Consider the following 72,089-nt stretch of genomic DNA (forward strand, 5'->3'; position numbering starts at 1 on the left):
TGACATTCTCCTGGTTGTATTGCAGGGCTCCATTAATAGCACAAAGGTTTGAGTTATATATTTTTCAGGCTTGGAGGCTGCGATTTATCTTATGTGCAGGATAATAGAACAGGGGTCCCTCCAGATGATTCTTTTCGAGTTCTCCAATGTAATCCACACAATTGAGTGGTTTGTGTGGCTGTTGTGATTTTTTCTATATTTAATTTCTTATAGTATAATTCACATCGCTAGTAGACTACACAATAGAGGATAGCTTAGCATCACTGTTGGACAATTACAACATCAGGTTCTAGTAGTTTTACTAGGATAAAAAATATTTAATGGTACATATGTCGATCAATAGTTAAAGCTTAGCTGGTCTATTTATGTAAAGTTAATTACTGGCACATAATATTTTTAATGAATACTTTTATTTTACTAATTTCGAAGAGGTTATTTTCTTTCATTAACCATCTAAGAGTTGTTCATTCACTTTTTTGGAAATGGATAGAAACTGTTTTAGAAGGCTAATAAATGAGATAAAACTAGACATTAAACTAATGATTTTCCAAGGACTCTAGAGAGATTGTAAGTCACTTCATTGGAATAATTCTCTCTCTTTAGTTTCAGTCATAATGATCGATATTGAATTTCTTCAAATGGGATAGTCTTTACCCCTTGTTTAGTTGTTTAGCTACCAGTTTTCCAAGTAAACTATAATGTCAATGATTGTGATGTTATTGATTATAAAGATCAAGAGAATCAGATGATTGCTAGTAACAGTGATCTGACTGAAAATCTTTTTTTCTGACGGCTAAGCCAAGTGTTCATCCATTAGTAGCTAATTGGCTGATAACAAGCTGGTACTTCTGCTTCACTAAAACAACTTCGTTTAATACCTATCATCTCTTTGTAGTACTCAGTTAATGTTCTTACTGTTTTGTTCTTCTTTTTACTTTTTCTCATCTGGAAAGATACAGACTAATTACGAAGATCATTATGGGGATGAATATGTGGGTGAACGTAAACTTTTATTCAGTAGACTTGACTTGATTTTCTCATTTATGCAACTATCATACAATCAACTACAAACTTAGAGGTTTCTTGTCTTTACCATGTTTAAAAATTATTCATATCTTTTTGTTAAAGCTGAGAAAAATTTAAGCAGTTTGCAAATATTATTCACAAGTTCCTCTATTATGTGTTGCACCTAATTAATAATCACGCAAAATGTACAATATCAGCAATTTCCATGTAAATCTTTTCCCTTCTCATTTTGTATTGAGAATAATTTGATGATGAATATCTTCCCTTTTTATGGTTGAAAATGTCGGATGAACTTCCACCTGTGAAAGATAGCTAGCATAAAGTATTTACATCCTAACCAATATGGAAAATCTTGATTTTCTTATTTCCTTCCGATTTCTTTCGAAGTCATTTAATCATTGCAACTTGTAGAATTGCAGCTATTGCGTTATCACCTGCTTCAGTTAGCTTCACTCCTTTAGTAGTATTCAATATTCCAAATCATTAATGTGAATTGTATTTCTATTTTTTCATACTCATAATTGGTCTAATTAAAGTCTTTGACAAGTTATTTTATTTATATACACGTCTACTTGAAAATACATGCCTTCTTACTATTATTTTGTTGTGTAGAACTTTGGAGGTTGTCTTTTTTAAAGTTTTTTTTTTTTTATGTTCATTCAATCGCTGGGATTCAATTGAACTGAGTGAAGTTAATTAATAATTTTTTAGAGATGTATGATGTTAGGATAATCTTTCTATCTAGATTGTTTTTAAACATGTTGAAAATTTTATATATTACTAAGGAGAAGTTGAATTTATTTTTAAAATAAAGAGTTCATAACACTTTTAGACTAATAACTTTCACACTGTCATATATAGATGTTTCATAGGTTCTACTGTTTGACATTCAATTATTTTATCATTTCAGGTCATACAATCTGATGTTCAAATAACTTGTGGAAGATTTCAATACTATGAAGAGTTCCGGAAGTTGTTTGGAGGCTATGTTTTGAATTTTTCTTTTACTGTGGGTATTCGACAGGAATAGTTACAATGACATTAGGTATTAATTTAAACATGTATTATCTTTTAGTTCGTTGATACATTAGGATTCCGATGAGTTAGTACTTGCTTTTGTTTGTTTTGTTTTGATGAAATATATCATATTTTACTAAATCAATAAAAGTATTCTTAACTATCATTTGTCATCATTCTTATTATTGCTAAATATATACACATATAAAATTAGTGTTTGCATTTGTACCTTCTGCGTTTTATCGAGAAACATATTTTTTTAGAGTAAACAGGCTATTTTTAGAATGACTTTAGGGATAATTTTAATTGTTGGAGTACTAAACAATAGCTCTTAATAGAGTAACTATTAACTGCAATTTAATAGTTTCAATAAAAATAGGCGCGAAAGTGTAGACTACACCATTTTGGGGATGAATTTAGTGGCCATTTTAATAGTTGTTTCCGTTGCTTAATAGTCATTAGAATAGGTTATTTTTAGCGTCAATTGAAATCGAATTAGCAATAAATTAATTAGACGCCAAAAGAAGGATTGGATAATTCTGAAAATGGTTTTTCACGGCAATTATAATTTCCCTAAACAATTGTTGTTAAAGCTTATGACTTTTAGCAGCAACAAAAAATATATTTACCAGCATTTGTTAAAATGTCCACAAAAGCCTTTAGCGACGCCAACAACATCAGCAAAAGGCTATTGGCCGGTATATGTTATAGCGGTAGTTTTTATTGCCGCTAGATACATTTTTAGTTGCCGCAAAGGTTTTTTTGTAGTAGTGATCCTAAAGTTGTAGTCATCTTATTGTGAAATGAGGTGTTCGTCCTCTTAAGCAAGCTCAACGTCGATTTAGACCTTAACTAGTTCCTTTGATCAAACGGAAGCCCACAAGCTCATTGAAGCAGATTTCATCCGTGAAGTCAAATATGCTACATGGATTTCAAGCATTGGGCCGGTAAGAAAGAAGAATGTCCAAATCCGAGTTTGTGTTGACTTTAGGGATCTTAATAATGCCTCTAAGGATGACTTCCCTCTTCCGATCCCTGAGCTTATGATTGATGCCACAACAGGATATGAGACAATGTCTTTTATGGATAGTTCATCTAGATACAATTAAATTTGCATGGCACCAAAAGATGAAAGAACTTCTTGCATTTCATACTCCTAAAGTCATATACTGCTACAAAGTAATGTTGTTCGGTTTAAAAAATGTTGGAGCTACTTATCAACGAGCCATGGAGAATATTTTTGAGGACATGCTTCATAAAATGTTGAGTGTTATATTGATGACTTAGTGGTGAAAAAGGGTGACCATTTTCAAGATTTGAGAATGGTGTTTGAACGAATTAGAAGGTACCAACTCAAAATGAACCCTTTAAAATGTTCATTTGGGGATACTTCAGGAATGTTTCTTGGTTTTATTGTTCGACATCGAGGGATCGAAATTGACCAAAACAAAAATAATGCCTGCACCAAAAGATATTCATGAGTTTAAAAGCTTGTAGGGAAAATTGGCATACCTTAGAAGGTTTATCTCGAATCTAGGTGGCACATGCCAACCATTCAGTCATCTTATGAAAAAGGATGTTCCTTTTGAATGGGACTAGGCTTCTACCAAGTCTTTCGAGAGCATAAAATCTTATCTTGATGAAGCCTCCAATACTTTTGGATCCTATACCTTGAAAACCATTAATATTATATATTGCTGCACAGAAAGGTTAGTAGGAGCACTTCTAACACAAGAAAACAATGAAGGCAAAGAAAATATCCTTTATTACTTGAGTAGGACGATGACACAAAATTAGATCAAGTATTCACCTATTGAGAAATTATGTTTCACCTTAGTATTCTCAATATCAGAAGATGAAACAGTACTTTCAAACTCATGTTGTACGACTTGTGTCTAAAGCAAATCCTATCAAATTTGTCGTGTTCAAACCTGTCTTGAGTGGTCATCTAGCAAGGCAGTACCTCCAATTTCAACAATTTGAAATCACATGTATCTCTCAAAAGTCAATAAAAGGAGAAGTGCGAGTAGATTTCTTAGGAAATCATACAATTCCAAACGATTGGGAGGTATCTGATGAGTTACCTGATGAAGATGCAATGTTAATTGAAATTCAACCACCGTCGAAGATGTATTTTGATGGAGCTGCGCAAAGTGAAGAAGCCATTGCTAGAGTAGTATTTCTCACTTCATATGGAGAAGTCCTACCATATTCCTTCGCTCTTACACAAACTGCTCCAATAATATTTTTGAATATCAAGTACTTTTACTCGGACTTGAAATGGCCGTTGACATGAAACAATTGCAGTTGTAAATTTCTGGTGATTAAAATTTAGTGATTAATTAAGAATAGGGGATTACGAAGTAAAAAAGCCTGAGGTACTCCCATTTTGTAGTTATGCTCAAAAGAGGATAGGTTAGTTTGGGGAGGTGACTATTCAGCATATCCCTAAAAGCAAAATAAGAAGGTTGATGCATTGGTAGCTTTAGTTTCTGCATTAGCATCACATGATCAAATCCAAGTCGTTGTTTTCCAGAAATGGATAATTCCACAACCAGATGAACATATAGAAGAATTTGGACAATCTATTGCTACTTCCAAGGGTGAAATCAAAGACTGGCGAAAACCAATAATTGATTACTTGTGTTATGGAATATTTCCAGAAAATCTTCGAAGGAGGACCGAAATCTAATGAAGAGCCCCTCATTTTCTTTATTATAAAGATACACTTTATAGGCGGTCATTCAATGGGGGTACTCTTACGTTGTTTGGAAAAAAGATGGATATATTCAATGCTTACAAGAAGCACACTCTAGAGCATGCAAAGCGCATCAATCGGGCCTAAAATTTCATTTTCATATAAAAATGATGGGATATAATTGGCAAACTAGGGTACAATTGCTTGGATTATGCCCTAAGGCGTCAAGCTTGGCAATTCTTACCATTTATATACATCAACCCCCTAAAGTTCTACACCCAACTATTGCTTCTTGGCCATTCGAAGCTAGGGTTTTGGATGTTGTTGGGTCATTGTCTAAATCCTCGGGTGGTCATTTGTACATCCTTGCAGCAACCGATTATTTTTCTAAATGGGTAGAAGTTGTTTCTCTTAAACAAGTTAAGAAATAGAATGTCGCCAACTTTATTCGGGTCTATATTTTCCATCATTTTGGCATTCCTCGATATATATTGACAGACAATGGAAAGTCATTTGATAATAAGTGGATGACAAAGATATGTGAGCTTTTTGACTTAAAGCAACACAATTCCCCAAGGTACTATGTTGCCACTAATGGGCTCGCTGAAGAATTTAACAAGACACTCTGCAACTTGTTGAAGAAAGTTGTCTCCAAATCTAAGAGAAATTGGCATGAAATAATGGAAGAAGTTCTTTGGGCATATAGGACCACGTATCAAACACCAACACGTGTGACTTCTTATTCTCTTGTTTATGGAGTTGAAGTAGTTCTTCTACTCGAGCGTCAAATTCTCTCATTACATCTTGCTATTCAAGAAGGACTCACTGACGAAGAAAATGTTCGGCTACGTCTTGAATAATTGGAAGGTCTTGATGAAAAAAGACTAGAGGCTTAACAAAGTTTTGAATGTGATAAGCTCGCCTATCTGGTTCTTTTAATAAAAAGGTTCATTTTAGTTTTTGAAAGTTAGTTACCATGTTCTCGTCAATCTGGATGCAAGTTCTCCGCTAAATGGGATGGGACATATGTGGTACAAGAAGTATATTCAAGTGGCCCCTACAAATTTGTTGGCTCTGAAGGATTGGGTGTTGGCCCTATTAATGGGAAGCTCATGAAAAGATACTATCCCTAAAGGAAAGGAGATGTTCCTTAAGTTACGAGCCTAAATCGCATGTCACTCCTGCACCACGAGAGTATAAACTGTCTACGGCACAAAAAAACAAAATCACTTATTCTCCCATAAATATGTTGTGACTTGATCCTCTTCACTAAAGAATGTAGGCGTTTAGAATCATATTCTACGTTCAGTCGCATGAGTCACAAAAAAACCTCACATGTTTCCAGTTGATCCTCTTCATCAAGACACATAGGCATTTAGAGTTACACCTCAATTTCAATCTCATACGTTCAAAAAAAAGGGAGAAGCAAACCATTATATGCACATAGCAATATTCTTTTCACATGGATTTTCATTTCAGTCGACATCAATGAAATATCTGCATAAATTCATAAAGCTTTTAGCCATGATTTTTAGACATATTATATTACTGAAGTCGTGTTTCCGACGGAATAAAAAAGGGACACATCATTTCTACCTTTGTGCGCTGAGATGTGATTATTTAAAGAAAATCAGAGTCATGCGAATCAGAAATGGTTAGCATTGCATTCATCCAGAACAATTCTGAGAAATTTAAGCTATGAAGTTTTGACATGTCTAAATTGTGAAGTTTAATTTTGATAAATCAAGTCTCTCATGACTCTGATGTTCTCACATCATGATATATCCTTTGTACTATTAAGACACAAAGCTGATAGACAATTGTTTTTTAAAGCTGAAGTACAGAAGAAATAATAAATGGACAATATTAAGGCAATCAAAATATTTTTTTGCTATTAATATTAAGAACATCAGTTAATCAATCAAAATGCTAAAAAGAAAAGGGAGAACAATAAGCTAAAAGGAAATATTAAAATAATCTAATCTAAACATAGCTTATAATTAGTTAAATCTTGAAGAGCGGCCTCTAAGACCCTCTTCTTCTCTTGTACATCTTCTGAGGCTTTTTTAGTCACTAAAGAAACATCAGCGCATTTGTTGAACTCTTGTTCAGCTTCCAACACTTTAGATTCACACTACACCATTTTCGGCCTACAACAACACCACGTAAGTGTAGCCTAAACTAGCAAAAAGTGTGGCCTTTGATAAAAGGCTACACTATTGGACATTCAGCAATACTTTTTTAGGGGCTGCCCAAAAGAAGCGTAACCTTTGACATTAGGCAACACTTTTTAAATGTTGCCATCTTTGGCTACACTTATAAAGCGTAGCCAAATAGGTATAAGGGCACGCTTTGAAGACGTGCATTAGCAACACCTATTTTTTGTTAGACTACACTTAAAAGCGTTGCCTTTTCAGATTTATTGGTCACACTTAAAAAGTGTTGCCTTTTATTTGTCATCTATTGCAACACTTTCAAAGTGTAACTTTTTATCTACCTAGAGCAACACTTACAAAGTGTAAATTCAACATTTATAAACCTACATGTAGCACAAATATATATAATATATTTACATACATACAACTGACCTAAAACACAAAATGAACTAATTAATCATTAAATTGAAGCTATATATTTCAAATAAACTTCGAGAAATATTTCATGTACAACCAAAAGATAGTATGTGTTGTGTACATACCCATACTTATACATCAATATTCTAAATGTGTACACAATAAATCAAATATGTATTTAAACTTTTACAATATTTCAAAAACTCTTCATCATCCACTTCAAATTTGATCACCTCCATTTCCCTACACAAATAAGATATTGGCCGTTATATAGAAGAGGTAAGAAGTTCATATTGCAAAAATATAGAGAGGCAAGAAATCAAGCAGTTACAGAAATTTAGATTGCATCTTTTGATGTTCAAACAAGCAAGATGAATAGTGATCAAGAGAAACAAAACCTTAGCTCAATTCAAACCAAAGCCACTAACAATAAATTACCAATGATGAAATAGCAAAAACAATATATAAGTCAATAAGCAAGATCAAAGATCTGTTATACATACCCTGTGCAAGTACGTTTCTGAGTTCTTAGGAAAATCAGAATTGATAACAACGTTAACTGCTTGAATATCAATTCCTCTAGTAAACAAATCTGTTCAATCAAGAAAGAACACAAAATTAAGAAATTTAACAATTCATCAATTTGAAATTTCAGCTGTAACGGAAAACGTGACGGACCGTCGTAGCCATGACGGTCCGTCCTGCATGTTCGTCATGAAGATTAGAGAAGTAGCACGACAGAGTCCACAACGGACCGTCATGACCACGACGGATGACCACGACGGCCAGTCATGACCACAACGGCCCGTCATGACCACTGCCCGTCATGACCACGACAGCCTCTAATGACTAAGACGGCCCGTCGCGAGGTCCATGGCGGCCCGTCGCGAGGTCCGTCGACCCAGCCGCGTTTTGACGGATTTCCAAAAATCGTATAAAAACACAAGAATATCAAAACAATAAAGCTAAAATTTAGACTTTCAAAATGAAATTTCTTACCTGATAAAACCTACTCAAACAAAATCTGTTTGAAATTGTGTTCTTTAGTGAGAAACTTGAGAGAAAAGGGTAATAAAGAGACTAATTAGCTTCAATTCATCATCTTGCCAACAACCCAAAAATATTCATTCCTTTTAAACAAAAAACAAAAAACCAAACACTTCAGCTAACAAGAAGAGTGCTTTAGAACTAACACTTGATGAAATACGTATAGGAAAAGAGAATTGTACTTGCTCTTCAAAAAATTGTTATTTTGAGAAGACGACTTGAGATATGAGTTCTTTGATGACTACAACTCTTCAACTCAACTCTTCAGCGTGTATCAGAAAGGGGAATCGGTTCTTCAGCTATCTTCACCTCTCTTCAGCTTGGTTATTCATCTCTTTGGTTCATCGAAAATCTGGATGGAAATGTGAAGGAGGAAAGCTGAACGAAGAAAGTGCATTGAAAGAGTAAAGTGAAGTGAAAAAGTTAATGTTGGGTCATTTATTAATGTTTATTTTTTTGGCCAATAAAAATGGGAGGGAGTATTAAAAATATTGGAGGGAATATAATATTTGAGTGAAAAATTTTAAGGCAACAATTATAAAGTGTTGTTTTTTCAATTATAAAAATAGGACATTTTAGAAGTGTGATCATATATGTAAATAGGTGTTGCCAATTATATCATATTTTAACAACACTTATAAAGTGTATCTTATATTATTCAAGAGTACACTTTTGAAGTGTTGAAAAAATTATTGTAGCTAAAATTTAAATATTTTGGCTACGCTTTAAAAGCATTCCGAAAACTACTTTAGGCAACACTTTACAAGTGTTGTCCAGAATAAGTGTGGTCGTAGGCCTAAAATGGTGTAGTGTCAACATCATCAACTTCTTTCTTGGCGGCATCTCGAAGAATTTTTAGCTCCTTCACCTTGTTCTTTGCCACCTTAAGGGATTGACAAGCAACTGATAATTCCTCGGATTTCTCATTATTTACATGCAAGAAAAGAGGTGGTATCTCTCTCTTCTAACAACGATTGCTATGGGTTCCACTACTCTCATCTTGAAATGGTCGCTTTTGAGAAGTCTGATGAGTTTGAGTTGAACATTTTTTCCTTTTGGACGTTTTCATTAGGATGTACCTTGATCTTGTCTGGAACACAAACCCTACACTTCAAAACAGGAGATTGTTTCAAAATCATGACCTCTTCATCATTGTTTTGAAGGGCATCAGAAGTCAAACCAACAACATTCACCAAAAACTGCACATGAATGCACCTTTTCCAACTAGGACTTATACTTATGGGAAGCAAACTTCTTCACATCAGATCCTTTAGGAGGAAATGTTGCTTTGGCCCTAGATTTTGTCAATATACAAATAGGTGCAAGCCTTAATCCATCTTCCAACGAGGCCTAACAAAATACTGATCTAGTCAACAGAGAATCTTGAAAAAAGCCGAATTAACAACTGAATCTATGAGGACTATATTTTTCAATGATAAAGACATTTCGCTCCCTTAAAGTGAGATAGTTTGTGTGAATGCTCATAAATAAATTTTATTGATGTTCTTTTTCAGTCCCATCATTACGATATTGGTGTGCATGAGGTCTCCAAGCATGTTGCATCCAAAGCAATGGTTCCTCCTCCATGTATACACTTTCTTGCATCCTCTTTTCCAAAATACCTAGCAGCTCATTCACCAGAAAATGTAGTCATAAGGGGATCAACTGGCCCACCAGATAATGGGTAAAGAGTTTTAAAGTAAAAGTCCAACCAACCGTACGCATAATGGATTGGGAAATAAGTTTGGATGAGATCAAGTTGCGAAAATCTTGAAATTTTGTTTAGACCCTTGTAAATGCTGGCTAAAACTGGAATAGCAAGGTTAACTCTTCTACCACAGGCTAAATGACAGGCATTCTAAAGATACTGGAAAGAATAAAACCACCCCCTTAGTAGGAAAAACGAATGTACACAACCAATTGTTGCCAAATATGTTTCATCCATCTTATGACTCTTGTAGTACCTTGTGGAGCAATGCTTCTTCATCAGAAGACCACTTAAGAGACTCATCAATTTCCCTAGTTGGATTATGATATGATCTAAGACGAGCATATTTCTTTTTCTTTCTTGGCGTGGGTTATTCATACTTTATATGTTTCTTACACAAAAATTCTACCCATTTTTTTCACAAAACATCCTGATTTCTGCTTGTAGATGATGAAAGGCGTCAAATAAATGCTCACAAGATTGAGGGATGAACCTTTTTTCCATTTTCAAACGTGTCTGTGAGTTCTTCAATATTTGGCAGGACATCGTAATAAAGGCTACCTGATACAGGCAGACCAAAAATCACGTGTAATTCCCAAAGTGATATGGATAGTTCCTAGGCTGAAGTGAGCAATATTTTTGTAGTAGGACACCAAGCTTCGCAAAAGGCTTCCATGGTGTTAATGTTACGTTCATAAGTAAAAAGTATGTCATATACAGCATTGTATATATTTGCATCCTTCAAAGTTTGACGACCCCTACTAAGTATATCTTCAGGCCACTTCCAATACCCTAGAATATAGTGAAACTCTCCATCAAAGTGAAAGTATCATTCTATCGAGTCTCTCTATTTATGATTCCCCACCCCAAATATGGTAAAGAAATTGCAATATTTTTGGTATGATGATTAGAAGAGCAATGTACCCATGTCTTGGGAGGACGACTATCATATTATAAAGTCCAATAATCTAAACCAGTAAAATTCCCCTAGAGAAGGCATGGAGAGGCATACTAACCACCTTATGGCTTCTCTACAAGTAATTTGGTCTCCATTTCACTATTCTTAAGGTATTGTGAATTAAAAGAAGATTTCAAATCTTTGAAGTGAACCATATCCGAACTACAAAAAAAATGAAAAAAAAAAAGGACAAGTGTTTTATTAGCACTTAAATTAAAAATTCAATAATGAAGGTTATAAATCTAGACAATGTGTAACTATACCTTTAAGCGCAAATTAGGCAATGTAAGGTCCTAGCTACTCATGCAAAGTCTTAGCACCAACGGGTGTGAAGTCTTTGGGTCAAGACGATGTTATGCCTTTGGATTTAAGAAAATAATCTTCGCCTTAGACGATGTAAAATCTTTGGCTCAGACGTTATAATGCCTTTAACTCAAGCCATGTAAAGTCCTTGTCTTAGACGTTGTGAAGTCTTTGGCTCAGACAATATAATGTCATCACCTTAAACCATATAAAGTTTTTTCCTTAGATGGTGTAAAATCCTTGGCTCAGAGTACATTATGCCCTTGGCTCAAGCCATGTAATGTCTTTGTCATAGACTGTGTAAATTCTTTGACTCGAACTATACAATTTCTATGACTCAAACAGTGTAAAGTCTTCCTCATAAGTAATGCAAAATTGTCGCCTCAAACATGAATGTAACATTTTTTGGCTCAAATAGTGAAAAACAAATCATAGTTAAGAATATGGATTGACTTCTGATTAATAAGCAACTTGCATATAAGTCATGATTATAGTAAGTGATTAACAAATCAATTGTGAGAGCAATCATGTTTCAGTAACTAAGGCGAAAGGAGAAGAAAAGAAAAAAAGTGAACAAAATTGTCCTTTCTATCTCACGTATCAATGTTTTCTTTATGTCGTATGACATGGAGCATATATTTCAAGTAAAAAGGATCTACGGCATATGACTAACACAATCAATTCAGTAATCGAAGAAGGTATCTTGATGATTTAAAAATCAATTTAGTCACTTTCACATAACGTACCAACTATTTTCTTGATTAAAAAAATTACCTTTGAAAAGTAAAAAAAATGGCCAATTAATTTATTTATGGTCTACTCTGAACTACAAATTGTTTAAGAGTAGACAGAAGACATAACATGACGAAAGAAAAGAAAAAAAAAGGAGAAGTCGTTAAACAGTAACTTCAAAGAGCTTACCGGAATAAGTAATAGTTGGTCTTCAAGATTTCTTTGTGAAATTATGAATGGGTTTGAAAAAAAAAATTGACTACTATTTATAAGCAGCTGAAAAGGATGCTAGAGTCCTAACCCAGAACAAATTCAATATTTGATAGGTCAAACAATTTTTGGGATAGGGAGAGAATATTTGTTTTCATAGTTTAATTCTACAAGGACTCAAATTCTCTCTTTATATTTAAGGTATATAAAGTTTTTAAATTTAATAGAATCTTAAATATAAAGGACCTCTCTTTTTGCATAGTAAGCGTCGTCACATTCTTTAGTAATTTAATGTTTGTCCATACATGAGGGAACAACCAAATGTCATGGGGGGTCAAATTGTTTTTATTTTATTTATTATTATTATTATTATTTTAAAAAGTATTAAGAATTATATATATATATATATATATATATATATATATATATATATTAGCCTAGTCTAAAAAGAGAAATATATTGACAAGACTTGAGGTAGAGGGCATTTGAAAGCATTGAGATTTTATTGAATTTGAATCTATAAAATAATTTGGATTATATTGAATTCAAGAAAATAGTTGAGGTTATGTGGCAATCCAAGTAAAAATAAATAACCTACTTAAACCATGCCACATGTCAAAGTTATGCGGCAATCCAAGTCAAATTAAATGAGTCACTAAAATCATGTCATGTGTCAAAGCTATGTGGCAATTCAAATCAAATTAAATAAGCCACTAAAATCATGCCTTGTCTCAAAGTTATGCGGCAATCCAAGTCAAATTAAATGAGCACTAGAATAACGTCATGTGTATAGGTGACATGTTCTGACCAATTTGATCTGTCACGACCTGGGTCTACACCCTGGGTGTGGCCAGCACTCAAGAACCATTGTTTCTCCCCAAGCAAACCCTCATCCTGGTTGACAACAAGCGGAAGACTAACTTAAGCATGCAAAAGCTTAAAACTGGATAAAAGTTCATGAATTTGAAATATGAACTTTAACTCAAAAGAAAACGCTGAATAATCAAATTAATACATTCAACTCACCATAAATAGGAAACTTTAGTATTTAAAACATTTAATAAAATAAATGAATAATACAGACTTCTTAACTAATTGACTACCTATGAAGCCTCTAATTGATAATGATGGAAGTCAGGACAAGACCCACGACCTCCTAACTAAACTGAAAAGTAAATAAAATCCTCCGAAAGCAATGAGGATCACCATAGCTAACTCGAACTCTCAGTTATATCAATGAAGCTCTTGTTGATCATCCTAAATACATGTTTCTGCATAATGAGAAGATGCAGGCTAATTGGATCAGTACGTGGAATATACGAGCATATAAGGGGAAATCAAAAGCATAAAACATAGGCTTGAACTTGATAAAAAGGAAAACGTACTTACCTCTTTACAAATTTACTCAACTCAAGGAATTCTTAAGATACTCAACAATACTCAACTTACTCAACTTAAAAGTATTCAAGGATAAGATACTAAACTACATATTAGATTCTCTACTAAAGAATATGATATTCGACTCTAGATACTCAATATAAATCAAAGCATAGGCATGTGATATATGTAAAGCTTTGTAAAATAGTAAGTTCGTTAAAGAAAATGCAATAACAAACTCAACTTTACTTATATAAGAAAGTAATATAGTTTCTGTGGGAGATTCACTAACACACAACCATCACTACGAACCTAAGCGATGGTACAATGTCTTACCTCACGTTGCAAAAGGACCATCCTATACCTTGTTGTTAGTATAGAACCTGAACTACTAAGTGGATCCACTAGTCTATGCTAAAAAGCACTAATGAATCATCTAAAAAGTATGAACCTTCTTCTGTCCATGTTGGTTACATGGTTTATGGGGGCTTGAGTTAATATATACTCACATCCCCATATCGGTGCTCAATACTACTCCTAAAATACATAAATCGTATGTTTTAAAAAGAACTTCTTCTCTGGTTTGAGGTAATTTGCTCAAACTTAATTTTTTAAAAGCTCTCTTGGAAATCATATTTTAATCTTTACTAAAAACTAGCCAAATTCTCTATTAGAAGTATAGCTTCCTTTCTTACTTAAAATGTGAAAACATTCGTAACTCTCAGGGAATACTTAGTTCCCTTATAACTTTTAAGAAATGAACTCAACTCTTTACTCGTTGCTTAACTTGAAACTTTTGATCTTAAATCAACTCTAAGGGAATTAATAGTTCCCTTATATTTCTTGAAAGAAAGACTTCAACTTTAACTCTTTACTTTAACTAAAAACTTGAGCCTCGTAACGATGTTAAAATGTTTAAATAAGACTCCTGAAAACTTTAAGAAACTTTACTTTGACATGTTTCTTACTTGTAGACTTAACTCTTAACTTCTTTGACTTTGATCATAAATTTCCTTGAATTTAATTATGGATTCAAGGTTCTTCATAGCATATTTATGGATGATTTAATAATGTTCAACTTGGAGGGTTCACGCGGAATTATGAGCATAAACTACGTAACTCAAGTACTTCATGGGTAACATTTAATAGTCCTATGATTAGGAATATAGTCTTAAAAGGAATAAGGACTCAATACTTAAGACTTGTAAATTGAAGAAACTACTCCTCTCAACGGTACTCAAATTTTTGGAGTCCATGCAGAATTTGTGGTCATGAATTACTTGACTCGAAGGACTACATAAATACATGGAACTCATGTATAAAATTCTTCTCATTCTCTTACTTACTTCCTCAAATCTTATCTCAAATCAATAGTTGATCTCAAAGGATTCACAACTTTACTCTTATCTCTCTCTTAAATGTGAATTATGAGTTCAAGAGTTATGGTTCATGATATGAAGGATCTAGGTTATATTGTAGACTCATGAATACATTATACTCACTATTATCCTCAATTACTTGAGTCTTGAAACAAGTTACTAGAAGTTGTAGCAGGCTCCTCAAAAAGACTCAAAGAGACTCTCTCTCAAAAGGTTTCGGAAGAACTCTCAAAACATAATCTTAATTTTACCTTGAATTTTAATTATTAATTCAAGGTTATAATTTGAATGATTTCTAAGTGTTTAGAAGTAGTTTGAAGTGTTTAGAATCAAAAAGTGTGAAGATACACTTTAAATGACCTCAAACGGGACAACCGACAGAAAAGGAGTGGGGGCAGACGACTCTGGCGCGTTCCGGATGAGGGGTGTCAGCCCCTAACATCATAGAGTGAATTTGAGCACACTGCAGGCGCACCGTGCCAGCATCTCTCGAGGCATGGTTTCAGCGAATTTCGCCTCTTATTTTCTGACTCTAAATCGCTTTTTTCTTTTCTCAAGTTTTCCTTAATTTAATTACCTAATGTTAGTGAAAAAACTAACAAGATAATAAAATTGCAATATTACAATTGAAATTAAAATGAAGAAATCAATATCTTCAAGTGAGGCGTGGATATCTCGCTCTCTTTAAGGAGATTCAAGTCCACTGCAGCAAATGTTTTCACTGGTCCAGCAGTAGTCCTCTATGACTTGTCCCCTCCAGGATACAACTGCCTTCACAAAGTATTACTCAACAACTCGGGACAAGAGTTGAGTCCAAAGCTCCACAAAAAAGAACACCTCCCTTCAACTAATAAGAACTCTCTTTTAGACTAACTCTTTCACTCTTTGTTTTCTCTTGTGAATTGTGTGTTCCAAACCAAATGAAGACCACCACTATTTATACTACAAGAAGTCTTCCTAGTAATGAATAGGAAGATAATGGAGGTAGTAAATAGTAAAGATAATGGTCTTAGGAGTTTCATAGGTTACATAGGTTACAATAGGAGTTTCATAGGTTACATAGGTTACAATAGGAGTTACATAGGTTACAAAGAGTAATGGAGAAATTAAGAATGGAATAAAGTGACGGACAACCAATACTAATGGATGATGTAGAAGTTATACATTCCAATTTTTATTGAAATGTTTTTATCTCACAATGAATTAAACCAATAAAGCCAAAAGTAATGGCATTACATGACTACCAAGTCAAAGATGAATAACATGATTAAATTGGTAGTTTAAAACACAAATGCCTACCAATGGTCATTCTTATAACTCCAAAATAAAACAATTTAATATGTTCAGTATTAATATTAAAAAAGTAATAACCTAACATTACACCACTCATTTTAATATTTAGATAAGAGAGTATATCAGTTGAAGGAAGACTACTATGCATAATGAAGGTGTGCTCTGCATTGAACCTCCACTTAGTGAAACAGTAACTTTTACTCTAGAGTCGTAGTGGTCTCACACTTGAACTATGACTGCTTAAGGGAAATAAAATATCACTGCTCACACATAATAATCAAGGTGTTGACATGAGCTTTAACAGCCAGCACGTTATGGCCATGTGTCATCCCAGTTTAATGAGTGCATTTGAGAATGAGCCCCAATCTCATAGGATGCGACCTACTTGCACACATCACATAGGTGAAATCTGTCGAGAGTCCTCCTGTAAGATTAACACTCCACCTATACGAGCTACATATATTCATTAAGACTTTTATCAACTCAACCTTCACAAACTACAGGAAATAATGCACTCACATCATAAGGAGGGAAAAAATAGTGCATTTTTCACAACAAGTCATCATATGATTAGTTTTTCCCTTTGAACCTGGTTATAAGATCTCTAGTCCCCAGGTAGGGTTTCCTCATATATGACTCAATGATTTGTAGGCTTCAATCTCATCCCCCTCGATGTGCTCCAGACCTTTTCTCTTGTTAAGACCTTCGTTAGAGGATCTGCAAGATTATCACTAGATTTGACATAATCAACATTAATGGTACCATTTGTCAAATACGATCTTACACTTACTGTGTTTTCTCCTTATAGGTCTGGATTTACCGTTGTAATAACGATTTTGAACTCTACCAATTGCATTGGTGCCATCATAATGAATTAAAATAGGAGGAATTGGTTTTTCAAAATAAAGAATTTGAAACAATAAATCTCCTAACCAATTTGCTTCCTCACTAGCTGAAGCTAAAGAAATTAGTCCATCCTACATGGTAGAGTTAGCAATTATAGTTTGCTTTTTTGATCTCCAACAAACAGCACCACCACCTAAAGTAAAGACATAATTAGTGGTAGAACAGGAATCACCTGACAAAGTGTTCCAATCTGCATCACAAAAGCCTTCAAGTACAACAGGATATTTTTTGTAGAACAAACCACAATTTTTTGTTCCAATTAAATATCTCATGACACTTGTTATAGCATGCCAATGTTCAGTATCTGGCTTTCTTGTAAACCTGCCAAGTACTCCTACTGCATATGCAATATCAGGCCTAGTGCAATCAGCCACGTATCTCAAACTTTCGATTATACTAGCATATTCCTTTTGATTTATTACATCATTTTCACTTTCAACAGGAAATAAATGAACACTTGAATCAAAAGGAGTAGCAACATTCTTTCAATCATGAAAGTTATATTTTTTCAAAATTTTCTCAACATAATGTGACTGGTCAAGGAAAATCCCCTCACATGTTCTTGTTATTTTTATTCCAAGAATAAAATTTGTCTCACCAAGATCTTTCATATCAAAATGGCTTCTAAGAACAGTTTTAGATTTATCAATAACATTCATGTTAGAGCCAGAGATCAACATATAGGCAAATGATCACATGTGAATTATTCCAAGACTTATGATATATGCACTTATCACACTCATTTGTTTTAAAACCATTTTCAATCATGCAGGAATCAAACTTTTCATGCCATTGTTTTGGTGTTTGTTTCAAGCCATATAGGGATTTAGTAAGTTTACATACTTTGCTTTCTTGGCCTGCTTCAACAAAACACTCGAGTTGGTCCATATAAATTTCTTCATTTAGGTATCCATTTAGAAAAGCAGTTTTTACATCCATTTAATGAATTTGCAAATCAAAAATTGCAGTCATAGCAACTAAAAGTCTAACGAATGTAATTTTTGTTACCTGAGAAAAAGTATCAAAAAAATTCTAGGCCTTCTAGTTGTTTAAAACCTTTTGCAACTAGCCTAGCCTTGTATTTATCAATAGAACCATCCATTTTCAACTTTTTCCTTAAGATCCATTTGCAACCAATTATTTTACAACCCGGTTGTAAATCAACTAACTTCCAAGTTTTATTAGAAATTAGAGATTCCATTTCATCATTTACAGCCTCTTTCCAAAAAATAGAATCATGTGAAGATAATGCTTCTTTCAAAGTTAGAGGGTCGTTTTCAACATTAAACACATAAAAATCAGGACCAAAATCTTTTTTACTCTAGCTCTTTTACTTCTTCTTAACTCAAAAACACCAACTTCTTTATTTTTCAAAGTTGAAGTAGAAGAACTAGGTAGTGACAAAATATATTGTTCAATCCTTTGACCCCTACTATTTTTAGAATCAAAAGGAAATTTATTTTCATAAAAAATAGCATCACCAGATTCTATTACAATATTATCTTCAAGATTAAAAAATCTATAGGTTGTACTATATGAAGCATAACCAAGAAAAGCACTAGTAGTAACTTTCTCACCCAACTTTGTAATCTTGGGATCCATTAGCCTTACAAAGGCTAGACAACCCCAAACTCTTAGATATCCCAAACTTGGCTTGTAACCTTTCCACAATTCAAAAGGTGTCACTTAAGAATTTTTATGAGGCACACGATTCAACACATAACAAGCAGTTAAGATAGCTTCACCCTAAAAATTTAAAGGTGCATGTGACTCAATAAGCATGGCATTAGTCAATTCAACCTAAGTTCAATTTTTCCTTTCTGCTACTCCATTAGACGAAGGAGAGTAAGGAGGAGTAGTTTCATGAATTATTTCCAATGATCTAACAAAAGAATTAAACTCATTTTATTCATATTCACGGCCTCTATCACTTCTAATTCTTTTTATTATTTTTTTCAAACTGATTTTCAACCTCGTTGAGATATGTTTTGAAATTTTCAAAAGCATCACTTTTATTTTTCATCAAGTAAACATATGTAAACATAGAAAAATCATCAATGGAAGTGATAAAATATCTATTATCTCCACGAGTTAGCATTCCACCAAGTTCAAAAATATCAGTATGAACTAATTCTAACAAATCAGTTTTTCTTTCAACTTGAAAATGAGGCCTTTTAGTAATCTTGGCTTTACTACAAGCCTCACACTTTTCAAAATTCTTTTTAACCATTGGGATTAATCCTAAAATACTCATGATTCCAACATAACGATCATTAATATGACACAAACGAGCATGCCAAAAAATAGTAGAAGAAAGCATATAAACTGAAGTAGAAGTTTTATTCATTTCAACATTCAAATTAAACATCTCATCACATGCATAACCATTCCCCACAAAAATACTTTTCTTCACTATTACATATTGACAGATTCAATAATCTGTTTAAAGCCTGCTTTATTAAGAAGAAAACTAAACATCAATTTTTTTCTCCTAAAAGAGTATAAAGTACATCTTTCAATGTTAATATCCTTCCAGAAGTAAAACACAATTCAACATCTCCCTTTCCAAGCATTTGAGTAGTGTGAGCATCACCAAGCATGATGGTTTTGGGCTCCTCAAAATGAGTATATGTTTTAAACCAGTCTTTGTCATAACAGACATGACGGTTTGCACCAGAAACAGCCCATCATCCATCTACATTCTCAACCATGTTTATGTCAGTAATCACCGCCACAAAAGGTTCTTCGGTAATGTTTGCCTGAGGGTTAGGATCACGTTTCTGGAATCTGCAAAATCGAACAATATGACCACTTTTGCCACAAACAAAGCATGGTCCCTTTTCTTGAACTTGTTGATTTTGTGTTTGGTGATTTTCACCATTATTTTTCTTGGGAGGTCTACCATTATTTTTCTTGAATTTTTTCTTCTTAGGCTTTAAAAAAAATTGTGAGTTTCAGGAGTAGCATTATTCGAAGTAATTAAATTTACCTTCGATGTGATGTTGTTCTCTTCTTTTTGTAAAAGTGCATCTTGGCCCCTTGCTTCTTCTTCCATGCGGATTTTCATTATCAAGGTTTCAAGAGAGGTTTCCTTTTGTTTGTGGCGCATAGTTTTTTGAAATTCCTTTCAAGAAGGTGGAAGTTTATCCACTATGCCACAAAAAATAAGGTTATCTCAAATTTTAACCTCTTCGGACCTAAGATCTCCAACAATCATGATAAAGTCTTGAGCTTGATCTACAACTGATTTGTTTTCCACCATTTGGAAACGAAAAAATCTACTAGCTGCATATTTTTTCGCTCCAGCCTCTACGGTATCATACTTACTCTGAAATGCCTTCCAAATTTTTTTGCACTAGAGTAAGTTCTATCATAATAATCATAAAAATTATCAGATAGACAATTAATAAGATAATACCGACACTTATAGGAATCACCATCGTACTTCCACTTTCTCTTGATGAGAAATAGTTTCGTCATCATTCATAGTGGTAATGTCTTCTTTATTTGGATTCTTCTCAGTTAATACATAAGAAACATTAAGAAGACTTAAGTAGAAAAGTATTTTACCCTTCCATCTTTTGAAATGGTTATCATTGAACCGAAATGGGTTGTTAAGATCTCCCATCTTGACATCCGCGGTTTTTTCATTTGTAGCCATATTGAATCTCCTTAAAAATTGCTAGTGAAAAAACTTACAAGATAATAAAATTGCAATATTACAATTGAAAATAAAATGAATAAATGAATCTCTTCAGGCTGAGGCGCAGATATCTCGCTCTTTTTAAGGAGATTCAATCCCACTGCAGCAAATGTTTTCACCGGTCCAGCAGTAGTCCTCTTTGACTTGTCCCCTCCAGGATACAACATCGTTCACAAAGTATTACTCAACAACTCTGGACAAGAGTTGAGTCCAAAGCTCCACAAAAAACAACACCTCCCTTCAACTAATAAGAACTCTCTTTTAGACTAACTCTTTCACTCTTTGTTTTCTCTTGTGAATTGTGTGTTCCAAACCAAATGAAGACCACCACTATTTATAGTACAAGAAGTCTTCCTAGCAATGAATAGGAAGATAATGGAGGTAGTAAATAGTAAAGATAATGGTCTTAGGAGTTTCATAGGTTACAGTAGAAGTTTCATAGATTACATAGGTTACAATAGGAGTTACATAGGTTACAAAGAGTAATGGAGGGATTAAGAATGAAAGAAAGTGATGGACAACCAATACTAATGGATGATGTAGAAGTTATCCATTCCAATGTTTATTGGAATGTTTTTATCTCACAATGAATTCAACCAATAAATACAAAAGTAATGGCATTACATGACTACCAAGTCAAAGATGAATAGCATGATTACATTGGTAGTTTAAAACACAAATGCCTACCAATGGTCATTCTTATAACTTCAAAATAAAGCAATTTAATATGTTAAATTTTAATATTAAAATGATAATAACCTAAAACCTAACCTAAGTAAACACTAATACACTCAAAACAATGCTCCAAACAGTCACTTTCATCTCAAGAAATCATCAAAAACCCAACAAGATAAGATCTACAAGGAAACTCAAGAACACCTATCAAGAACTTAAATCCTTCAACTTTTTGAGAATGAAATTACGCTTAAATAACATGTTTGGAGTGTGAGTTAACAAATCTAACACTATGGAAGCTTACATACCTCTTAGGTATCAAACCCATGGGGAAAATCCACAACAAGATGCAAGAATCTCCATGAACGCTTGATCCTTTGCTCTTTTCTCCTCTTTTCTCTTCTTTTCTCTTTTTGAACTCTCACACTAAAACCCTAGGCGTAGGATTATGAAACTCAACCTAAAAGGATTAGACCAATAAAGTATTTCGAAAAATGAATTAAATCTGATGGGGTAAGGAAAGGACAAAAATACCCCTCACTATTTTTGGCTAACTTTCATTAACTACACAACCTAACTTCAAAAGGTCATATCTCACTCATCCGAACTCGAAACTTAGCAAACTTTGCGGCGTTGGAAAGATAATTCAAAGATATTTTATATGGTATCCTGTAAAATATCCAACTAATCATGTGATAGGAGTTCTGTTTATTTTAAGTTGACCCAAAACTCATACTTAACTTAACTCTCAAAATTTCAGATTTTGCTATTTTCAATTTAATTATTTTTGGAACTCAAAGTGATAAATCTAGTGAACTAACCTTAATAATTGAGAAATTTTTAATTCTTTAGTAAAATCTCACTTACTGCGAAGAACGATTTGAGTCTTAGCTAAAAAATATTTTGGGGTGTTACAAGATCAAAGCTTTTCACTGGAGAAATGTTATTGGTCGGTTCAAATGGACCAATTAAATTGCACCAGTAGACCACTTCCTACTACTATAAATAGGGGTCGTCATTATTTATAGAGAGGATGTCTTTTTAAGAACAAGAATCAAGAAGAGGGCTTGTGGATTAAAGGCTACAAATTCTCTACAAGCTGCAATTTCAAGCAATCAGAATCAAAGTTCAACATTCAAGATCAAGTTACTTGTTCATGCTAATTATTCTTCATAACCATACAAGTTTTCCTGATGAATAATTAACACTCAAGTTTGGATACTAAAGATTCAAGATCAAGCTATTCAAGCCCTTGACTCTAAATCAAATTCAAGTCCTACATATTTCATATTATTTTTAAGAATTAGAGGATTATCATAGAGATTATAATACGCACTATATTTTGAAATCAAATACTACATTTTGTTACTTTTATTTTTTTGTCTTGATTATTTTTCAGCTTGAAATTTTATTGTTTACATGCTTATTTAAAAGATTTAAAGATCTTATGTCAAATTGTAAAATTTTGATTATTAAAGTTTAAATTGTACCACGTAAGTTCATATGGAGATAATAATATTAATTATTTCAAAAAAAATTAAACAATCCATGATAGAATATTTGATTCCTGTAACTTCAGGTTTTCTAAAGTTGAAAATGAAATTTGAACGGGTGAGGAGTAAATATATAAAGTATGGTTGTAAGGATATATATCTTGATAAAAAAGTATAACTAGGGGCAAATATAACTTATTTCGATAATATAGGGTCAAATATGACCTTTTCTCATTTTATCGATTCGTATTTATTTATTTACTAGGCAATTTATCCGCGCTTTTCGCGATAATAAATAATAATTGCATTAAACTTGCAAATAATATTTTACTAATATCCATACATAAAAAATAATGGGAAAATAGGCTCTTAAAAAAATATAGCAACATTCCACCATTAATTTGATTATTTGTCATTATCATAGAATCAAAAACCTCTAATAAATAAATTATTCAAGAAATAATAATCATTTGTTCTTTAAGCAATATTTAAAGAAAAATAAAGAAGAAAATAAAAATATATATACAAAGGCACATGTATGTTTATCTATATAAGTGAGAAAGATCTTAAAAAATCAATGGTATAATTAATAATTCTATATTTTTCCCAACAAAGAAATAAATTTAAAATTGTAATTTTTTCAATGATTAACATACTATGCAAAATTAATATTTACTCCGTACATATGAACTTTCATACTGTTCGAATCTTAGGTGTCAAAATTGTAAATGTTGACATATAATCTTTAAATAATAAATATTTATTCACTCTATCCCAACTTATGTGGCGCACTTTAAATTAAAGAATCAAAATTTTATATGAAATCATCAAGTTTGTTGATATAAAATTTACATATTCGAAAACTATATTAAAAATATTATAAACCACAACTGAACAATTCAAATTATTTAAAAGAAGAATTTAAATTACAATGAAAGAAACTTGTTATACTCTCATAAATTCGAAATGTATCATATAAATTGAAAATGAATAAAACAGTTAACCTTTTTATTTGGCTAATGCCTTGTTGTAAGCTAGATAGAAACAAGAATTGAAATTCATTTCTATTTTTGTCCCAAGAGATTTGAACTCTTCAATTTGTAGTTTCATTAGTTTGCGCAATCCGACCTTGAGTGGTTTATGCGCACACTCACAGTAAAAATTGTTGCAGAAACAGTCATCGATAAAGGCATAAAGAGATCTACAAATATTAGGATCTTTGTTGCAACAACAAACGAGAGTATATGCTTCAGCCTTTTGCGAAATACCTATTAAATAAATTTCATAAATATAAATATATATATAAAAAATTAATTAATAGATAAGTATATTTCATATATCTGAGAACAAGGTTACAAAATGAACTTAGAAAAATATTGTGAAAAAGTGTGTGTTATTCGATCAAATACTAAAAAATTAAAGCAAGTAAAGGACTTATAGTGCCCAATAATCATAAAGATGAGGAGAAACATGAATTCTTTGAAAGTCATATCTTAGTATTTGATGTAATGCATTCAAAAGTAATTTATGCAGTTGTTTGATGAAAATAGTTTTTCCTTTCGTGTCTTATTTATAACATATTTAGTTAACAATTTAGTAAAAACAATATTTTGTGAATCTTGTAGCTGATTTTTCTCTTCTTTTTGGTCAATTGTGCATTTATGTCAAAATGACAATATTCAATTGAAATTGTAATGTACATGTCTTGTACACGTAACACGTTTGAGTTTTGATTTGACAGCATGTCGTGTCATTTGATACGTAACACTAGTAAATAACAACCTAGTGCACATATTAGTAAACTGACAAAAACAATGTCAAGAATGACTTCAATTTCAACATATTACAACATTAACAATTGAAGACCGATAGCGAAATGCAACTATTAAGACACTACTTAAGCTTATTATTCAAGACAAAACCAATTGAAATTTATGTGTTTTAGAAAAACATCAATTTAGTACAAACTACTCAATTTAATCAAAATCCAATAAAAATAACAAAAACATAACAATGTAATGTCTTGCCTTACGAATAGAGGAATACTCACAATAATGGAAAATACATCCCACCGTACCATTTTATACAAAGTAGTTTGACTCGGGAATGGGGTTTAAGAAAAACAAAGACTTTTAAAACTTTGAATTATTTTATTAAAGGTAAACTAGACATTTTAAAGTTAAATTGTTACTTAATATAGAAATAATGGATAATGCACAAGTACCCCCTCAATCAACGCCCGAAATCTCAAATACACACTTATATTATACTAACGTCCTATTACCTCCCGAAACTTATTTTATTAATAATTTTCTACTCCTTTTCGGCCTACGTGACACTATCTTGTGGGCCCAACACTGATTGCCTTTTTTTTTTCAAGTTAGTGCTAGGTAGGCTGAAAAGGAATAGAAAATTACTTATAAAATAATTGCAGGGGGGTAATAGGACCTTAGTGTATAAGTGTGTCTATGAGATTTCGGGCATAGGTTGAGGGAGTACTTGTATATTTTCCCTAGAAGTGCATTCACCCATCCTTTGAGTGTGAGGAAGGGTGGTGTGTCGGTTGAAATTTGTGAGGCTATACTTAAGTTTCTGATTTTGCATAAATCTTATATTTATATAAAAGAGAACCTTATGCCCTCTTACGTGGCTCCACCACAAGAAAGAATTTCCTTTTAAATTTATTTATTACCATGTGAACTTAGGTCTTGGGCCTAACTCACACCCCAAAAGTTAGCTCAAAAGGAGGAGGACTGTCCAAGACTCATAAGGAGTCCACACATCTCATTAACCACAGATGTGAGACTTTTGTCATTCTTTACACCCAACTTTTAAATTTATTTATATACCCTCTTTCGTGAAAACATGTGACTTTTATGAAAAGTTGTGACTTTAATTTAAGGTTGAGACTTTTATCAAAAGTTGTGACTTTTATGAAAAATAGTGACTTTAATGAAGAGTTGCGATTTTTATGAAAAGTTTTGCCTTTTATGAAAAGTTGCAACTTTAATGAAGAGTTGCGACTTTATGAAAAATTGTGACTTTTGTTGAAGGTTTTGAACTTTTCTAATGGTTGGAACTTCTCCTAATAGTTTTTACCTTTCTGATAAGGTACAATAAACATTTGTTCACAGTGCTCTTTGTTGTATGTAAATAGAGAGATTTCATCTCATTTTTAAACAACAAAAAATATGATCTTCTTCTTCTACTTCCGCAATATAAATTTGCGTGTACTTTGCTCCTGTTGAGTGCTTACAGAAACCTCTATTTTTGGAATAATAAGTTGGTGAATAAAATTGTTCCATCATGAGAGGATTTTATTCATTAAACCTCCGGTATTTGAGGGGAATAGTTTTCTTAAGGGGATATTGTGCATTCAGTGGACTTGATTATTCCTTTCTATTTCATTCTATTTTTACATATCTTATATATATTTTTTACACTAATTAATTTATACCTATGATATTAATTATTGTTTTTGAGTACATGTTTTATACTCTGTTGTTTATGTTTGTGCAAAGTTATTGTCTCTTGTTATATTAAACATATACACATATAATACGTACATTTGTTGTGCATAAAATAATTATTGTATTCAGTTCCAAGAATTCATGTTTTGCTAATCTATATTAAATTTTATAACTTAAAAAGTACTATCGATAAACATACATATTATCTATTTTTACTTGGATATGAAATCTATAAAAGCTACTTTAAATTAGAACCTAATAACTTAAAAATAAAGTTGAAGTTATTAGTTTTAATTTTGGGTTTACTTCTATTTTCAAGATACTTTATTCATTACATGAGTAATTATTATATTGAAAATATTAATTGTATAAAATGTGTTTAGATTTCTCATATAATTCCAACATTATGAGAAGCAAGATTGTTGCGTTTTAGCAATATGTGAATGGGAAATAGAAGAGAAAAATGAAAAAGTGGAGGAACTAATTTTGGAGGGAAAATGAAAAGTTTTTTCTTCCTTATTGGTAGATGAAAGGAAATTGTTGTCCTTATATTAGGAAATACTTCATTTACTTCTTGAAGGGTTAAGAAGACGGTCCCCTCTCGCGCCGTCGTCGCTCGCTCGGCTTCGGCTTTGGTTAGGCTTTGTATTTGAATGTGATTGATAATATTTTTGAACAAAATTTATTCGAATTCAGATTCAAATTTGGATTTGGATTCTGATTTGGAAAATGATGTGATAGCTTGATAATATTTTTGAACAAAATTTATTTCGTCAATCTCATTGATTAAATTCTAATTTCCTTTCTCTTATAAATTAATTTAGAATGTTAGTTAATTAGTTAATTAATTTAATATAATGGAATTTATATAAATTCATGTGTAACAATAACGTTGTTCCTGAAGGGACATGTTCCTTTCAGAAAATTGTTATTTTTCCCAAGACACAACTTTTTGGAAAAAATATGTTTGCTTAGATTTGTCTAAAAAGACACGCTTCTTGCTGAAAATGTCTATAAAAAGGAGATCTTTTTCATTTTTTCTAACAATGAATTTTTTCCTCTCTGCATACATTTTCTCTCATAAACAAAATTGTCGATCGACTGAGTCTGTGTAGTCTTGTTACTCTCTTACGTTTGCTGAAATTATTTAAGTTTTGAGGTACCACTACTTCTTTAACATGTTAATCCGTTTTATCTTAGGAGAAATTAATCTGCAACCTCAGGTACAATGAGGAGATTAAATATCTTAAAGAAACAACGTGTCTTCTCTGGACTCATATTAAAAAAAATGTTGTCTATTTTATCTTATCTGTTTCTGTATTTTTTTACTAACCTTAATACAGGTGATAACAATCTTAAGAAATTTAATAGTTTTTCTATTTGAGGTTTCTGAAGATTAAAACTTTAATGATTTTCTACTCTATTTGAATTTTTAAAATTCATTCAATTAACGATTAAAAGAGCATAAAAACTTTATCTTTAAATTAGAAACATGCTATGTAAGGATTTATTCTTTGTTGTTAGTATTTCAAATACTAAAATCTTCTATCATTTGTGACATTAAAATGAATAATTCAAGTCAGGTAAATCTTGAAATAGTGAGTGATGCAACAACATCGGTTGCACACAATCATTCAACTGCTTCCCTAGCACCGGCTGAGAAACCCACAAAGTTTTTTGAAGTCGACTTCAAGAGATGACAGCAGAAGATGTTATTCTATAATACTACATTGTGTTTGTAGAGGTTCATTAATGAGAATATTTCTGTTATGTTGGATGAAACTCCGGCTAATAAATGGTCCTCGGTATCAGAAGCATGGACACACTCAGATATTTTTTGTAAAAATTATATTCTGAGTGGCCTACAAGATGATCTGTATAATATGTACACTAATGTCAAAACCTTAAATGAACTCTGGGTAGCTCTAGAAAAGAAGTACAAAACAGAGGATTTCAGAATGATGAAGTTCATTATAGTAAAATTTCTGGACTATAACATGATAGATAGTAAGACCGCCGTCTCTCAAGTTTAAGAACTGTAGGTCATAATCCATGATCGCCTTGCTGAAGGTATAAATTTATTTAATACCTATATTGGAAATACTAAATTTTTTTCTTAATACTCACATAATCTTGAATGTAAGATTGTGAATGATGTTTTTCAAGTGGTTGACATAATTGGGAAGTTACCTCCAGTGTGGAAGGACTTCAAAAGCTACTTGAAACATCAACAAAAGGAGATGATTGTTGAAGATCTCATAGTAAGGCTGAGAATCGAACAGGATAACAAGGTTCTAGAAAAAAGGTGACGTGGTAATTAAGAAATATTTGGAGTAAATATTGCTGAAGAAGATCCCACAAAATTAAAGGAAAGAAAGAAAGCATCTGGTCCAAAAAGTAATCATCCTAAGAAGAAATTCAATGAAAGTTGCTTCAATTATGACAAACGTGGTCATACCGCTATTGAATGTCGTAGTCTCAAGAAGGACAAGAAGAAGAAGGATCAAGCGAACTTGGTTGAATCCAAAGGAGAAATAGATGATCACTGTGCAATGCTTTCAAAATATAACTTGGTTGGAAATTCAAGAGAATGATGAATAGATTATGGTTCCTTATGTCATATTTGTGTCAACAAAAAATTATTTCATCATATACTCTAGCACCTACAAACCAGAAGTTGTTTATGGAAAACTTTGTTGTTGCAAAGGTGGAAGGAACTGACAATTTCCTATTAAAGATGACATCAAGCAAGGTGGTGATTTGAAAAATGTCTCGTATGTTCTGAAATTAAAGAAGAACTTAGTTTCTATTCCAGTTCTGAATAAAAATGGATTCAAATGTGTATTTGTTTCTGATAAAGTAGTAGTAAGTAAGAATGAAATGTATCTAGGAAAGGTTACATTTGTTATTGCAATTGATATGAATAAAGATTTTGCTTCTTCTTACTTGCTAGAGTCTAAATGTATATGACATTAACGTTTGGGACACGTTAAATAATAAAAACTTGCGAAAACTGATTAACTTAAATTCATTGCCTAAATTCCAGCATAATAAATCAAAATGTCAAATTTTTGTTAAATTTAAGTATGCTAAGCATCATTGTAAATATGTTGAAAGGAATTCTAATCCCTTAAACTGATTCACACTGACAGTTGTGACATAAAGTCAACACCATAACGTGGTGGTAAAAAGTATTTCGTAACTTTTATTGACGATTGCACTAGATATTGTTATGTCTATTTGCTAATTGGTAAGGATGAAGTAGTAGATGCATTTCAGTAATATAAAATTGAAGTTGAAAATCAGTTGGATTGAAATATAAAAATGATCAGAAGTGATAGAGATGAAGAATATGAATCTCCATTTGTAGAAATATATTTGGAAAATGAAATAATCCATCAAAGTATTGATCCTTACACTTCTCAATCTAATGGGATTGCAGAAAGGAAAAACTAAACTTTAAAGAAAATGATGAATGTCTTATAAGTTCAGGTTTACCGCAAAACTTGTGGGGGAAAGATATTCATACAACAAATCGAATAATAAATAGAGTACCTCACACAAAGACACATGTTATTCTTAATGAGAAATGAAGAGGTACAAAATGAACATAAAAGATTTCAGAGTGTGGAGGTGTCTAGCCAAAGTCCACGTTCGTATACCTATGATGGTGAAAATAGGGCCTAAGACTGTGGATTGTATATTCATTGGACATGCCACAAATAGTAAGGCATGTTGATTTTTGGTTCATAAGTCCGAATATCCGAATATTCATAATAATACGGTAATGAATTTAGATAATGCTGAAGTTTTTTAACATATTGATCCGTTTAAAACTAGACTTTATTCATCTAGTGGGGGTCTAAACAACCTCGAGAAGAACCAAAAGAGAATGAAACCAATAAAGACAGTCCAAAGCGCAGTAAACATCAAAGGGAATGTACTTCATTTGGATATAATTTTGTAACATTTATTCTTGAAAGTAAGCCTCAAATATTCAAGGACTCAATGTAGTCTAGCAAATCAACCTCTTGGAAGAAGACTGTCAATAGTGAGATTGAATCAATCCTAAACAATCATACCTGAGAGTTGGTTGCTGTTCTTCTAGGGTATAAACCCTTGGATTCAAAATGGATCTTTAAAGGAATATGAAATATGATGAAACTATTGACAAATATAAAGCAAGACTTGTTGTCAAAGGCTTTAGACAAAAAGAAGATCTTGATTATTCTGGCACATTCTCGCTAGTGACTAAGATTACATCAATTCAGATGTTAATTTCCCTAGTTGCAGTACATGATCTAGAAATCTATCAAATGGATGTGAAAACCGTTTTCTTAAATGAAGAGCCGGAGGAAGAAATTTACATGAAACAACCTAAGGGTTTTGTAGTTCCTGGTAAAGAAAAGAAAATGTGGAAACTTATTTAGTCATTTTATGGATTAAAACAAGCACCAAAACAATGGCATCAAAGTTTGACCAAACCATGTTGTCAAATGGATTTAAGATTAATAAATGTGATAAATGTGTCTTCACTAAAGATACTCCGAATCAGGAAGTCATTGTATGCCTATATGTTGATGACATGCTAATAATGAGCAAGGACATTGACAATGTAAAACGTACTAAGCATATGCTCGCTAGTGTGTTTGATATGACATTCTAGGAGTTGTTGATGAGATATTGGGAATTAATATTAGCAAAAATCATAACGGTCTAGCATTGTGTCAAAATCATTATATTCAAAAGGTACTTGAAAAGTTCAAGTATTTGAATTTCAAAAGATCAAAGACCCCAATTGATGTAAACCTTCATCTTTCAAAGAAAAAAAGTGAAAGTTAGTGTCAATTGGATTATGCTAGAGTGTTAGAAAGTTTGATGTATGTCATGAATTGTACACGACCAGAAATAGCTTGCGTTATCAGTAAACTGAGTCAATACACAAGTAATCCCAACCAATTGGCAATGAAAAAAGTTTTGGGATACTCAGATGACACTCAAAACTATGTTTTGCATTACAACAAATATCTAGCAACTCTTGCAGGATATAGTGATGCAAATTAAATAAATTGGTCAACTGAAACCAAATCCACAAGTGGATATGTTTTCACTATTAGTGGAGGAGCAATATCTTGTAAATCATCTAAACATACATGTATAGCTCGCTCTACAATGGAGTCTAAATTCATCGCCTTAGACAAGGCAGGTCAAGAATCTGAATGGCTTCGGAATTTCTTAGAAATATTTCATTTCGTCCCAAAAACAATGGCCTCTATATGCATACACTATGATTGTCAAACTCCAATAGGAAGAGTGGAAGCGTTATGTATAACGGAAAGTTTTGTCATATAAGACGAAGACATAACTCTGTTAGATAAATACTCTTTAGTGGAATTACCACATTTGATTATGTAAAGTCAAAGGATAATATGTCGGGTCCACTTAAAAGGTCTAACTAGAGAGGGAGTTGAGAGATCATCGACGGGAATGGGACTATGGCAGAGACAAGTTATCGTGGAATTAACTCTACCTAGAAGACTAGAGATCCCAAGATCTAGGTTCAAGGAGATAAAACAAAGTAATTGATGACGGTTCAACATTTTCAAAAATTATTTTACGGTACATTCTCATTATGAGACAATGTTCAGTAACCAGGATAAAGGAATAAGTACTTTTTTATGTTTTGTAAGTTTGATACAGGATAAAACGAATAGTGTATCTACGAGATAACACATTTAGAAGTCACCTATGTGAGTATGAACTATAAGTTGCTTCAACGAAATCATGTAAGTTCAGTTCTCTAAGACTAACCGAGATGTGTTCATGGATGAAACGAACAAAACAATGAGAACTAAGAATAGCTCAAGGATTATTTATGTGACTTATGTTGTCTAGATATACATCAAATCTCAACGGTTCAAATATATCAAATCTACCAATTCACAGAGTATATCCAATATATGTTCACTACGCAAAGTTTAAACAAAAACCTATTTATCCATATGCGATTAACCCTTACTTACACACACTAGTTTTTTATGCATATGCTTTAACAATAGTCATGGGGGATTGTTGAGTTATAGAAAAATGTGAATGCGAAAAGAGAAGAGAAAAATGGAAAAGTGGGGGAACCAATTTTGGAGGGAAAATGAAAAGTCATTTGCAAAGTGCAAATAAAAAGTCATTTCTCCCGTATTGGTAGAAGAAAATAAGTTATTGTCCTTATATTAGTAAACACTTCCTTGACTTCTTAAAGGGTTAAGAAGATGATGCCCCTCGCGCCATCGCCGTTGCTCATTCGACTTTAGATTTGAATTTGGATTTGGATTTGAATTTGGATTTGGATTTGACAAATGATGTTATTGATTGATAATATTTTTGGACAAAATTTATTTCATCAATCTCATTAATTAAATTCTAATTTCCTTTCTCTTATAATTAATTCAGGAGATTAGTTAATTAACAGAATAAATTTAATGTAATGTAATTTATTTAAATTCATGTGTAACGGTAATATTTTTCCTAAAGGGACATAAACTGTTATTTTTCTCAAAAGATACAACTTTCTGGAAAAAGTAGGTCTGAACAATCTCGTTTCTTGCTGAAAATTTTTATAAAGAGGAGGTCTTTTTGTTTTTTCAAACATTGAATTTTTTTTCTCTCTACATACATTTTCACTCATGAATAAAATTATCGATCGACTGAGTCTATGTGTGATCTTGTTACTGCTCTTACGTTCGTTGAAGTTATTGAAGTTTGAGGTACCGCTACTTCTTTAACAGATTAATCCATTTTATCTTGAGAGAAATTGATAGAATATATGCCTTCACTTAACAGAATAATGGACCAGGTCCCTTAATAGACTAATGAATATAACCAGAAAGTTAAATGCAGTAAAATTAACACAATGATTTTACGTGAAAACCTCCTTGCTTAAGGGAGTAAAACCACGACCTATCTCACAGGATTTTCAATCGTTTTCACTAATCTTCAAAAGAAAAAGTAAAACACGATTACAACAAATGTGAGAAGAAGTTTTTAATATCACGTTTAAGCAATAGTCTCTATTGCTTAACAAGCCTAAGTAGAAAACAATCTACCCACTAAGCTATCCCACTTGGACAACCTAGACTTTTAACACTACCCACTGATTCCTTTATAGTTTCGGGAATAGTTTACAATATAAGAACAAGAGAATATATTCCTAAACAGCTACACTAAAAGCTCCAAAGATTTTTGTTGTTCTTTGAATAATTCTGCCTTTGCTTGGTAGTAGCCTTTGCAAGAGTTCTTGAAAAGTTTTTTATCAAGTTGCAAAAACTACCAAAGATGTTTAGGAAGGTGCCTTTTATATGGACAAGTCACTTTCCTTAAAATCTTTGCCATTGGTTGGAGAAGTCTCACTTTCTGATGCCATCGGGAAGTGTGCACCTACTTTCTGTACCGTCTCCAGCTGGCAGTCAACAGGCTCGTCACCATGAGAGCCTGGTACCTCTACAAGGTCCCTGGGTTTGTTTCATCTTCAACACTCAAGTAAGAAACCTGGTACCTTTAAAGGTCCCTAAGTTTTTCAAATCATCAAAACTACAAATAACATTTTCCCCCTTTTTGATGATGACAAACAATGATATAAGATCTTCTACAACTTTGTTCCCTCATTCTATATTCCCCCTCACTGAATTCCCCCACGCGTATATTCCTTCTCACTGTATTCCCCCATGAATAATCATTTAGATACTTACATGTTTACTTCCACTTTTGGCATCATAAAAAAGATATGCAGTAAACCAGTGATGTCAACAAAAATACTGAACAAGATCAAAGCTAAAGAGAAATCAATCAGTAAGGGAAAAACATTCACAAAAGAGGATAAACAGAACAACAGAGGAATAAGTTAACAAGCATGCCATCATAACATTAAAACATTAAAATCAAACTGAATATCCATCAACAAAAAGATAAGCCACACAAAAAAATCGACACAGGGGAGGGTTGTTTAACAGGCTAGGAAGAGGGGGGAGGATGAGACAGGGACTGGATGATGAGAGTGAGTCGTGCATTGGCAGCATCATTATCTCTAATATCCTTTTCGTGCAATGCAATGATCTTTTCCTTCAACTCTGCATTCTCTCTCTCCAGAGCTTGTACCACTGAAGAACCAGGTCCCTCATTCTGTGCAGTAAGTAGTTCTGCTTTGAGTATAGCAATCTCGGCCTCTTTACCACTCAAACGCACAGTGAGCTCCTCAACCTCGTGCCTAAGCAGATCCTGATCTTCAATAAGTTGAGCCATCTTGCTCTTTGGATAGCCTCTTCCTTCAATGCACTCGCACTCAACCAAGGTACTCTCGGACATAGTCTGATTAACCGTCCCAACCTTTCCAACACTGAGAGGAATTTGAAAATGTTTGAATACTTCTGTAAGGAAGTATCCGTAGCCCATTCCATGAACACCTTTCCTCTTGATGACGGTTTTGTAGATATGCTCAAGCATTAGACCTGGGAGATTCAAGGCTTCGAAGCTACACAACATTTCCATTACAAATAAGTCAGCAGTAGTTGCTACTGTCCTCTTTTCAGTGCGAGGAAAGAGAACTTTGTTGATGAACTCAAGACCAATTGGTACTCGCTCTTCATGATTTTCTTATAAATTCCAACAACCTTGGTTGTGGGTGTCTTAGAAATCACAGAAGCAAACTCAGAAAAGCAAGTTCTGCCCAGTACAGACAGGGTCCCCTCTCTAGGCACCCTAAGAATTTTGCTCAACACACCCTCATCTAGATGTACAACAATGTAATTTACCCGTGTGAAGATGCTCCCATCTTCCTTGAATTGAACATTATAGTAAAATTCGCGAACTTCTTCTTCATGGAGGATGGGGGATTTTCTGTTGAACAAGTGTAGCCAAGATTGGATCTCTACCATATCGTGAAGAGAGTCCATGACGGTAAGATTTATGATTCCCATATCAAAATCTCTTCCTGCCAAGATGGCTTGCTTTCTCAGGCTGTCAACAACTTCCTGCATGTTGACATCTCTCCTAACTTGGGTACCAGGTCCTTGTGACCCCTTCCTTTTTCCCTCAGAACTCATCTTTTTCGACTTTGTGTTTTCAACCATCTTTGAAACCTTTCCCTTTTTCTTCTCTGACCTTTTCTTCTTAGTTTTCTTTTCCTCTTCCTCACCAGACAACTCAACCACATTAGTCTCAGGCACTTTGAAATTTGATACCTTGAAGGTTCTGGCACTTCTAAGTGTAGCAGTAGAACGTGCACTGGCCTTCAAGGCATCAGCCATAAACTTTTGAGCAGCACACCTAGTGGTAGGTCTTCTCCTAGGGGCCTCTTTGACAACCTTCTCCTTCCCTTTTCTAGATATTTCACCTTCTCTTCGCTCAACCTTCCATTTTACAGGTTCCTCCTCACTTTCAGAGTCAGAGGAGGAGGAAGAAGGGTACCTTCCTATATCAGGAGTTTTATCAAAATTAGGATGAGTGTTTCTTACCTCTTCCCTCTGTAAGACTTCAGTTTGCCCCGCCATTGCTTCTTCCCTCATCATTGCTAAACTCTCAATCACCAACTCTTCACTTGCTGCCAATATATTGGACTCAGATGTCTTATGCTTGGGTACATCTCCTTCAAAGATATTGTCAAGCAGCATATCTTGAAACAGACCAGGTCCAGTAGGCAAGCATGAACTTTTTAGATATATGGCATAGAAAGGGTTGTCGAGGGTGTCTTGGGTCTAGCCTGTACAGGAGACGGAGAATAGAAGGCAAGTGGCTCTATTTCGCTATGAGCATATAGCATCTGTTTGGAGGAAGAGGAGGGAGCAGACATGTTTGACACAAAAGAAAATGGCTTTTCGAACAGAGAGAGGAAGAAGAAGAAACAAAGTTTGCCTTTTTAACTTTTGCTTAAACCCTTCGTGAAATAAGAATAATGTTAAAGGACAATGTGGATTTCAAAAAGAAGTAAATAGGGTTTTTAAAAGGCGTGAAAAGGTGTCAGGTCCGTGCTTGGATGTGTCATTTGAGAGAGAAATGATGGGACTAACGGTCAGAGTGACCGATGACTGACACGTGGCATTATCAATGGTCAAAATTTTCAGTTTCAAATTAATGTATAAATGCTAACCTTGACAGGCACCAGGTACCATAGCACAGTTACGACTTCATTCCCTAATTGTTCTAGTCATTTCTTTTGCTAAGCAGGTCCTTCCTGAAAGTATACCTACAAAAGGTACAAAAAGGATCTTTATTCAGATATTTAAATATTCACACAAAGGATACCTGCACTATAATTTTAGCCATCAAGGGAGTTTAACTATTGGAAGCTAAGAACATCACTTAGAGATCAACATGCCCAACTTCAACCGATTTCTCTCAAATTGATCTTTACTGAGAGCCTTGGTGAAGATATCTGCAATTTGCTCCTCCCTTGGACAATATGTGAGTACAATATTTCTCTTCTCAACAATATATCTCAAGAAGTGATGTATAACATCAATATGCGTTGTTCTCTTATGATGGACTGGATTCTTTCCCATACTAAAAGCACTAGTATTGTCACACATAAGAGGAATTGCTTTGATGTGAATCCCAAAATCTTCCAAGTGTTGTCTGATCCACAGCAACTGAGAACAGCAGGCTGCAGCAGCTACATACTCAGCTTCAGCAGTTGAAAGAGCCACAGAGTTCTGCTTCTTGGTTCCCCAAAAGATGAGTGATGATTCAAGGAAACGAGTCATTCCAGAGGTACTCTTCCCGTCAACTTGAAAACCAGCAAAATCAGCATCTGCAAAACCAACTAGGTCAAAAGTGTCACCTGCTGGATAGAAGAGAACAAGGTCCCCTATTTTCTTCAAGTATCTGAGAATACGTTTTGCACCCTTCAAGTGTGAATCACGAGGGCATGCTTGAAACCTGGCACACATTCCAACACTATAAATAATATCAGGCCTTCTAGCAGTCAGATACAACAAGGATCCAATGATTCCCATGTACATTGATTGATTCACAAGAGGATCAGATTCCTCTACTACAAGCTTGGAATTTGTTCCCACAGGAGTATCAATAGGTTTAGAGTCAATCATATTGAATTTCTTCAGCAGCTCCTTAATGTACTTCTCCTGACAAATTGAAATCCCATTTGATGATTTCTTGATTTGAAGACCAAGGAAGAATGTCAGTTCACCCATCATGCTCATTTCAAATTCCTTTCCCATTAATGCTGAGAATTCTTCACACAAATGTTTTGAAGTAGCTCCAAAAATTATGTCATCTACATACACTTGAATGATAAACAATTCTTGTTCTCTTTTTAATAAGAATAAAGTATTGTCTATCTTGCCTCTTATGAAACCATTCTTCAACAGAAACATTGATAGCCTTTCATACCATGCTCTTGGAGCCTGCTTCAGACCATACAGGGCCTTATTCAATCTGAACACATGATCTGGTAGCTCAGCATCTTCAAAACTATGAGGTTGTTTGACAAATACTTCCTCTTTGAGATCTCCATTCAGAAATGCACTCTTCACATCTATTTGATACAGCTTGAACCCCGTGAATGCAGCAAAAGCTATTAAAACTCTAATAGCCGCCATTCTGGAAACAGGTGCAAAAGTCTCATCATAGTCTATTCCCTCTTCTTGATTGTATCCTTGAACCACCAACCTGGATTTATTTCTAGTAATCGCTCCATTTTCATCAAGCTTGTTTCTGAAAATCCATCTGGTTCCTATTACTGTTTTGCCTTCAGCTCGAGGAGCCAGGTACCATACCTTGCTTCTTTCAAACTGATGAAGTTCTTCTTTCATAAAGTTGATCCAATCTGCATCACCTAATGCTTCTTTCACATTCTTGGGCTCAATAGATGATATGAATGCTGAGAATGCAACTAGATTTCTTGTTTTTGATCTAGTATGAATTCCAGAATTCAAGGGAGAAATAAGATTATCAAGAGGATGTGATGAACTATGCTTTCATCCTGATCTTGGAGCAGATTGGTTGAGCTGATCAGCATGTTCTTCTTCATCAATAGAGACATCATTTTCTGGGAAGTTTGATGTACTCTGGCTGGAATTCTGAGTAGTACCAGGTACCTCATCTCCCTTTTCAAACTCATCAGCCTCTTCAGGTAGATTCTGATTCTGATCATCACAATCATTTTTCAGGTGTTGTTCTGTATCAGCTTCACTTCCTTCAATTTTCTTTGAATTAAACAGTTTCATCACATCATCTTCATCATTTGATCCATTATTCTTCAATCTTCCATCTTCATCAAATACAACATGAATACTTTCTTCAATGCATTGAGTTCGTTTTGTTGAATATTCTGTAAGTCTTGCTAGATAAAGAATATCCAACAAACACTCCTTCATCACTCCTAGGATCAAATTTACCCAAATCATCCTTTCCATTGTTCAGCACAAAACACCTGCATCCAAATGCTCTAAGATAGCTCAGCATAGGCTTTCTGTTGTTGAGCAGCTCATAGGGGGTTTTATTCAAAACAACTCTTATCAGACACCTGTTGGTAACATGACATGTTGTGTTAATAGCTTCAGCCTAGAAATTTTGAGGAGATTTGATTCAATAATCATAGTTCTGGCAATATTCACCACTACTCCATTTTGTTGAGGAGTTTTTGGAGCAGAAAAATTATGACTCGTACCATTCTCCATGCAGAATTTATCTAGTTTTGAGTTATCAAACTCAGTACCATGATCAGATCGAATGCCGCAAATGACTTGATTCAATTTGGTTTGAATCATTTTGAAAAACACCACCAACTCTTCAGTTGTGTCTGCCTTTGATTTCAAGAATCTTGTCCATGTATATCTAGAGTAGTCATCAACAATCACCAAAATGTACTTCTTGCCATTTCTGCTTTGAACTTTCAAGGGTCCACACAAGTCCATGTGAAGAAGCTCTAGTGTTCTTGATGAAGTTACTTGCTTTTTGAGCTTAAAGGATGATCTGATTTGTTTTCCTCTAACACAAGCTTCACAGACTTTATTTTCAGCAAACTTCAGCTTTGGCAGACCTCGAACCAGGTCCTTAGAAATCAGTTTGTTCAACAAAGATGAGCTCACATGCCCCAGCCTACGATGCCAAAGATCAGCATTCTCATTCGGAGCACTAATACATGTCAGGTCATCTCCAAGAGACGTTTTTAAGTTGGCCACATACATATTTTTACTTCTTTGAGCAGTGAGAATTACCTTCTTTGTAGTTAAACTCACCACGGTGCACTTCTCAAAAGTAAATTTGACTTTATTTCCTTTGTCACAGATTTGAGACACGCTCAACAAACTGTACTTCAACCCATCCACATGATACACATTGTTAATTGAATCTTCAAGAGATTTTCCTACTTTGCCAACTCCCAAAATGTACCCCTTCTTACCATCACCAAAAGAGACACCTCCTCTTTGAAGTGTCTTGAGTGAGAGGAAATTTTTCACATCACCAGTCATATGTTTAGAGCATCCACTGTCCATATACAAACATTGACTGCTGCTCCTCTCACTCACCTGCACCAAGAATCACTTGTTTAGCTTGGGAACCCATTTCAATTTGAGTTCCCAGAAGGCAGACAAAGGAGTGATTAGATTGTATTAAGTCCAATAGGGTAGATTTTGAAGCTTTCTAACAAAGGACATTGCGGCAGTAACAGATTTTTTCTTTGAACATCTGTTAGTTGAAACATGCTTTGGAGGACCATGTCTCTCTTTTGGTAAATTTTGCCTATCAGCATAATTAGAGAGTCTTTCATAGGAGTTTCTCTAGCTGGTACACTCTCACTTTAAATGCTCATTCTTACCACAATGAAGACATAGTAGATTGTCTGACACAAACACATACTTACTGTGAGGATTATAAGGATGAGTGATGTTCAAACTTCCTAGTCCTTTCTTATTGAAATTACTCTGGTTTGTTGCATTTGACAATAACTTTGAGGATTTTGTCCACTTAAGAGAATTTTCAAGTTCTTCCTTAAGTTGACAATATCCTTTTCTAATTTGTTGCTCTTTTCCAACGACAGACCAAGGTTTTTCTCAGAGTTTTTAAATTTTTCTTGAATTTCAGCTTGTAGACCATTTGACATTCCATTTAGCTTTTCAGCTTCTTCAGTTATCTGATTCAACTGGTTCTTAAGTTCAGAATTATCAGACTCTAGAAACACCATCCTTGACATTTTCTCTTCAAGTTTAACTTTGTTTTTCAGTTAAACTGTCAAATTCGGCATTCATGGTGTCTCTTTCAGATGTTAACTCAATTACAGAATCAATCATGACTTTTTCAAAAGTTCTCAATTTTTTAAGAGAATATTTATCCAAGTCATTTTTCATGTCAAGAAGAGTTACCTGGTTGTCCTCTTCTTCATTTTCTGTATGAGCCATGAGAGCAAACATTTCATTGAAAATGGTTTCCTCCTCATGTACAGCCACCATAGACACATCATTTGGTTCATCAGGGTCTTCTGAATCACTTGAAGAATCACCCCATGCAGCAAGAGCTTTTTTGACCACCAAATCTGCAGCAGCTCTTCGATCTCTCTTACCAAGTAGCAGGTTCCTTCTATTTTCTTTGTTACTTCTTGGTTTTTGATGTTCCTTGTTTTCATTCTTGAGCAGAGGACACTCTCTGATAAAGTGCCCAACTTTTCCACACTTGTAGCATGTATCACCTTGAGTAGCATTTCGAGTACCATTTGTTCCTCTTTTAAAAACTTTGTTTTTTCTCACAATTTTTTGAAATCTGCTGATGAGATATGCCATATCATCATCACTTGAATCTTCATCTGATTTGTACTTCAGCATCAATGACTTATCCTTTTTGGCTTCCTTCTTTGATAAATCGTAATTTTCATTTATCTCATGTGTCTTCATATTTCCAATAAAAGCATCCATAGTCAGCACATTCAAATCTTTGGCTTCTGTAATGGCATAAACCTTGCTTTCCCAAGATTTTGGAAGAATTCGAAGCAATTTTGTGACTTGTTTGGTCATGCTTATAGGTTCACCAAGACTTCGCAGCTCATTTGTAATGGAAGACAATTTTGTGAACATGTCATGAATTGTTCTCCTTACTTCATTTTGAAGTTTTCATACCGTAAGGTAAGCATATCAATCTTTGATTCCTTGACTTGTTCAGTTCCTTCATGAGTAGTCTTCAAACAGTCCCAAATTTCCTTAGCAGACTTACAAGCTGACCCTGTTGAATTCATCAGGTCCTATCCAACAGACAAGAAGAGTTTTTGCTTTATAGACCTTTTCAATCTTTTTTCTATCAGCTTCGTCGTATTTCTGTCTAGGCTTTAGAACAAGATTAGTTTTCTTTCCATACTTTTCGTCCATCATCGGAATAAACGGTCCATCAAGTACAATATCCCATAACTCGCTGTCTTCAGCCATGAGGTAATCATGCATTCTAACTTTCCACCAACTGTAAAAATGTCCATTGAAACGGGGAGGTCTTGTTGACGACTGACCTTCTTCAAGATTATGTGGAGCAGCCATTCTAGAACAAATATCACTTCCTTGGTGTTAACCAAATAGGGAGTGTCTGCTCTGATATCACTTGATAGAATATATGCCTTCACTTAACAGAATAATGGACCAGGTCCCTTACTACACTAATGAATATAACAAGAAATTTAAATGCAGTAAAATCAACACAATGATTTTACGTGGAAACCTCCTTGCTTAAGGGAGTAAAACCACGACCTGTCTCATAATATTTTCAATCGTTTTCACTAATCTTCAAAATAAAAAGTAAAACACGATTACAACAAATGTGATAAAAAGTTTTTAATCTCACATTTAAGCAATAGTCTCTATTGCTTAACAAGCCTAAGTAGAAAACAATCTACCCACTAAGCTATCCCACTTGGACAACCTAGACTTTTAATACTACCCACTGATTCCTTTATAGTTTCAGGAATAGATTACAATATAAGAACAAGAGAATATATTCTTAAATAGCTACACTAAATGCTCCAGAGATTTCTGCTGTTCTTGGAATAATTCTGTCTTTGCTTGGTAGTAGCCTTTGCAAGAGTTCTTGAAAAATTTCTTATCAAGTTGCAGAAACTACCAAAGATGTTTAGGAAAGTGTCTTTTATATGGACAAATCACTTTCCTTAAACTCTTTGCCATTGGTTGGAGAAGTCTGACTTTATGACGCCATCGGGAAGTGTACACCTAGTTTCTGCACCATTGGTAGTCAACAAGCTCGTCACCATGAGAGCCTGGTACCTCTACAAGGTCCCTGGGTTTGTTTCATCTTCAACACTCAAGTAAGAAACCTGGTACCTTTACAAGGTCCCTAAGTTTGTCAAATCATCAAAACTACAAATAAAAGAAATTAATTTGCAACCTCGGGTACTATGAGGAGATTAAATTTCTTAAGGGAACACAGTGATTTCGGTGGACTAGGATTAAAAGTTCTTTCTGTCAATTTCATCTTATTTATATTTTTATGTATTTTTTACTAACCTTAATATATATGATAACAAAGATTGCTTAATTGTTTTTTCTCATGCAAGTTTGACTTTGTTATGTTTGTTTGATAGAAAAAACATAAGATAAAAGAAAATTTGGTTAAGAAGTAAAGAAATCAAGAAATTAAATGTTATAAATATGGATTAGCTTCTTATAGACACATGAAGGGGGTTGTGGAGAAAAGTGGGTTAATGTTGTCACAATTCATACTATCTTGAGTATCCTCCGGAAAGTGGTTTAATATTGTCACAATTCATACCATCTTGAGTATCGTCCACATTAAACTAACTCGGTGAGAGGTCTAAAGACTAACTTGAAACAACCCAACAATATCAAAATAGCTCAAGTTCATCATAAACAAAGGAAAAATAGTTTAGAAATAAGAGGATTGAGTCCTCATCAACTCTATTCAACCGTTTAAACAATCATTGCGAAAAATGACCTCTAAGATTTGAAAGTCACCATACCAAAACTCTAATATAAATTAAGATGGGGATGCAACCCCGAAAGCTAAAAATATAAATCTGATAATAATGTCTTTGTCCGAAAATATGGACAAGCAAATAAGAAGAACCCACGGCAACTCGAAAGATGTATCTCACCCTATTTAGCATTTTTATTTTTGCGAAGTTTAATTTGTTCCTTACGCTTCCTAGAAATGAGTTTGTAGCTTCAAATAAAGCTTAAATTGATTAGCAGTTAAATTTCAAGTTATTATCATGTTCAATGAGAACGGAAGCATCTAAGTAATTTTCCTTGACATTTTTGTGAATTAGAGTTTGTATATATGGCGTTAATGACGTAAGGTTCGTGTCTATTCTACCCTCCCTAACCTCTCTTTCATAGGATTTCACTAGATATGTCATATATTGTTATTGTAGATTCATTATGACAAATTTTTATTTTATAACATTCATGATTTTATGAACTTTATTTAGTCACCTGGGTAATTTTAAAAGTGGTAAGCTCCTAACTATAAACTTAAATTAGGAAAATTCCAACAAAAAAACACCATTTTTAACCTTTAAGCTATTCACTGTGACGGCACAAATACCATTTTTGTACAGAAATATAGATACTTATTCTCAAAAAAGTTTTAAAAAGCTAAACTTAAAAGAACAAATTAACATGGGACTCAGTCACATTAAAAAATAAAAGTTTTCTATAAGAATTTTCAAATAATAAACCAGTGATGCATACGTCTAAAAATCTTTGTATTTGTAAATCTTTGTATTTGTAAATGTATGGTATAAGCAATGTTTGCAATATGCAAAATTTTGGGTATAAAATAATATTTACATTTATTTATTAAATTAGGTAAGTTATATACTCCCCATTGATTTTACCTGGATTTTTGGGCTAATATCATCTCTCAACTTGAATCCAAACTTAGAGCTCATTCTTATGATATAATTATGAACAAAAAGTATCATTTAACTATCCTAAACTTTGCAATAAACATCTTCTTGGGGAGCAAGCACATACACAATATCCTAAACGTGTCCTTATTTTTATTTTGGTACTCCATCTTAACTTTTTTCCATTTTAACCCTTAAATTTCATTTTTATGTACCATTAAAACACAAAATACTTTTTTATCATTATTTATTTATTTACTAGGTATAATTAGCCGTGTTCTCATGGGATTGAACTATGTTATTATTATGTTATTAAGCTCACATTGATTATTCGGTAATATTCAGATTTTCGATATAGACACTACATTGTCAAGATCATTTTATCTTAAGGGAATTCAAAATATTAAAAGTGCTATATCTTATTTTATTTTTATCTTCTTATACAAAATTATGACTGATATAGTTACTTTAAGTATAAGAAAGACGTATACAAAATCTCCATGGAAATAGTTGGTCAGAAGTAATGAAACTTTCTAAATTGCAAGAGTTTAATAATGAACAACACCAGACATTAAAGAAGAGATCAAAAGACCTCGAACAACAACACTCTCTAGTAAAGTGGAACGTCACGTTCATACAAGAACATAATTCACTAATTCAAATGGAGGACCTTCGGCTCCTTTCTTATGATCCTAAAATTTTTAGTATCATAAATATTTTTCCTCATCGTCTCAGAATAGTCACTACTATTGCTTAGGTTTATATCACCAGCCTAATTTGGAATTGAACCATAGTTATTGTTATTGAACTAGATATTCCTAACCAAAACTTCTACACATATCACATTAAAATCTCAAAGCATAATTTTCTAATTGCTTGAACTCAAAAATTTTCATAAAAAATAATAAAGACAACCTTACTTTCCTAACAATCAAGAAGAAAAACACATATTGTTTAACATATTTTTGACAGAGATAGTCTATCAGACATTATCCAAGTATATAGTTCACAAATTTAATTGAAAGAAGCCAAAAGAAAGAATTATTACTTCGTTATCAAAAAGCATAAAACAAAACTTGATCAAAAGAAAGAGTTATCACTGCGGCAAAAATGATCTTTAGAGACAATAATAAATGTCCCTGGAAAAAGTCCATAGCAATATTGAATGTGATGAAAATTGATTAGTGTAGGTAAAGACTCTAGCACTCTTCATTTTTGTGCATATTCATTGCCGATAAAAAATATTTTTGTTTTAGTGTATTTTGGACATTTATTTGTTTCAAGAAAACTTGATCTCTTATTATGCCTAAAAAGAAGAGACAAAGAAATATAACAAATAAGTTAACTTGGGATAAAAGAAGCGCACTAATAGTCTCTATACAAATATTCTAGGAAGGGTGCAATGACATATAAAATGTTTGTACCTAAGAATGAGCAATAAAAACTAACTGTGGCAAAAAAGAGCAATCTATTTGGTTCTTTTATTTAACTTCAGCATTTATTGTGTATCAGCTATCACATATTTATTGTTCTGTGCTATTAAATATAACACAAATCACAAGAAATTTTCCCAAAAAGTAAACGAAAAAAACATCAGAAAGAGACAAAAAAAGAAAATAAATTTTCAATCATCCTCACTGAAACTTTTAACTAAGTTAAAAAAAAGACACGAAAATATAAAAAAGAAATTGCAATACATACATGAATTACTATGATTTATACTAAAAGATTAAACTTTATTACATTGCAGAAAGAAAACTTTGAGAAATGAAACACACTTCATAAGACGCTTAATTAATGTATTTAAATTTAACTCACCTATAGCGAAAAAAATGTACAAATAATAATGACAGAAATAAATGTTTTGTTAATAAAGAACCAAATAGTTAATTGAACCATTTCAGCAATTTTGTGAGTTGCGGACTGAGAGGTGCAAGAGTAGTAACGTCACACTGCAATTAAAACCATTTTCTTTGTTTATAGGAATCACCCTGTAGGAAGGGAAGAAAAGAAGATCGATTTTTAATCATCCTTGCTGAAATTTTTCACAAAATTTAAAGAAGGTCACCAAAATAGTAAAAAAAAATTGTCATAATTACATAAATAACTATGACTTATAGTAAAGATTAATCTTCATGCCGTAGAAAGAAGAAAAATGTAAGGAATGAAACAAACTTCATAAGAAGCATGATTAATGAATTTGATTGCGACTGCCCTATAACGAAAAAAAGCTACAAATAATAGTGCAGAAAATCCTTCTATTTATATTAAAGAAACTGTAGGTCACAGCTCTTTGGAAAAGTCAAAACCCTTCGGAAAGGTGACAACCTTAGATAAAAGTCACAACTTTTCATGAAAGCCGCAACTCTTCATATAAGTCGTAACTCTTCCTAAAAGTCACAACTTATTATAAAAGGCGCAACTTTTCATAAAATCATAACTTTTCATAAAAATCGCAATTTTTCAAAAAGTCACAACTTTTCATGAAAGGAGAAAGCTAGTTTTGGTTACACCACATAGGGGCTTCTAGGTTTTTCCTTTATATATATATATATATATATATCCTATATATCCATATTTAGAATAGGGAGTTGAGAAGGACTAACACACTCCAAAAAGTAAATTTCAATTGAGTACAACCGAACATGTAGCCTTTCACAATGACACGTATGAATAAATACAGGACAACTGGCTAAGGATATTGTAGGAGCTCGTGACATCTGTTTTTCCACTATGATACATTCTTGTTCCTTTCTACAAACAAAGAGCTTTAAGTAAACATGCCCACTGAAACTCATGTTACACTAGGTATGCAATTCCGCTTGCTTTATTTCTTTGTTCTCATTTTAGTTTTTGTCGATTTTTTCATTTGATAGGTTTGGATGAAGTTTTTTTTCAATTTTGGTATTTGGGTTTGGCTAATGTTGCAGGCATAAAATTTAAACTTGATTAGATGTTGTTATGGTCGTCATTTTCTCCTTCTCTTCTCTGTCGTCCCCTGTTTACATATTTGTATTTCAATTCTTAGTTATTGAAGTGCAGTGTTTCTTATGTAGATGTTTTTTCAATTTGTTAAGTTTTTCAGGTAGGTCATTGCATATACCTTGAGAAAAAAGGAAAGGAAAGAATTTGAACAGATGAGATGTTGGGAACATCGAGTTCTCTCTACTCTCTTTCTCAATTATATATATGTAATTTTCCTTTCCTTTGATAAATTGAGCACCAATACGTGAACTTGAATCCCCAATTTAGGTTACTTTTGAAATGGTTTCTACATGATTTTGATCTTATATAAACCTATTTCTATAAATGACTGTGACAGAGGACCTTTTATCTTAGAAAAAATATTCTATACCTCTTCCCAGTAAATACAGAGAAATACTCAAAATTACATGTCACGTATGGGTATGTAAACAAAGCAACAAATTTATACTGGTCAAATGGCATTATCACTTAATATTCTCTCCAATGCTTGAATCAGCTTTGGAGAAATCACTTCAATTCGGCATAATCGACTATTTCTAGTACGAGAGACAACTCTTTCTCAGTTGAGTATGTCTGCTCAACCAACTCTACAAGAATGTTGGAAAGAAATTGAAATCTTACAAGTGTTTGCTAAGGTAAATATTTATTTTTGGTATGTCAAAATAGGAAAGTCATATCTCTTATAAAATATTTTCTTCTCAAAATAGGAAAGTCATATTTTCTTGTTATATGTGAAGATCCATTTTTTTTGGCTCATCCATCAGTTGAAATGTGTGTCCATTTCTCGAATGATTGATTGCCTCTCTAAATTGTTTGACATTCCTCTTGGTTTTGTTAAACCTTTTAGTCAAATGTCTTTCTTGTGTCATGAAAAATGGTGAAATAGTTTAAAGTTTGAAACTTAATTTTTTATTTGCAACATCATATCGTGTAATCGGAACCTCATATTTTCCTCCTCAAGGTAGGAATAAGGTCTACGTACTCTCTACCCTCTAAGAGGGCATTTATGAGACCACACTGATTTTATTGTTTTGCTGCAAAAACATACATGAATGCAGTAAAGTTAAACAAAAACAATGTGTAAATGGGCTTCCATTGTAGTGTGAAGTCACAAACATGGAAATACATTAACCAAAGAGCAAAGGGAAGCTAGAGTTTTATAGTATCACAAACACACACCAAAGATAAGGATTTCTTGATTATATTTTATATGAATGTCATTAACATTGCTCATATTAAAATGTCAAAAGTCCAAGTCTAAATTTCATCACCGGCTTCTGTAAAACATACTTTGAGCTGATAATTCGAGAGTATGGTTATTAATTTGTGGTTTATAGATTAATTTTACTTTACAAAGTCTTGCAACTTGAATTAGGTTTTTTGAATTTACTTATGAAAGACGTATGAGTTTTAACTTCAAGTACTATAGATTTTGACTTAATGATATTTTTATATTTTTAAATATATTTTTTATTCTGTTATTCTACTTGTGAGTTACATTTTTGGGGGCTATTTGAGTGACCCATAATTTTGTGGACGACTCTGGTTGTCTAGATTTGGCTAAACCAAAGAAATAAATTGAATTTATTGAGGAGTAACTTGAGACATTTTATGTATGTGATTACTGATGTATACAATGTGTATGTAATATATATGTGATTAATTTCCGGCAGATAAAACTCTTCTATGTTGAGAAAAGAAATGTCAATATCAAATGAGCCGCAAGAGTTTTGTGTGCGTGAATGCTCATGCTGCAAACAAAAGAAGCGTAGAAAGGATAAAAAGGATTTTGAGTACCCAAAATGTAAGCGGAAGAACATTAGTGCCTCAATACTATCTTTTTGTCTTGTAAATTATACTTTGTGAAAAATATAGCATAATATTTATACCTAAATATTAAAATTTCCATGGTTTCAGGCGCATCTTGGAAATTGATCTTATTGATGGCACTCCTTCGGCTACAACATCCATTTCTGATTTATTGGGAGAAACATCATTCTCCGTGACAACAGAAAACATATTTGACATAATTTGCATTAAGGTGAACTCTTATTTACAGATATCATTCCTACTTTGAATGTTTTTCTGCTAGCTACTTCTACACCTCTATTGTTGCAACACCATCTGTCCTGATCAGAAATAGTTTATAGCATATTTATGCTTATTTCTACAAATTCTCTAAATGACTCTTTATTTTTTTCAGAAGCAATTGTTGTATCTTAACCATTTCCATAAGATGTGTCAAATAAACTATTTCAAATTCAGCTAAGGAAATTATCTTGGGACAACTCAAATACCATACATACAACTTTGTTAGTTCTTTCCTATGTGCAAAAAAGAACACTCTTCCGCCCAACACTATTAGGAGGGATTCCAAAATGATCAAGCCTCTATAGATCAGTGAGGTGAGAAACAGAAAACAAGTATTGCATCTGATTTCTCAAGTGAGAAGCTGAAATATGAACCATTCACACTAACAAAAAAAGGTGTAAAAGGTCAGTCTACACTACCAAATTAAAAAAGGGTTGCATAACGACGATTCTCATCCTTATTTTAGACAATTCTATTTTTTAAATATCTATATAAGATTCATAATATCACGTTTGACCTCAAACTACACATAAAGACAACCAAATAGATTCATATTGATTGTTATGACATCTGGTATAGGAACACAACAAGTAGCTTTAGTAACCTTATTTTTTTGTCCATCCATTTGAATTTTGTAGTAAATGTTATTGTCTCCTTTCTTAGAGTGTTTAGAGGTTGATAAAGAGGGATTGACAAGAAAATTGCATTTTTACAAATTGTTTTGGTGCCTAAAATTCTAAAAAGATTTAGTCTTGGTTGGAAATTTGTGTTTTTGTTGCTGTTGTTTTGCCTGTTAGAACAATTTTCAGCGTTTAAATTGATTCAGAAGAGTGTTTGAAGGTTGGGAAAGAGATATTAGCAGTATAAAGTTCAGAATTATCGTGAAGATTTCATTTTTTACGAAGCGTAGTATTACTTTAAATGTTTTTGGATGGTTTATTCTTTTGCTTATTATTTCTTGGTAATTTTGAACTATATGTATCTGTTCTTTACCATTTTCGGGGCTCTTTCAAGAGAGATTCTTACTTTAGTTATTATGTCAAACTGATTCAAGTCCTCAAAGAACAACATGAAAGAGATCACTACTATCTTTTAAATTGTTCAAGGGAAGTGTTTGGGGTAGGAGGAATTCAGAATTAATTTTCCTTAGATTCTTTTTTATTCTTTTCTTTTAAGTAATTAACTATTTATATAGCTGATCAAATGAAAGTGGTTATTATCTCAAACTAATAACAATTATCAACCTAACACTGGATGGACATCATATTATCCGTATTTCATCATCATGCGAGACTGAATAGAGTAAAAGGTCAAAGAAAGATCAAGTGTTTTAGTTTTGCTTGGACCTCTTAGCGTTGCATATAAAGGCAACTTCTGTAGCTCTCTACTTTATATCCTTGACTCAGTTCGAAGACCTTTGATTTCAGTGTTTCAACCATTTTGAGCACTTTGAGTTGATCGAGACTTTCCCGGGATATGTTGAATATGACATCTCAGATGTTGCTTCCGGCCAGCATATTCCCCAGCTGCTCCTCTTTTACCAGTGTATGATTGTAATCCCATAGTACTATGGATATACTATTATGTGCTTCATATTTTCAGTTTCTTACAGACTTTACACTTTCATCAGAAATTACCTCGACTTTTCAGGTTTACTAAACATTTTTCTCAGGTTCCTCGAAGCTATGTTTTTTTCAATGCAGAAGAATAGCTACTAAAAATTATACTCTTAGACTCCAAATATTACATCTGCTAAATTATGAAATGGGCGTGCTCTATGTCAAAACTAAAACATCTGCTGTATCTTTTGGATGTATAACATTAGTTCATGTTTGCAGATCGCTTAAGTAGACACCATACTGACATCAGTTGTACATATACTGAATATTTTTAATAGTATGATATCAACCATTTTTGTCGTAGTCTTACTCTTGCGTCATTAGTATTTTCATAAGCATAATAAGCACATAGCTGCTTCACTGAAGAAATTTCAGCTATATCAGTTTGAATATTGGGCCCGTGCTTTAAATTTTTAAAAATTATTTCATTAAATAGTAAAATATTGTTATTTTATTTTGTGAAATAATTTGGAAGTAGTTTTTTACAAATAAACAAGAAATAATTTTTTTAAAAAACTTTTTTTCCTAAAACTAAAATTTGGTTACTATTCTTCAAATTTGAAATTGAAATTTACTGTTTTGAAATAAAAATTAAAAAAAAAAAAGGAAACTGAAAATTTTGGCAAGTAATTAGGGTTGTTCAAAATTGAATCGAAATTGATAAGCCGAATTGATAAAAAAGTTATTTATTTATAGTATTGGGCTATTGCTTTTGATAACGGTTTTAATTTTTTTTGTTATCGGATTATCGGTTCTTAACGGTTTAAAGTTTTTTCTTAACGGGTTAATTAATAACCCGATAGTAAATTGAATAATTATATTTATTCCATTTTGTATATATTCTCGATTTAGAGTTTAATTTCGTACTTTTATAATCGTCTCAAACACTTATTTATTTTACAATGTAAAAGTATTCGCTTTTGAACAAGATGTAACTTATAAATTCAAATGCATGGTTTATTTGGTTTATCATCTTGTTTCTAAGTGATTTTCAATATTTATTCTTTTGTATCAAATCTTAACAGTTAAATCGATAACCGAACCGATAACGATAAAAAACCGATAAACCAATAACCGATAAGCCATATTTTAATGGTTTTATAACACAAGGGATCCTATTTTTGTCATAAATAAGAGAAAAAAATGTTATGTGTCAGCATCACAAAATTAATGAATAGATTAAATAATAAATGACAGTTTAAGAAATGAAACATTCTTTTAAAGAAAAACATAAATTGAAAACAGTTTTTTTTTAAAAAAAATTACGTTAAGAAAAATATTGATTTTTTCTCTGTTTTTAATAATAATTAATTAATTTATAATAATAATAATAATAATAACTAAATCGTTAGAACCAATTAAATTCTAAATTAATTATAATTTTCAAATTAAATATTAAATATATACTTATTAAGAGATCTATTTAATTGTTTGAATTTTTTATAATTAAAATTACATAAATCATAAAAAAAACGTTTTTAATATTTTAAAGTAATCAATTGTGTGAAGAAATACCACAATTTTATTGGAAATATCAAATTCTAAAAAATCATTTTCAAGCATAGTAAAAAACGATTTTGCTTTTCTTTAAAAAAAATTACAATTTAAAAAGATAAGTTAGAATTTAAAATTTACTATTATAGTTAAAACATAAAGTGGTTAAAAATGGTTCTAACTTTTTTATTTTATCCTCTTACCAATATTTATAGATAATATCTATTTATATATATAAAAGGAGAAGAAGAAATGTCACATGTATCAGCACCAAAAAAAATTATTTTTTTTAAATACTTAAAAATGATAATTACATATAATAGAGTTAGGTAACACATAAATATTTTATTTTTAAAATAGTGTCTGAATTTTTATGTTTTTTTTAATTGATTCTTTTGCCGTTTCTTTTTTTAAAAACATTTGTGATATTTCATAATCATAGATAGTTTATCTATTTAATTATAATTTTAAATAGAGTTTCTATATTATTTTATTAAAAGAAATCAACCATCAGCAAAAAAAAAAAAGGTATGTATAATAATAATAATGCATAATAATAATGATAATAATAATAATAATAATAATAATAATAATAATAATAATAATAATAATAATAATAATAATAATAATCTCTCTCTCTCTCTATATATATATATATATATTCGGAGAAGCAAAATTATTTAAATTTTCTATACTATTTAAATTAATAATATATAGTCAATTTAAATATATATTACGGAAGTTAAAATTGTTCGACGAAAATGGCAGTTACTTTTTCCTTTTTCTAATATTAAATTGATCAATACAACATGTTAACAAAATAAAGAATAAAAAACAATCGAATGATAAATAAATAAATTTAAAAATGATTTTAAACATAAAAGAAGTTAAAAACAGTGATTTTTCGTAAGAAAACAAAATTTATTGATTATTTAACTTATTCTAATATCTAAAATTTAAAAAAAAATAAAGAACTGAAAAATACTAAATATAATAAGTTAATTTAAAATTTAAATTTTAAAAAGCATAAATTAAAATTGTTAGTAGGAAATGGATAGTTACTTTTTCATTTTTTAGATTTATTAAATTTTATATAGCATTTCCTATTTAATAAAAGAAAGAATAAAATAATAATCTAAACAAAATAACTAAATAAAATTTAAAAATAATTTTTTTAGATGAAGAATTTAAAAACAGTGGATATTCGTAAGAAACTAGAATTTATTGATTAGTAAAATTAATCTAAAATTTAAAAAATGTAAAATTGATTAAATTCAATTACTAAAAATTTAAATGATTCAGATACTAAATATAATAAATTAAAAACTGTTGTACGAAAATGGGATACTTACTTTGTCCTTTCCCTTTATTTATTAGAAAATTATATCCATCCAACATAAAAGATTTAAAATAAAATAATAATAATAAATAAATTTTAAAAAATGATTAAAAGAAGAAGTTAATACCAGTGGGTTTTAGTAGGAAATCAGATTTTATTAGTAAAATTAATGGAAAATCTAAAATAAAAATGAAAATAAAGGACAAAAAATACTGTATATAATAAGTAAATTTACTAATTGATTTAAAAAACAGAAGTTACTATGAGTGTAAATTCTAATATGTGGTGTGAAAATTTTATCATTTAATTGATCTTTAATCCAAATTGCCCCAACTTCAGATGCAGTTGGTAAGCTATGTGTTCTTTGGTCTAAATTGGAACTTGAGTTTAGAGCAATATAAAGTTCAGATAAATTTGGAAGAGCTATTAGCGATCTTAAAAAAGTAGAATAAGGATTAACTTTTAGTATATCTATGAGCTTTGTAACAATTATCTCATTAAAATTATCTGATAATGTCATTCAGTTTGTTAGCTCATTTTCATTATCATAGAAATATAATTGTAAATTTTTTCTTTTTCCTCCTGAGGGTATCAAATCATTAATGAAGTGATACATTTGTCCTTGGACTTTAAATGTATAGATGCCACAGTTTCTCCTTGCTAATTCTCTATCATAATGTACTCCAAGTGAAGTGAATGCAAACATATTATTGTAGGCTCTACTGTAAGGGCGAAAATGTTGGGATTCTTTGGAGTCACCTAAGAACAAATTTCGCAACTCAATAGGCATGTTATGAGAAGTTAGCCTAATTAATCCATTATTACAACAAAAATCTGGTGATTCATATTGAAACCTTTTTGCTACACAAAATTTGCAATTAACGGCTGAGGAAAATACTATTGTTGGGATGGAGGACGACTTCAACATCATACTTGATCGTCTCATTTCACAAGCAGATGAGTTAACTGTCATACCAATTTTCGGTATGGCGGTATAGGTAAGACAACTCTTGCCAGGAAACTTTATGATAATTATTCTATTTGTTGTCGATTTGATAAACACGCATGGGTCACTATCTCTGAAAAATACAATGAGAGACAAATGCTTCTTAAAATTTTTTCTTTGATTACTAGAAATGATCGAGAAATGAGTAATGATCAACTAATGGAGACTGTGTATAGAGGTCTTAAGGGTAGGAGATTTCTAATTGTCATAGATGATATTTGGAGTACCGAGGCATGGGACCAAATGCAAAGAATATTTCCAAATGATGACAATAGAAGTCGAATTCTATTAACCACTCGCCTTACGTATGTTGCTAATTATGTCAGTTGTCCTGATTTTCCGCCTCATAGTAAATCTTTTCTAAGTCTAGAAGATAGTTGGTGTCTATTCACCGAATAATTATTCAAAAAACATGCATGTCCTCCACTGTTAAAAGAAACAGAGAAACACATTGTACAATCACAAATATTAAGTTTAGGTTATTTAATTCATGTGCACTTCCATGGTGGAGAGATGTAGTTGATGTGCACGACCTATCCTTTCAATATAGCTTTGCTTCTTATCTCTTGACTACATTCTTTACACCATTGCAACAAAAGAAGAAAACGGCAAAGAGGTACAATGTTTAAATTAAATGAAGCATAGTAAACATACATAAATAAACATTGCATATGTAAGTCATAAGTACATATAGCACAAAATATTAAATAAGAAAGCACAAAATATAAGTTGGAATGTTCAAAAATATGTAGAGATAATTAGAAGCTTCAAACTTAAATCTCTATTTGTAGCTTCATACCATATATAGTTGGAAACAACACTTCCTAGATCGTGTCGCCTACCTAGTTGAGGTAGAGGTAAGGTTTACGCCTACTTTATCCTCTTAAACACTCTTTGCAGCTTCATACCATGTAAATGATACAACATCTAAAACCCATTAGAAAATTGGTTACCTTAACCCTATCATCTAATTTGCAGCAGAAAATAAATGAATGCCGAAAGTTATCTAGGGAAACAACATGTAAATAATCTTCAGTTGCAATGTGAAATCACCAAGTTGAAAAAATACGGGCTAAATAATAGAGGGAGGCTATAGTTTTATTGTATTCACAAACACGCACCATAAATAAGGATCAACACTGATTCTCTATTTGTATGAATTCATCGAGATTGCTCCTAGTAAAATGTCAAAAGCCCAAGTCATTTTATTTTGTGTTTTGTGTTCACAATTTTGGGAGAAAGTTTGGGTGCGAGTTGAGATGTTACACAGAAAAGATTCAAAGACCGTAATACAAACTTGTACTTAGAAGTCAGGCCTAAAATTTCATTCCCAGTCACCCTCCATCAAAGTCATGCTTTCAAGAGCTAAAGTTGGAGTGGCACTCTTTGTTGTGCTCAATGATAAATGTAATCAATTTGCCTTTGGCAGTTATCTTTTATTTTGTAACTAATGAATTTTTTTATTGATTGTTCTTTTTTAAAATTATTCTCTTCCCTAAATTTCTCCTTTCTATTATTTAATAATTGTATTCTTTCAATAAAAGCAAATAATAAAATATAAATAAGATATATAAAAAACTAAATTTTTGAAATTATTAATAAATATTGAAAGTGTTGACAACGGATCCTATTAAATGTTAAAATAATGACATTTTGAAAAATTTCCCAAAATAGAATAAATAATTGACTATAAATTTCAATAAGACAATTTTTTATAAATTAATTAACGAATTGCTTAATCTCAAACAATATAAAATAATTGATTAATTATGAACTAATTATAAAATACAAAATATAAAATATAAATTGTCTAAACTAATAAACCAAATATTTAAGAAAGACTAAAATCTTTTTTAGACGATTTTCAAATATTAATATATAAATTATTTTTAAAAATTATAAATATAGAAAAATAACTTAAAATGACTTGAAAAATATTTAAAATTTTATAAATTAAATTATTTCCAATCATTTAAAATTTAAGAAGTTCGATGACTAATTTATATAATGTGGGAGGCCAGAATTGGGTGTCAACCACAAGGTATAGTATAAGAACAAATACAACATTCATATCCTTCTTAAGATTTTAATTGTAACATTATGTCTTGTAAAAAGAAATACATAAGGAGTAGAGTTCTTGATGATACCTTCTCCCGTAACCAAAAGAAAACTACCTAAAATGGTAAAGATAAAACTATGATACAAAATATTATTCTAATTAAAACGGGGATGAAAGGTTGATTGTTTTTACTAATAGCTCAATATATATAATTATATTAATTATAGAGAAAGGATAACAAATTTAATCCATTAAACCACACTAATTATAGAGAAAGAATGGAGAACTTTTAATTAAAAAAAAGTAATTTCTAACAATTTTCTCAGAATTCCTCTCTTCACCCAATTTTAAAATTTTAAATAAATATTTCAAACTCGTACACAAAAATATATAAAAACAATAAAGCACAAAGAAAAGGAACCTACTCATACTATAAAGCTCACAAGACAAATTAACAGTGGAAGAAGTTGCATCAACAATGGTGGATTTTCTGGTCTTGTGTGTTTGTGTTGAAGCATAGTACAGGAAGTAGAAGGAGCTAAAACAACTCTTTAAATATTAGAATCAGGGACTTGATGAATATAATAAACCTTGAAGAGAAAATATGTCATATTAGCCAGATTGAGGAACATGTAAATTTACCTTAAATCGTCATGAAGAATACTACAGTAAGGCATCCCAACTGAACAAAAAACTTGAGGAGACATTCACAGAGAGATTTAACGTCTTAAGCTTCTCTCTTAGCCCGTTTTTGTACCTTTTCGACTTTCAAAAAATGCTTTTAAACGGTTTTATGTTTATGAACACTTTCTAAACTAAAAAATAACTTAAAGTCATGGTCATTTCATGGAAACACCAAAACATTGACAACTCTAATTCTTGCTGAACGACTAAATTAGTTGTCCATTGTATTCTGTTTGTGTTTCTTTTCCTGTAATATTGTGATAACAAATTTGGTTACATTTAAAAAGACATCTCTTATTCCTAGTTAAACAAATAGTTTACATAATGAATAAATGATTAGTTGTGAAATATGTTTCAGGTTTTTGCTCACGCGCTGATGTGCTAACAGATATAATCACATTTAATAAGACATCTCTTATTCCTAGATATATATCCCTCACATTACTATATTCGTAGCTGATTTTTTTCGAAAAGTTAGTACAACAACAAAAAGATCAACAATGAAAGCTTACCCTGAGTTTTCAGCCTTTGATATAATTGGTAATTTCATCGCAATACCTAAAAATTCGACAACTCAAATTCTTACTGAACGACTAAATTAGTTGTCCATTGTATTCTGTTTGTGTTTATTTTCTTGTAATATTGTGTTAACAGATTTAGTTACATTTAAAAAGACAACTCTTATTCCTAGTTATAAACAAATAGTTTACATAATGAATAATTAAATAATTTTGAAATATGTTTCAGGATTTTGCTTACACACTGATCTGCTAACAGATAAAAGTCACATTTAATAAGACATCTCTTATTCTTAGATATATATCCCTCAAATGACTATATTAGAAGCTATTTTTTTTTTGAAAAGTTTAGTACAACAACAAAAAGATCAACAATGAAAGCTTACTCTAAGTTTTCAGCCTTTGATATAATTGGTAATTTCATGGCAACACCAAAAAATTCGACAACTCAAATTCTTGCTGAACGAATCACCTGAGTGTTGTAAAATTTATCAATTTTATTAGAAAAGTAGTAAATGAAAAAAGATATCAAGAGGATAAATATCTACTCACCCTTAGTAGATAGTTCAACATCATTAACATCTGCCGAGACAATCAGCTGTTGAAACTAATCAATTTTCATAACCCATAAGTATTGCCTTCATTGGGGGAATTTTTTCAAACACATGACCACATCTATTATCTGCAAAAATATCATATTGGCCAAAAAAAATAGTATTTAATAAGTTGATAGTTGATACTACAAAATAATGAAAAAAAAGATCATGCATGAGCAGAATAATTAATTAAGAGAACTATTTGCATATCCATAAAATGAAGGGTTTCATCTTTAACTCTGATGTCCACTCTAATATGTCTAGAGTCACAGTGGCGCTGGCAAAGTTGGACTTAACAACATTTTTTTGTCCCTGAAAAAAGTCAAACTTCATATGCAAGTTTAACTATTTCCTCTTCTTCACCTTTTAAATTTTAACCCCAAAATATGTAGAAATACAATAACTATGTGCTTCAAAACTATTGAGAAAAATGAAAGTTAGGATGCACTATGTGCATCAAGGTTTAAAATCATTAGAAAAAACAATTAATAAAATAGACCAAGCTTAGAAAGGAGGATAAATTGTATATATATAAATAGTAATCCTAATCAAACTTAAGCTTTATCCAATTTTGAATCATCTTATGGAAAACGTCAAATGAACGGGCTGCAGAAATATTTAACTTAAACAGTTTTATATCTAAGTTATAAGTTATATAAAGGAATCAACTATCAAAATCATAAGCCTAAAACCTAAGATAAAATGAGGGGTATGTTGAAGTAAAATGTAAACTTAAAGTGTAAACTGTAAAATGTAATCAGCAAATTGCTAAGAAAATAGATCCAGCGACCTATACATAATTGAAGAAGTAACATACAATACTTCTTTTGCCTTTCTCAGCGTCATAAAAAGATGTAAAAACACTTCACAAAGTAAAACATAGCTTCACACATACTAAAATGAGGAAAAATCAGAGAAGAAGCAAGAGAAGAAGGAGAAGCTGACAACACAGTTTTTTCAAGTTTATATAGTACACTAACAACATCATTAATTAAAAATAGTCCAAAAGAGCAAAGAACAAAAGCCCAAATAAACTCAGCAAAACATATCGGTTAAATGTTGGAACACTGAAGAAGAAACATATAGCAACCATTGACTGAAATCTGCTGAAAAAAACAGAACAAACCGCGGCTCAAAATACAACACAAAAAAAAAGCAGCGAAAGGCCAAAATACAATAGATATTCAACATCAAAATGAAGTGTGAGAAGTTAAATAACAAACAAATAGAGAAGATAAGCAAGAAAAAATCACTGAACAGTGAAAAAATTTAAGAGCATTAGTTAGTTTAACGCAATGACTGAAAATTTTGATTACCTCATCATCGCTTATTTGCACTTGTATAATCTGAAATAAGAAAATTTGAAGCATTAAGAGGTAGGTCTTCTCTGTCATTTCCTTCAGCTAGAACTATAAAAATAGTTACTCTTATAGGAAAAGTTGTTCCTGCAATATTAGCATTTAGGTTAGTCAAAATCAACCATTTCAAATTTGACTAATTGGACACGAACAATCTGAATTGAAAGATGAAATTTAAAACTTCAAATGTTGAACTGATATGATTGCAATGTAACTTCTAGTTAGCTTTAAAAACAAATGAAGTAAAGGAATCCAAAATTTCACAACATCTAGCATAAGGATGCTTACTTGTTACACTTATTACTTTTAAAAGTATCATGAAAATGCTTTTCGAATGATTTCGTCATAAACTACATTATATGTAGAATGACCATCCGTGTCCTGTGCAGTTGGTGGACGTATTAATATTTTTACATTGTCTGAACATTTTGCTCGAGATAAAGAAACATAAATTTGTCCATGTGAAAAAATTGGTTCACGCAAATATATTTCAACAAAACCTAATGTTTGACCTTGAGCTTTGTTTATAGTCATAGCAAAACATGATCTTATCGGAAATTGTATTTTTTTGAAGGGAACTGGAAGTTTCTCATCTTGTGATGCTAGTAATGGTATCTTTGGAATAAAGACATGTTTATTTTTAAAATTACCACTGCAAATAGTAGCACTAATAACATCTGACTTAAAAAATCATGACATATCAGTCGTGTACCATTGCATAAACCTTCAGTAGGATTTAAGTTTCTTAATATAACTGGACAATTTTTTTTTCAAAGTTAATCTATACGGTGGTAAGTTAGCAGGATGTAAGGTATGCAAAAAATCTTCAAATTGGCATTGATCATTTGGTTCTATAGTTTCATCAATAATTGTATATACTGTAGCATCATTGGGGAATCAATGTATAAGCATGTCATTTATTTCATCAACAAAATCATTTTTTGCTGTCAAAATAATACGGAAAGTCATAAAAGATGGATTAGAATAGAATGTCTCAAATCAGGTTAAGTAACATTGAATAAAAGATTTAAAGATTCTATTTCATCTGTAAAATGAAGGATAAAATTATTGGGAATTTCAATTTTGTTGCAGTTGTTAGTTTTTTCTTGTCCATTTCCAATTTTCATTAAATATGCACAAAATGCTGGATCTTTTTTCGCATGCATGTTTTCAGGTAAACACAATTTTTCAAGATGATTCCAAATACGGGAGTATAATAAACTTTGAATTATAAAGTCTTCTTTTTTTCCACTACGAACAACAGGAAGTGTTTGTCTAAAGTTTCCCCCCAAAACTACTACTTTTCCACCAAACAGTGCTTTTGTATTCATAAGATCTTTTAGAAGTGTATCAAGAGCTTCAATCATGTTTTTTTTTTGCCATTGAGACTTCATCCCAAACAATTAGTTTTGAATATCGAATTAGAATCGCTAACGAACTCCGTTTACTAATATTGAAAGTGAAATTGTCATCGATGTCAACAGAAATTTTGAAACGTGAATGAGTTGTTCGTCCTCCCGGAAGTATTGAAGCTGCCACACTAGAACTTGCAGTTGCCAAAGCTATGAATCTTTTTGTTCTTACAGCAGCCAACAAAGCTCGATATAGAAATGTTTTTTCAGTTCCACCAGGACCATCAATGAAAAAAGCTCCTGATTTATTAGAATATACTCTTTCAAGAATTATGTTATATGTTCTTTTTTGTTCAACATTTAATTTGCTTTGTAGAAGTATATCTTCTTCAGACACTATTATATTTCTTTCAAAATATATTTCTTTTGACTCACTAGTTGTTCTAGAAGAGCTAACATTTCCAAATATATCTTTGAATTCATTTATGTTATGTCCCATTAAAAGTAGAACTTCATTGATATGATTTAAAAATAACAGTTGAATGTGTTTTTTTGTAACATTTGGAATTGTTTTAAAATCCTCTGACATAGAGTCTTCATATTTTTTCCAAAGATTTATTGGGTTATCAGGATTACAATAAACTAATAATTCTGCAAATAGTCTTCTTAAACTTTAAGGCATTTGATAGCTTACTCCTTCAGACATACAATCAATTAAGTTGTTATCAGAACGTAATAAGCCTCTTTTTTCTGCAGCTTCCCTAAATGTAGTGTAGCATCTTTCATTCATTGTACGAAGATCTTTGTATGATGTTGGTCCTCTTACATTCATTAGAAGCAACATAAGATAATATGTTTCTCCTTCGGTTGAATGACATGTGACAATACGCCCGATAGTAAGTCGTTATTTTTAACGCGACCACATTTTGTATGATGATGACCATACAAAGTGTTGGAGAAACTCTTTATACAGTAAATTCAGATTTATAGCATCGTTATTGATTTTGTTCATAAGAAAGAATTCTGTTAACATCGTTTTTTAATCATTGGATCGTTTATTATTTGATCCACAGTTTGGTTATTTTTGAAATAAACAAATTGTTGTCCATCAAGATGCAATTGCAACTGGCAAACACTTGGAGTCATTTACTTATCGCCAAAGCAAGCAGACGCCATGCAGCCTCCGGTGTAGAAACCCATCTAGCAGATTGGTATTTTTTTATTTCATCTATTTCTATGTTAGTATCATTATTATGTACAGAAAATGCAATTTTATCATGTCCTTTGCAAATATATTTGTAAATGTATTTGACAGCCTTAATGTCAGAACATATTTCAACATTCATATGACAATCGAATTTCTTCAGTAAATACGGATTATACGGAACAATCCAAGAATTATCAATGTTCTGTCCTCTAACTTTGATTGGTGTGATCATTTTTGGTCTTTTGTAAAGGGGATATGAATTCTTTCCTTTAGTTGTTTGTTCAGTAAGTTCTTTTTTATATTTGAATTTACATTTTCCTTCTTTTTACATGCATGAATTTGAAGGATTTAAATATCCATAGGGACCATGAATCATGTGTTTGGTCACAAGTTTGTATATATCATGATCAATATGGGGATCAGGTAGTTCAACACATACAATTTTATCATATGATTCTGGTGTTAACAATTTATAGCCATCCATAAGAATAATGAGACAATGGGCATGGGGAAGACCCTTTTTTTGAAACTCAACTGTATATATAAAAGCTGCAGCCTTTCCAAATATGTTTGTTTTTTTATTATAAGTTTTAACTTCTTCTACTTTTGCTCTAAATACTCTACTAACTAAATCAGGTCTATTTTGAACTTCTTCCATTGGTTGTAAATGTTCTTGTATTTCAGGCCAAGAAGGATTACAAGTCATCATTTAAAATATGTCGGAATTTCCAAAATGTTGTACCAAAGCAATGACATCTATATATCTTCGACCCATATATCTTGCACCTCCAATGAAACTACCAGGAAGAAATTTTTGTCTCCCAATATTAGAAACATCTCTTTCTCCTTGCTTTAATAAATCAATGATTCCTTGGAAGGCTTCAACTCTAAGTAGATCTTGATTAAATAAGATAATATCTAATCTCTGTGTCTCTAGATTTATATATTGATCAACTATGTATTGTTGAAATACCCTTCCAGAATATAAAGTTTCATTTGGTTCTTCATCTCTTATTTGAATTTTATAACAATAATATTCACGACAGGAAACAATTTATCTTTTTCTCAATCCTTTTGATAAAACTTTAGATTCCATGTCAATGACTCCATCAATAGAAGTGATGTTCATTATACTTGGTAGCTGCTCATATTCATAGTAAATTTGTCTATTGGAATAATTGTATTTCTTGATTTTTTTTAATACCACAATGCCAGCCATTTTGACCATAAGAAAACAAAAATGGATATTGCAATGGATCATAACATCCATAATAGTAATTTACCAATTCACTTCTGTTACTATGAGTGTAAATTCTAATACGTGGTGTGAAAATTTTATCATTTAATTGATCTTCAATCCAAATTGCCCCAACTTCGGATGCAGTTGGTAAGTTATGTGTTCTTTGGTCTAAATTGGAACTTGAGTTTAGAGAAATATAAAATTCAGATAAATTTGAAAGATATGTTAGCGATATTAAAAAAGTAGAATAAGGATTAACTTTTAGTATATCTATGAGTTTTGTAACAATTATCTCATTAAGATTATTTGATAATGCCATTCGGTTTTTTAGCTCATTTTCATTACCATAGAAATATAATTGTAAATTTTTTCCTTTTTCTCTTGAGGGTATCAAATCATCAATAAAGTGATACATTTGTCCTTGGACTTTAAATGTATAGATGTCACGATTTCTCCTTGCTAATTCTCTATCATAATGTACTCCAAGTGAAGTGAATGCAAACAAATTATTGTAGGCTCTACTGTAAGTGCGAAAATATTGGGATTCTTTGGAGTCACCAAAGAACAAATTTCGCAACCCAATAGGCATGTTATGAGAAGTTAGCCTACTTGATCCATTATTACCAAAAAAAAACTGGTGATTCATATTGAAACCTTTTTGCTGCACAAAATTTGCAATCTGGAACTTTCTTTTAAAGTAAGTAATCTTTTAGCAATAGTTCTCATTTTGTAGATTTACTTCTAACTTATTTCTACCTGTGCATGGCAAAAAGCAATTATTTGTCACATAAAAGCAGAACAATAAATTCTTTTTAGTACTATGGTAGAAAGAAGCATACCTATATTTGAAGTACGTCTTGAACTTGATCTGCTTGCAGCATGAGATGCACCCCACGTTGATCCTAGTATCAGGAATAAAAATATTTAGACACAGTTAGACAATTATTAAAAATCAATATAGTCAAAAAAGTTTAAGTAATATTTCTGAACTGACCTACTTCAAAGGTAGATAACCAATTAACTATACTTTCTCCTCTAGTTGAAGTAACTAATAGGTTTATAGCTTCAGAAGCTTCAACTACAAAATGAAGAAAATAACTTTAGTAAGAGTAGTTGAGCTGAAGCAGCTAACTATAACTATAGATATTCAGAAGACAGATTTAAGGAAAGGAGGTAACAATATGGTTATCTAACCTTCTTGAGGAGATAAAGAAGAAGTGCTGATTGTAAGGGCGCCAGTACTATTTGATTGATGTTCTCCTGTAGTTAAAGTAACTGGTAGGTTTGTAACTTCGAAAGCTTCAACTACAAAATGAGGAAAAAATCTCTAGTAAGAGTAGGTGAGATGAAGGGTCAAACTATATCTATAAATATTCAGAAGACACATTTCAAAGCTGCAACTACAAAATGGTGACCAAGATGATTTCATCTGATGGTTGAAAGAAAACTTCAAGTATTTTGGCAACCAATGTGAGTATTATTAACATAAAAACCATAAAAGAGACTTATAATCATCCAAACCTCAACATATTGAGGAAAAGTAAAGACATGTAATTACATAATTTTGCCAAAAAACGACTACACCTACTTGCTTTTTTTGTATTATTGAACATTAATATTGTTTCACCCATTTTTCTATTAATTGTGTTCACGATCTCTGTATATTGCATATGCACTCCTTTCAAATGTTTCCAATTCCTTGCCTTCCAGATATGATATATCATTGTTCCCCAAACAGCTGCTATCACTTGCTTCTTCAAACTCTTTCAATGTTTTATCTTGATCATTTCTACTGTTTTCTTGAAACCTCTTGTAGGTAGACAGACTTTTATCCATTGAGTTACTGTATCTCTTACTTTTGTAGCATATTCACATTCAACAAATAAATGATTGCTTGTCTCCATAGTTGAATCTTGGCACATACAACATGAACTTCATCTACATGTATATTTTAGATGGTATATTTTAAGGAAATATTTATTATATTAGAGGAGAACATAGAGTTGCAGCTAATGATTCATCCGAAGGACTCAGAATCATTTCACAAGTTGTCCTTTTTTTGTTTTTATATTTGAGTTCGCCTTAAAAAGTCATACACGCTTAAATATTATGACGATTTTTACACATATTACTATTGAAATGTAAGTTAAGTACAAACCTGTAAGGTACAAAACAAGTCAATTTTATGTTAAAATGAACCATTTCAAACTAACAAAGACAAACAAAAATGAAGAAACTTTATTAAATTACAAAATTTATTTGTATTTATCTTTCATACATATGTTTATGAACAAGCCTTTGTAATGTCATTTAGTTTAACATTGAGATTATTTCCAGCATAAATAAAAAATACACTTGTTTGTGCATAAATTGGAAGACCACCATTAACATCATAGATATCATCATGAGACTTGGAGATGATAGTGGTGTTAATTTTAGTGACAGAATCAAAATTTGGAATACTCAATTTCACTTGAAGTAGAGTACATGTGCATGTATTTGAAAGAGTTGCATTCCATACTTGTTGTCCTTGACTCATTCCTAATTTTGCTTGGTTAATTTCAATACCAGGATTGCACATGGAACTCTCTATGCCTGAAAATGAATGAAAACAAATTTTGTATTAGTAACTCATTTCTTGTAAATCTTGGAATTAAGGTGATTTGAAGTCAAAGTGTAGGTATATCCGATTTTCAAGACATTTCTTTTTAATCAAGTAACAAAATAAGTTCATTTCATTTTATATTTAGTCAAATAGTGAAGAATATTTTTCATTAGTAATAAATAAAAAGAAGGGTGGATATATTGTCTAGATCGATTAGAATGTTCAAAAATAAATCGAACTAAAGACGGAAAGTATAATGAAACATCTCAAAATGTTTTTAATTAGAAGATTGACTATTCTGTTACTAAAGTATCAACCAATTACAAAATCGCATAAACCAAAAGTGTGAATTTTTTATATAGCACAAAGGGGGAGAGGGGATATGTATCATAACCTAAATGTATGAAATATAGTAAATATCACAAAAATAAATATATTTGGGGTTTACAACTTAATTCTAAAAGATATGAATATATATATATATATATATATATATATATATATATATATATATATATATATATATATATATATATATATATATATATATATAAAATGTAATTAGTAACATATTATGGTGTTAAAAAATGAGAAGAAAAAAAAATCTTTGAGTATTGGTAATATAGAAAAGAAACAAAAGGAAAAGAAGAATAAGAAAAAGGGGTGAAGTTAATTAGTACCTTCGTACATGATAGCAAGACAAAGCACTAAACAAAGAACTTTGACGGTTGTTGTCATTGAAAATTTTGTGTTGGCAATCCTTAAGTGAAATATAGCTTTTATCAAAATTGTGTTATTATTTGCTTAACAACTTTTTAATTTATAGAGAGTTCATGGGAGGATGATTTAGGTAAATTACTCAAAGGGAGGTTCTATTATAAGTAAGTTTTGATTTATTTTCCTATAAAGATTAATAATAGAATGAGTAATTACTTTTCCAATTCTGCAAATTAATGTTTTTTTCTAAAATAACACAGAGAGGAAGATTTGGTCAAAACTAGATTAGAAAAAATATTAAGAGATTCTTATCATTAATAAAATTACTTTTTTTTGCATGAAAATGAAAAAAAAAATTATATTCATGAATATTTGTTTGATTATTGAAGTTTAAAATTTGTAAATAATGATTTATTCATTTATTTGTAAATACTAAACTTCATTATTTAAAATACTAGCGAAATATTGAAATATATATTTTAGAAATATTTTCAAACAACAATTTTCACTCACAAAATTTTACTAAACATTTTTTCAAGTATAATTAGGTATTTCATATATAAGTGCCTGCAGTATCCACATTTTTTTTCATCTTCAAATTTAAATATATTTTTCAGTTTTATCTTCGACCAAATATTGGCCCAACGCTCGATAACATATTATAAGTTAGAAAATTATTCGAATTAGGAATAACTAAGGAATTTTTTAATACCATATAATGTTAATATTTTGCTAAGAAAAAAAACTCTCTGATAAATATATAAGAGTGTATATTATATATTATATTAATTTGTGTCACCCTAGCTAATTAGAAGAGAAATATGTCTTTTTTTTCACCCTGCTCCCCTTTTACTTCTGACATTAGTGACTAATTTAGTCTCATTCATCAACACCATTTCTGCTTCTGTTTAATCAATTGATCGAGCTCCTAATCATGCAAGTCAATGCACATATTTTTGCTAACTCTTTCTTGTCTTTCTCAAAATGGGCTGTATTACTCATTGATAACCTACTCAAGGCATCAACATCAACATTAGCCTTACTAGGATGTTAAAGAAAATTCATGTCATAATATTTGAATAACTCTAACCACTCTCTCTATTTGAGATTAAACTTTTTCTAACGAAAATAAGCTAAAAGCTCTTGTGATCGGTGAAAACATCCGCATGAACACCATAAAGATAACGATGCCACATGTCAAGGCAAAATCTACAGCAGCCAACTCTAAGTCATGGATTGGGTAATTCGCCTCATGAACTTTCAACAATCTGGAGGCGTAAGCTATAACTTTGTCATACTGTATTATCAAACAACCCAAACCAACTATAGATGCATCACAATACACCATAAAACCTTAAATACCTTCCAGTAAAAAAAATGGAGCAGTAGTCAAACTCTTCTTCAATTTGTGAAAGTTTTTCTCACAAGCGTCAGATCATTGAAACTTAACTGTCTTCTGAGCCAACTTGGTCAAAGGAGACGAAATAGATGAAAACCCCTCGACAGACCTTCTATAGTATCCATCCAAACCCAAAAAAACTCCTTATATTAGTTGGAGACGTGGGTCTAGGCCAACTCTGAACTACTTCTATCTTTTGGGTATCAACTCTAATGTCATCACCGGAAATTATGTGGCCCAAGAATTCCACACACTTAAGGTAAAACTCACATTTTGAGAACTTAGCACATAACTCCTTATTTTTCAAAGTCTTAGGGACTATTCTAAGGTAACAAGCATGATCGTCTTCATTCCTTGAATAGATTAGTATGTCATCAATGAAGACAATAACAAACATATCTATACACAACCTAAGGGAACCATCTTTCTTTCTCACAAACAAGAGCGAAGCGCCCCAAAGTGAGACACTTGGTCGAATGAAACCCTTATCTAACAGATCTTTCAAATGTTGTTTCAACTCTTTCAGTACCATCATATATGGAGGAACAGAGATAGGACGAGTATCTTGAAGAAGATCTATACCGAAGTCTATCTATCTCAGGATTGACTCCGAGAAGATCATTTGGAAAGTCTTCAGGAAACTCTTTTACTACTAGAACTGATTGAATAGGAGGTATCAGAACACTACAGTCATTAACTTGGACTAAGTGATAGACACACCCCTTAGAAACTAAATTCCTCGCCTTAAGGTACGAAATGAAGTGACCCTTATGCAATCCGATTAAGCTTCCCAAGAGCTATTTAATTATGAGGAAAAGAATTTTAAATTGCAACACTTTCATCCAATTATTCAAGTACTCTCTTCGTCCGATATTGGTTGTCATATTATGCTTTTTGAAAGTCAACTTGACCAATTTATTAAATAGTTTAAGAATATAATAAGTCCTCATTAAAGTTAAGTATAATAACAACAAATTTGATCAAGTTAAGATATTTTTCAAACCATTATCCTTTTATGTATAAATAATTTTTTTTATATTTAATATAAATAAATATTTGTCTTATATAAATACATCAATTAAAGTGAAAATTGATTGGAAAAATCTTTTTGAAATTACAATTAATGACAAAACATTATTAGGGAGTTGACTAGAACAAACATTATAAAAAAATTATTAAATAATCTTCTAGTTCTTCAATGTATGCTTATTACTCAATATGCATATGCAGACATGACCAAATTATTCTTTAATTTTTTAGTACTCGTAAACTACAAGTTTACTATGCCATATGTATTTTTTCTTTAGTAAATTTCCAATTTATTACTATTATATGAGAAAAATTCAACTTTAATACTCGGGAGCAAATCTCATATTTATGTTTTCTCAATTACTCTACCTCTTCTAAAGGTGAATCGTAAGCTCATCACTGAATATATTAATCTAATAAAAATTGTGTCTGTAATCATATTATTTGTGCCAACAATATGCAAACCCTAAGTTGTGAGATGACAATTGGCACATATGAGACCACATAGAAGGATCGTCTATTAGGACAATCAAGTATCTAACCAACCCACTAGGTGGATGAATAGATCCACAAAAATTTGTATATATTCCTAGAACGCGGGGGATTCAATCAACTTTCTTTTATGATGGTCTCACAATTAACTTGTCTTCCTAACAATCAGTACAAGAAAATTCACCATTTAAAAGAATTTTTAGGTTCTTCTATGAATGTCCATTTTAATTTTCCATAATTCGTCAAAACATTATAAGCTAATTATGTCCCAAATCAAATTAAGAAAGTATTGAAATTAGTAAACATCTTATTTATTATAGAATGTGCCTCAATTGCAGTAATTCTTATCCAATACCTGAAGATAAAATATGAAACTTTTCTATAATACATGTCTTCTTAGAGACATTCTTGGTGATACCACATCATTGACTAAAGGTCGCAATCTTTTCCATGCCTAACATGGTGGCATACACCACATTCTTTTTAGAGAATGTATATTTATAGCATTTATCAAAAGTTCTCATTCTTCATGAATGTAATACAAACATGTGAGCATATCAAATTATGATAACTTTAGTACCTCATTACATATTTATGTGCATTATTTAATCACTTGTCTTCTTTCAGATATATTATGCATTACTACCACATTCACAGTAGTAATGAAGCAAATTTCAGAAAATTTCAAGACTTCTCATAAAAAAACACATTAGTTTTTCTTTAATCATTATTATATCATCAATATGGTGCATTAACACTCAAATTCAATGTCTTATCCATATAAAGTGTTTTAGGCCATAAATTGATGGAACTTCTTCTCGTTATGGTGCAATAGAACGTAAATTCATTGTCTTTTTTTTGTGCGATAAAACTAAAATCTATCGTCTTACCCACAATGATGCTCAACCTCAACCTTCAAAATAATTATAATTTTATCACTTTTTCTGATCATTAATTACACACAAAATTGAGATTGTTGATTTATTATAATCAACATTAGTAGTTAATAGATACACCTTAATAGATCACATACCTTATATAAAGATTGAAGACATGTTGTTGATTTATTATAATCAACATTAGTAGTTAACAGATACACCTTAATAGATCACATACCTTATATAAAGATTGAAGACATATCTTTCACTAAATTGTGCTTATTTAATTATTAAAATAAATTAAGAAATTCTCTTCCCAATCGGTTAAAATAAAACGTAAAAAAAATCAACAGATCTCTTTAAATACATACTTCAAATGGAACTCCAGATCTGTCACATAAATAATTATAGCTAACAATGTAAAGATAAAGCATACCTTAAATATATGACAACCTTATTGCATAATTTATGCAAGATCTTTTTAAAACTTTTTTATCCTCTATCATAATTCTTTAAGAAAAGAACGATCGTGAATCGTGCTGATAACGTGTCATGAAACGATATATAAATTTAGAAGAAGAACAAAGTAGGGAGTAGAGAAAAGACTTCTCCTGAATGTATTCATAGTTCATAGATCTTCTTTACAATGACGGAGAACCCCTTTATTTATAGGGCAAACTTAACTTGGTCCGCAAGTAGGATTTCTAACCATATCCTGGAAGGACGCCACAAAATTATACACACTATAATACAAAAATGTTTATAACAAATCTGCGTTAGTTATTAAATATTAATTTTAATTAAAAAATTTTATAAAATCATTGTTATAAATCCATTGAATGAGTGGATAGTCCATAAATTTAGTACATGAACAACCATCCATATTCACTAGGTTTCATAAACCTTTTTTGATAAGAACGTATTTATTTATTATGATACTTAATATGGTGACTTTTGAAGTGATTTCTCAACCTATAAATAGGG

The 72,089-nt window shown here is 31.7% G+C and overlaps 1 protein-coding gene and 1 long non-coding RNA gene across 9 annotated transcripts; one reads left to right on the forward strand and one right to left on the reverse strand.

Annotated features, from left to right (window-relative positions):
• Positions 1-36,911: 36,911 nt before the first annotated feature.
• Positions 36,912-37,661, reverse strand: LOC138342784 (secreted RxLR effector protein 161-like). The gene has a single exon (XM_069294678.1). The coding sequence runs from the start codon at positions 37,659-37,661 to the stop codon at positions 36,912-36,914; it is 750 nt and encodes a 249-aa protein (XP_069150779.1).
• A 9,353-nt stretch (positions 37,662-47,014) lies between these two features.
• Positions 47,015-51,435, forward strand: LOC104646748 (uncharacterized). 8 transcript variants are annotated; one of them, XR_003246191.2, is made up of 6 exons: positions 47,015-47,245; positions 47,515-47,628; positions 47,919-48,057; positions 49,096-49,226; positions 49,340-49,463; positions 50,941-51,435. It is a non-coding gene; the product is annotated as an uncharacterized lncRNA (long non-coding RNA). The 8 variants fall into 8 exon arrangements; XR_003246192.2 differs by having other exon boundaries at positions 47,137-47,245; positions 47,523-47,628; XR_740953.4 differs by having other exon boundaries at positions 47,089-47,245; positions 47,515-48,057.
• The last annotated feature ends 20,654 nt before the right edge of the window (positions 51,436-72,089 follow it).

Source organism: Solanum lycopersicum, chromosome 1, assembly GCF_036512215.1.
Source record: "Solanum lycopersicum chromosome 1, SLM_r2.1".
Taxonomy (NCBI): Eukaryota; Viridiplantae; Streptophyta; class Magnoliopsida; order Solanales; family Solanaceae; genus Solanum; species Solanum lycopersicum.

What these genes read in the sequence shown, in the direction of transcription:
- LOC138342784 (XM_069294678.1), bottom strand. Translation starts at nt 37,661, where the DNA reads ATGATTGACTCTAAACCTATTGATACTCCTGTGGGAACAAATTCCAAG.